The sequence below is a fragment of the Anomaloglossus baeobatrachus genome, chromosome 10 (assembly GCF_048569485.1).
Source record: "Anomaloglossus baeobatrachus isolate aAnoBae1 chromosome 10, aAnoBae1.hap1, whole genome shotgun sequence".
In the NCBI taxonomy this organism is placed as follows: domain Eukaryota; kingdom Metazoa; phylum Chordata; class Amphibia; order Anura; family Aromobatidae; genus Anomaloglossus; species Anomaloglossus baeobatrachus.
This window is the reverse complement of record NC_134362.1, coordinates 70,787,710-70,859,798: the sequence shown is the minus strand read 5'-3', so window position 1 is coordinate 70,859,798 and position 72,089 is coordinate 70,787,710.

Genomic DNA, 72,089 nt, shown 5'->3' with positions numbered 1-72,089 from the left:
TCTCGGATCCTGTGTACACACTCAGCATCATTTAGACATTGATGCAGCCACTGAGTTCTCCAAGGCAAAGACTGCAGTTGTTTTCCTGAGGTTACTATCCCAGCGGCTTTGCCATCGTTCTTGTAGCATCTCAGTAAGGGTCAAGCCACTGGATCCCCAACTAATCCTGAGAATGGGGCTCTAAATTGCCTTATAGGAGTGAATTGGTAGCCACCTGTGTGCACCAACGCACTATACATTGACTATGGGAGTGCAAGAGAAAATACTTGGCCATTGACCACAGTCTGAAAGGCAATAAAGAGGAGGCTCACGTGCAGACACTGGTCCATTCTGATGTTTCAGTATCCAGTCATAGAGATCGATGGTAGCCCTGGCAAGTTTTCATCTATCTTTCTGGAATGACCCTTTACTAGATTCTAGTTACCGTATAATGCTATTAGGGCACTTACTTGATTGGTAAAAAATAATTAAAATACTAGATTTACACCTCTAATTCTGTTTAGCTCTAAAATAAATGTGTAACCTGGGAACACTGCAGTAATCTCTCCAATGTGAGAAGTATTACATATGTGAACTAACCTTTATTTTCTAGTGAACAGACACAAGGAGGAGCTCAAATAACTTCATTAAAGGGGTTGTCCAGGACTTTAACACTGATGCCTTAACCTTAGACCGGGGCCACACGGGGACTAATGTGATCCTCGCATGACACTTGTCTCACGCTGGCAGTACAGCAGGAGCCGAGTGTCATGCGAGTGTCACTGCGACTGAGGTTCGATCATGCGATCGAACCTCAGCTGCGGGGGACAGGCCAGCACTGAGGAAGGGAGGGCCGGCGCTGAGGAGGGGCGGGCCGGCACTGAGGAGAGGAGGGAGGGATTTATCTCCCTCTCTCCTCCGTAGCTGGCTATTGCCATTCTCGCACTGCAGTCGCGGTACACCAGTGTACTGCTGATGGACTGCGATCTTTCTCTCGCCCCATAGACTTGAATGGGTGCGAGAGAAAGAGTCTCGCATTACAGTCGCAGCATGCTGCGATTGTTTTCTCGGTCCGATTGGGGCCGAGAAAATAATCGCTCATGGGTGCTGGGACATAGGTTAATATTGGTCCGAGTGGAATGCAATGTTTTACCACATTACACTCGGTCCGATTTTCATGCCTTGTGGCTTAGGCCTTTGGATAAGTCATTAAAGTCTGACTGGTGGGGTTGTGACACCCAGCACTCCCATCAATCAGCTGTTCCCAGTTTCGGTGGCAGCTAGAATTGTTCAGTTAGGCCATCAGTTAGTCTAAGTCAATCTAAAAGTCCAGGACAACTCCTTTAAAGATGATTTCTGCATTGCTTATCCATCATCTATTCACAGTAAGTGTCTGATCACTTTACCTCTCCACACGAGGTCCCACAACGATTCCAGCTCTGCTGCATCTGAAGTGACAGCATTCGGGCATAGAATATGACAGTCCGCTGTGAGCTTCAGGCAGAGAATGAGGTGAGGTGACACAATTCAATGAGGTCACCTGAGGTCAGCTTACCTGCAATCACAGATGGAGAACCATGGGAACCTCCAGCTGTGACCGTAAAAAACTTGAGTGACGTTGCCCCTCATCACTGTGGCTCATTCTCTGACTGAAGTTCACAGCGGGCAATCATATTCTATGCCTGACCACTGTCACTTCAGATGCAGTAGAGCCAGAATCGTTGTGGGACCTCGTGTAGATTACTTTGGACCAGGGGGTTTTATGGCTAATAAAGGGGTGAAAGAGGGTGGGTTTTTTTTGTATTTTATTTCAAGTAAAGGATTTTTTGAGGTTTGTGTTCATTTCGTTTCGCTTGCAGATTAGTGATGGGGAGGTCACATAGACGCCTTCCATTACTAATCTAGTACTTAGTTGCAGCTGTGAGCTGCTATTAACCCCTTATTACACGGATTGCCACCACACCAGGGCGGTCAGGATGAGCCACGTAAAGTTCCATGCTATTTTTAAGATGGGGGGCAATAAGCATGGGTCTCTCCCGCCTGAGAATATCAGCACCAAGCTGATACACAGCCAATATTAGCGCACGACTGAGGGCTTCAGCTTGTAGCTGTGGGCTTTATCTGTACTGGGTATTATAATATGGGGGGACCCTACCAATATATGTATTTATTTATTTTTACAGCAATAGAGATGCACACACAGCATCTATAATTGAAAACATTAATCTAGACCAAAAGACTGAAGGCATTCACCAAACTGCAATGTGAACAGGTGCATAACTGAACATGACACAAAATTAAAAAAGACAGTTTTAACTGTGAAATGCTAAAGCATGAAAACCATGAGTATATGAATATAGACATGCATTACTGCTAAGGAAAATCTAAGAAAAATTAGATATTTAGCATACAAAAATGGTCATTTTTATATCTGCCCAGTCGCCATGTCATGGCATATCTCGTAACTGGGTATCTATTCTATATTGAAGATTTTCTCTGGGTTTAAGAACCTCCTGTGTATGGGCAAGTTGGAACCTGCCATATAGTATAAAATCACCTGTGGCTAGTGGGGGAGGGATGCACGGTCAGAAGGTATGACTCCCATTAATCTAAACAAAAAGACTGACGGCACTCACCAAACTGCAATGTGAACAGGTGCATAACTGAACATGACAAAAATATTATAGAAAAAGTCAGCTTGCTCTCTGAGTAGCTTCCGCTCTTACGATGGGCAGTAAGGAGAGTGTCCGATGCATTTTAAGGTAACATGGCCCTGGAAGTAGTGTGAGAGCTGCGTGGCGACTAGTAAGTTTAAAGGGTCTGCTCTATTCCCCCTAACCCTTCTACCACTATTTTTAAGCTCCTGATTTGGGTCCCCATAGACTTATATGGGGAACAGCGTCTGGCCAGATTTACAGGATCAATTGTGGGCGGGAACCAAGTTTTTTCTTTTTTTACTCGGTTGGACCCACAGGTATCTGTGAGTCCGCCCATCACGAGTTATGAACTATTGCCCTGTTCAGGACACCCCCACTTACCAAACATACAGAAATCTATGTGCCATTAAATGCCAGCAACTTATGAACGATCTACATTCATATTTGGCTCTCATTTGCTCCCTTTCCTGTCCAGACTTAGCATATGCACTTTACAATAAGATATTGGATAATGCCTTGGATGAAGCAGCACCTGCTACACACAGAACGACCCGGCACAGACGATGCCAACCCTGACACATGGTGCATTTTTTCTCCAGTGGTGTTGTAGGTTTTCTGAATGTCAGTGGAGGATATCACTTTCAGCAGAAGACTTCATGACCAGCTGAGGGAGGATTCTCCGGTCGTGATGTCTGTGTAACCAAACCCCCTTATCCTCTAAGAATAAACACACGGACTGCATGCGACTTGGTTCAAATTGCCACAGCAGCCTTTTATTGCCTATTGTTTTACAGACTAGCACCTTAGGGACGCCGTCCAACGGGCGACCCAAAACAACCACATAACGGTAACAATAGACAATAACATTTACAATACCCCCCGGGGTAGGCCCAGTCCACTAACTACTACTCCCCCTGTCCCCGGCCGCAACACACCGACCCAGAGACGAGGTGCCAATCACCCACGGATTGACCCCCACACTTTGGCAGAACCCCGTGCCTGCCACATCCCGGAAACCGAGAGCCACCATACCAAGACAATGACTCCCGGTCCAGCCACCAATCACTTCCAAACCTCTGGACCAGACCTACCCCCACCGCTGCTGTGACAAAGGGTATCCCAACTACCCAAAAAACATCCCCCACATGACAACACAAAGGGAGGGTGGGCGGGGATCGTTCGGCGTCCGGAAACAGAAGAGGAGGTAACTCTTCCCTCTCCCAGACTAACCCTTTCCCTGCTCCTCCTCTTCCTCCCCGGCTAAGACCATCCCCCAATGCCATATCAGGCATACACACCACTGTCCCTATTAACCCCATCACTCCCTACCTCCCCCTTGGTCATGTCGCCCCTCCCCCCCAAGTGGGTCCGTGGCTTTCTTGACCAGCTGAGGGAGGATTCTCCGGTCGTGATGTCTGTGTAACCAAACCCCCTTATCCTCTAAGAATAAACACACGGACTGCATGCGACTTGGTTCAAATGGCCACAGCAGCCTTTTATTGCCTATTGTTTTACAGACTAGCACCTTAGGGACGCCGTCCAACGGGCGACCCAAAACAACCACATAACGGTAACAATAGACAATAACATTTACAATACCCCCCGGGGTAGGCCCAGTCCACTAACTACTACTCCCCCTGTCCCCGGCCGCAACACACCGACCCAGAGACGAGGTGCCAATCACCCACGGATTGACCCCCACACTTTGGCAGAACCCCGTGCCTGCCACATCCCGGAAACCGAGAGCCACCATACCAAGACAATGACTCCCGGTCCAGCCACCAATCACTTCCAAACCTCTGGACCAGACCTACCCCCACCGCCACAGGACAGACCACGTGACACCTTACGTGGCCTGGACCCGCCACACATCAAAAGCACGCTCCACACCATCCTGCAGACCCAACGCCCATAAATCCAGACCGACCTCGTTGAGGTGCACACCATCACCCCTCCGATATCGCCAATCTGCCGGCTCCAAATCCCTGTGCCGTACCACAATCCCACCATTCCTGGTCACAAACCTAGCCACTACCCTATTCACCTGGGCCCTGGCCTTATTAACCTTCTCCACCGACCGAGCCCCTCTCCATGCCAACCTGGTCACTATGTCAGACCATACGACCAGCAAACCAGGATACCGCTTCCACAACTGCAGTAAGTCAATCTTTATGTCTCGGATCAAATCCCGCGACGCCCTGGCACCAAGATCATTACCCCCCACATGTAATACCAGCACATTCGGGGGCCGCTCCACTTTACAATGGAAACGAAATTCCGGGACCACCCTGCCCCACTCCATGCCCCGAACTCCGATCCATCGAACAGTCGCCTGCGCACGATCCAAACCCAGCTGTCGACCATTCGGGCGGACCTCAGCCCGACGGGCACCCCAAAATACGAAGGAGTGCCCCAAGATCCAGATCAGGCACTTCCCTATAACAAATAAACAAAACGAAAATATCAAAACCAATAACAGCACAACCACCAACACATCTAGAAACACCCCTTTCCTCAAACCTACCGCACGTAACCAAAGTACCATGATGCTACAACAACTGCGGTCTCACATACCGCCGAAAACAAGAAGATTCCCATCTACCAATACGCTTTACCACCTCATCTCCAAGCCCCCAACGAGCTGCCTCCGTTGCTGCACCAATTCGGAATGAATGCGACCCGAATTCCTCCGGGCGCTCCCCCGCGTTACGTAGACTTAGCCGCAGCACCGCCACAAACTGAAACCTCGACAAAAACGACCCATTCAAATGCCGCAACAACGGGCCAGGTAAGCCTCCCCTCACGGCCATAAATCTCTCGACTAAACGCACAGGGCACAATTCCTCTCCTGGAACCGCATATAACACCACCAATCTACCACGGCCCAGCTGATCCATTTTTGACCGGCGAATCCGGCACTCCACCTGACTACTGCTCACTCGCACGTCCTCAAACATCAAACCACCACCCGTCACCCTGGACGGGCTTACCAGCTCGCCTATCCGGAACGCCCCATAAAAAGCGAGACCGAAAGCCGTTGTAAACAGAACCGTCTCGTACACAGACTCACAAATGCCGCTCAGGCCACCCACCATCCGTCTCAACAAACCGAACGATACAGGACGCCTCTTGTCCCTCTCCCGTACGCCGCGGCGAAAACCCCGCAAAGCCTGACGAACCCGAAAATCCTGTGAAACATCACGCTCCCCTCTCATTTTTAACCAAAATGCCACTGCCGACACCCGATGTGCCACAGCCGATGCCGATCGCCCGGCTGAAAAATGCGTACTCACCAATGACAACAAAGCCACCAAGTAATCCACGCTCTCCCCACCAAACATCAGACACAACAACTCCTCCCATTCAGCCCACACCTTAGCATACCGGCACCAAGTCACCTCGGTCACCGAGTTCCGAATCAAGTCTGAGATCACCGCCTCATCAGATGCCACAAATCCTCGGGACACTCCACTCCAACTTCGTCCGCCCACGGCAACAGCGCCCGAAACCTGCTGAACTGAAAACGAGACAAAGCATCAGCCACCTCGTTGTCAACACCCGGAACGTGCCTTGCCACTACCTGCACATTCAACTGCAGACATCTCAACACTAAATGCCGCAAATACACCACCACCGGCTCCGACTTAGCAGACAAGTTGTTAATCGCGTGCACCACCGCCTGGTTATCACAATGAAAACACACTTTCCTTCCGGCAAAGTGCGACCCCCATAGCTCCACTGCCACTACAATGGGGAATAGCTCTAACAGAGCCAAATTCCTAACCAAGCCGCTCTCCCGCCACGCCTGTGGCCACTGCCCGACACACCAATGACCTCTGAAGACAGCCCCAAACCCAGCCGACCCCGCCGCATCCGTAAACAGCTGCAACGCCCCGTTAGACGCCACCCTCTCCATCACCAGCGTCCGGCCGTTGAAATGCTGCAAAAATTGATCCCATACTTCCAAATCGTCCCTGATCGCCTTTGTGATCCGCACAAAATGCGCCGGCAACCTTACCCCGGCCGTCGCCGTCGCCAAACGCCTCGCAAACACTCTCCCCATTGGCACAATTCTGCAAGCAAAATTCAATTTTCCAAGCAAGGACTGCACCGCCTTAAGCCGCACCTTCTTCGCCGCTTTTACCCCCGTCACTGCGGTCCTCAAATCACGGACCTTCTCCGCCGGCAACCTGCATTCCATAGCAATGGTGTCAATTTCAATTCCCAGAAAACACATCACCGGCGCCGGGCCTTCCGTCTTATCCGGCGCCAAAGGAATCCCGAAGCTGGCCGCAACTTTTTGCAACGCAAACAGCAAACCCGCACAAACCATCGAACCCGCCGGCCCGACACACAGGAAATCGTCCAAGTAATGAATGATGGACGTAAGCCCGGACACGTCCCGAACCACCCACTCAACAAACGAACTAAATGCCTCAAAGTACGAACACGAAATGGAACAGCCCATTGGCAAACAACGATCAACATAATAACTGCCATCCCACCAGCAACCCAACAAATGCTGACTATCTGGATGAACCGGTAACAACCGAAACGCCGCTTCCACATCCGCCTTTGCCATCAATGCACCCCGCCCCGCCGCCCTAACCAGGTCCAACGCCTTATCGAACGACACATAATATACCGCCGACAACTCCGGTGCAATGCCATCATTCACCGATAACCCTTCCGGGTAAGACAAATGGTGAATCAGCCGAAATTTATTCCGCTCCTTCTTTGGTACTACCCCCAACGGTGAAACCACCAAATTCCCGCACGGCGGGGCGACATAAGGACCACCCATCCTGCCCAAAGCCACCTCCTTTTCCAGCTTCTCATCCACCACTTCCGGGTGATCCCGAGCGGAACGCAAATTACGATACGGCGGGCCCGACGCATTAACAACCGACGGAATATGAAAACCATCGGAAAAACCAGAACATAACAACGCCGCAGCCTCCTCGTCCGGATACCTATTTAAAAACAGAACCATCACTTCTACCTTCACCGGCGTCGTCCCTCTTACCAGCCCCATCACCAGCCTTTCCTTTCCCTTTTTTAAAACATTTGGACAAGCTATGTCCCCCCCCACATCCGGAGCATTCATGCTTAAAACGGCACGCCGCTCCAAACCTGCACTGCCCTTCATTGTACTGCCAACACAAACCTTTTTTGAAACTTGCCGGGGACCCGGCCCCCGAACCCCCGGCGCCCCCCCGAAAGGGCTGAGCCGGTGCCGACATCAGTCGCATCCATAAGGAAATATCCTTATGGTCCCAACGCATATCTGGCCGCAATGCCTTCCGCTGCCTAAATTGCTCGTCATAGCGCAGCCACGCCAGCCCGCCATAAACTCGATAAGCCTCCCCTATCGCATCCATGTAGCCGAACAAAGCCGAACAATGCTCCGGCTCCTTCTCCCCGACCACGCTCGCCAAAATCGCAAATGCCTGTAGCCAGTTGGCAAAAGTCCGAGGAATAAGCCTATAACGGCGCTTTTCCTCCTCGTCCTTCTCCTTTTTGGAGTCACTCGGCTTAACCCTATCCAAATTAAATTTCTCCAGGGGAAGCAGAGAAAATATCTCTACATATTCCCCTTTCCAAATTTTTTCCCGCACCTCCTTCTTTAAATGGGCCCCCAGCGGGCCTTCAAAACAAACATAAACTTCGCTTTTAGCCCTATCATCTATGCGCACCACCTCATCCTCCTTCTCCTTTTCCTTCTCCTTTTCCTTCTCCTTTCCCCCCCCGTCTCACTCCCCCCTTCACCCCCCCCTTTACTCGCACCCGCTCCGTCACCCCCCGTCACCGACGAGGCCCCTAAACCGGCTGCACCCACCCACGCCGACACCGGCGCCTGAGCCCCCTCCCCCACCGCTCCCGAAGCCGCCGCCAGCCCCTGCAACAGCCCCAACAATTGACTCCACCCAGCTAAACCAGCGGGCGCTGCCGTAGCCGCAGCCGCCCCCCCCCCGAAGCCCCCCGCCAGCGCAGCCCCTGCCGCCTCCGCGGCCGTCTCACCCGACCGCCGCTCGGCGTCCCCCGAGACCGCCGCCTCGCTGTCCTCCGTCTGTCGTCCATCCGACTCCTCCGAAACGAAAGCCTCTTCCCCCTCCTCGCCGCTGGCCTCATCTTCCATCCGACATCCGGGGGGCGCCGCCGCAGCACCCCCCCCACCACGGCCGCCAGACAGGGCCGCCGCGTGGGCAGAGTCATCCCCGCTCCATCTCTTGCCCCGGGGTGACAACCCAGGAGACCGTCCTGTCCCCCGCGCCGGCACCCCGGGCCTCGACCTCTTGCGCCCGCCCCCCTGCCGACTGCAAGGGGCCTCTGGGCGCGGACGAACAGACGCCCGGCCCCGGGTCTCAGCCGGCGTCGCCTCTGGCCCTCCTGGGCTATTGCAGGCCTCCATCCGCCGAGTCCTCCCGCTCCCACGGGAGACTGCCACATCCGGGGGCTGCACAGCGGTACTGAGTGACCCGGCGGTCGCCGCAGGGCTCCCGCCGTCACTCCTTCTCTCAGCCGCACCGGGGTCAGGCACCGTAGACCTCCCCCCGGCGCCGGACCTACCGCCACGTGCAGCCCCGCGGTCCCCCCGCCGACTGCAGGGGGATCTGTTGGCCTCTCTCCTGCGTCGAGCGCGCTCCCGGCCTGGAGCCGCTGCACTCACAGTAACTCCAGCCCGGAGGCCGGGACCGGAAGCAGGCCCCGTGCTGGCCACTCCCACCTCCCAACCGCCGCGGCTGGAACGAAGATTCCTCCCGCCAGCCTCTGCAGCAGCCAGACGCTGCTGCTGCGCTGCACTCTGCGGAGGGTCCCTGGAGGGGCTCTTACATCTCCTCCTCGCCCCCCCCGCGCCCGGGGAATACCTGCGGGGGGCCGCGACTGGCGCCCGCCGCTGCTGGGGGGACGAGGGGCAAGCGCCGACGGGTTAACCCCGGCAGCCCTGATGTGGGTCTGCACTGCCAGGGGCCCGTGCGCTGCGACCGCAGCCTGAATCATACGCTGGAGCTCCTGAAGATCTGCCATGGAGGTGCACGTCCAGATCGTTCGGCGTCCGGAAACAGAAGAGGAGGTAACTCTTCCCTCTCCCAGACTAACCCTTTCCCTGCTCCTCCTCTTCCTCCCCGGCTAAAACCATCCCCCATTGCCATATCAGGCATACACACCACTGTCCCTATTAACCCCATCACTCCCTACCTCCCCCTTGGTCATGTCGCCCCTCCCCCCCCAAGTGGGTCCGTGGCTTTCTTTCATCCTCTATAAGTTTGTGCCCAAAGCTTACGACTCTCTTCTGCATCTGGCCAAACAAGCCTACGTCACCACCCTTATCACATCACTAGCCAACAATTCAAGATGACTCTTTAAAACGTTCCACTCCATCCTGAGCCGGAGAGTACAGGTCACCATCACCAACCCCAGTGCTGAAGATCTAACCACTTACTTCCAAGGAAAGGTCAAGCTTACAGCCCAGACAATATCTTTCAGACAGCAGGGACAATTGAAGCGGTGACCTCTGGCACTGACTTCTGGGTCAGAGCTACATCTGTAGTGTGATCAGGTCAGCTGACCACACTGTTTACCTGGAAGTCAGGGCCATAGCACAGAGACGGCAGAGAATGCTGGGTATACATGCTCCAGTGGAGCTAAAGACACCAAAGAGGAACAGCATGGGGTGAGGAGACAGTATTTATGGCACAGTATGAGGGTGGGGATGGAGAAATATCTGTTTACACAGTATGGTGGGAGAGAGTAGGTTGGGAGAGAAATATCTGTTTACTCAGTGTGGTGGGAGAGGAAGGGAAGGGGGAAATATCTGTTTAAACAGTATGGTGGGAGAGAGGAGGGTGAGGGAGAAATATCTGTTTACACAGTATGGTGGGAGAGGAGGGGGAGTGGAAAATATCTGTTTACACAGTTTTGATGGGAGATATGAGGGGGAAAATATCTGTTTACACAGTATGGTGGGAGAGAGGAGAGAGAGGGGAAATGTCTGTTTACACAGTATGGTGGGAGAGAGGAGGGGGAAATATCTGTTTACACAGTATGGTGGGATAGAGGAGGGGTGTTACGTCACCACCGGACTCCGCTCCATCGACTTCTGCTCCGATCGCCAGGCGACGCCGTGTTCCTGCCGTGGATGGTGCTGGTGATGGGAGAGGACTCGATGCCGGTGGCACCGGTGGGTGCAGGCTCCGTTCATCCACTGGTCTGGGTTTCCTGGGGATCTGCAGTGCCACTGGCTGACTGTAGGTGGCGGGTGTCTCCCAGCTGAAGTACCATCATTCAGCTGCAGCCTATGGGAAGACACCACACCCTTTTTAATTCCCCTCCTGTCTGCTGTTTTTGTACCTCGCTGCCCGATCCGGTTTTAACCTCTGCTTGTTTCTGATTACGTCTTTGCCTGCTGATTCTGTCCCTGTTCTGCAATTCCTGGTTTGACCCTGCCTGACGACTACTCGCTCAGACTGCAGCCTTCCACAGGGAGTGATCTCCAGGGCTCTGTGTAATTCCAAATCCCTGTATAGCGGTTAAAGGATTTCAGGGTTCTGGGGGTCCTGCTTAGCGAGCGGCTTCCCTCTAGCCCGTCCATTACAGCCCGTCTTAGTCTGTGGATCTAGGCAGGCGTTACAAGGGGAAGAGGGATATATTTGTTTACACAGTGTGGTGAGAGAGAGGAGGGGGAGGAGGAAAATGTCTGTTTACACAATATGGTGGTAGAGAGGGGGGAGAGGGGGAAATATCTGTTTACACAGATTGGTGGGAGAGAGGAGGGGGAAATGTCTGTTTACACAGTATGGTGGGAGAGAGGAGGGGGAAATATCTGTTTACACAGTATGGTGGGAGACAGGAGGGGGAGAGAAATATCTGTTTACACAGTATGGTGGGATAGAGGAGGGGAAGAGGGATATATCTGTTTACACAGTGTGGTGGGAGAGAGAAGGGGAAGGAGGAAAATGTCTGTTTACACAGTATGGTGGGAGAGAGGGGGAGAGGGGGAAATATCTGTTTACACAGATTGGTGGGAGAGAGGAGGGGGAGGGGGAAATATCTGTTTACACAGTGTGGTGGGAGAGAGGAGGGGGAAATATCTGCTTACACAGTATGATGGGGGAGAGGATGAGGAGGGGTTAATATCTGTTTACACAGTATGGTGGGAGAGAGGATGGGAAGGGAGTAATATCTGCTTACACAGTATGGTGGGAGAGAGGATGGCGAGGTATCTATAGACACAGTATGAGGAGAGAGGGTGAGGGGTGATGTATATAAACATAGTATGGGAAGCGAGGGTAAGGGGTGAAATTTTCATCATTAGGCCTTGGCCCCACTATATGCTATATGCTAATGACCCTCAGTTCCCGCTCTGTTGCTAGTGTGAGCCGAGTGTCATGCAACTTGCGATCGGATCACAGTTTTGGAGGAGAGGGAGCACTTTCTCCCTCTTCTCCGCAGCCTGTCCTGGGTACACGCACTACACTCTGATGACATCCGAGTACAGTGTGATATTTCACATGCACACATAGACTTGTATGGATACTTGTGAGCTGACAACTGCTGCCAAAATCAGCATGAGGCTACTCTTTTCTCTTGCCGATATGGCATGAGAAATCAATCACAGATGGACACTGCCCCATAGTTTTACACTGGTGCGAGTGCAATCTGTTGTTTTATCGAATTGCACTCGTCCGTGCAAAACGCAAGTGGAACCGAGACCTTACTGTAGTTCCTGTATGGTCTGCAGTCTGATGATGACTGAAAACTCAACTATCTCCTTATCATTTTTAAAGGGAATCTGTCAGCAGGTTTTTGCTCCTCCATCTGAGAGCAGCATAATGTAGATACAGAGACCCTGATTCCAGCGATGTGTCACTTACTGAGCTGTTTGCTGTAATTTTTATAAAATCCATGTTTTCTTAGCATCAGATCTGGCAATTATACAGAGCGCACAAATATGCTAGACTACCTGCTGTACGACAAGTAGTCCTGAAATGATAATTTACTGCTAATTAAACAGTGATTGTATCAAAACTACACTAAGCAGCCCAGTAAGTGATATATTGCTGGAATCAGGATCTCTATCAATATGTTATGCTGCTGTGAAGATTAGGTGTTAAAAACCTAGTGACAAATTCCCTGTAAGGATGTATTTCTGGATGTATTTCTGTACTGCTGGTGGTGATTAATTTATTTACTGCTAGTGGTTCTGGTGATGACTTTCTGGTAGTTCTGGTGATGGATTTCTGTATTTCTGATGGTTGTGATGCTGTGTTTCTGAACTGATGGTGTTATATGGATGTATTCCTATACTGCTAGTGGTTCTGGTGATGAATTTCTTTATTGCTTCTGGTTCTGGTGATGAATTTCTGATGATGAATTTCTGTACTGTTGGTGGTTAAGATGCTGTGTTTCTGTACTGCTGGGGGTTCTAATTATGCATTTCTGTACCTCTGGTGGTTCTGGTGCTGGTATTAGTTCTGATTCTGTGCACAAGCAACAATTCATAAATTGTAAGATTACTTTAACAATGATGACCTATTTTTAGAATAGGTCATTAGTGTCTGATCTACCAGGGTCTGGGACCCACGCTGATCAGCTGGTCTTGGTGCAGGTGGCCGTAAATGCTTATTTCCGGATCTGCTCCGTCTTCTGATACTGTCTGCGGGTGGGTACTGCACATCCTCCTCATTTCATTTGAATTTGAGGCTGCTGCCACTATCAGAAGACTGAGCAGATCCGGAACTGAGCACTGCCGGCCACCTGCCACCGCCAGTAGCTAAAACAGGTGATTGGCGAGGGTGGCCGATGCTGGATTCTGGCTGATCAGACATTGGTGACCTATCCTGAAGATAGACCTTCAATGTTAAAGTACTGGACAACCTCTTTTATAAATTATTGTGCCATCTGACAAGTTAAGGGTTACTATGTTTTTATTTATGTTAGGTTGTCCAAGTTTGTGATAAGTCTGCAGTCACTCCATGAGTCACACTATGTGACTGCCGACTTCTGAATTCTCACAGTGCGCACACTGCATGCTGTCAGGATTCTCTGTGGCTGGCAGTGAGAGTGGGAGGTTACAAAACTGCAGGTATACCATTTACATACATGCGGTCACGTGCCGATTAGACATGCATGGCCTCGCTTACTGAAAATGAATTGACTGAGGCCAGACATGTCAAAACAGAATGTGGCCAGAAGTATACAGATCACATACTTATGCTCACATGACCATCCATTCTTGCCACTGGATCTGGAGAATCCTAAAAGTGTGCAGAACATACATTGTAAGAATTCAGAAGCCTGAAGTCACATAGAGTCACTGCAGAATTTCATCTGAAACCTGGACAAGCTCTTTAATTATAAAATTAATCATTGTAGTATCCTCAGTTCTAACAGCGTGTAATATACTCCCTGTCAGGATTCAGCTATGCTCACTGGTTCTAGCGGTCATCACATGGCCTTTCCACTCATAGGTGATTTTCATACAGTACTTGCATGTGACAATTACTGTAGCTTTTCTTACTATGATTCTCATTGAACATTGAGAGAATTATTAAGGGCATCTCATCATCACGTGACTGTAAGTGTGCAAATCACATATGAATGACTGGTCACATGACGACCACCCAAACTGCTTGGTAGGTGGTGGGGGGGGGGGGCACCAAACTGAATTCGTGCCCTGGGTGCTGTAAAGCCTAGATACACCTCCGGCATAACCTTGCAAATATTGTGACATATGAACATTTTCTGACAGATTTCTACAGTAAAAGCTTAGATGAATCAGGCCCTATGTTGTTATTAATTTTCTCATTCTAATATTGCTATAAGACATATAAAATAAAATGCTGTATATAATAAAAGATATATTTTATTACAAAAAAATACAAGATACTGTAACTCTCATTCAACAGTGGACTGGATACAGGCATGTACAATGCATGAATACAGTGCAGATTGGATTACTTTGCCTTTTTTTAGGATTTATGGAATTCAGTTCATAAAAAATACCACATAAAATGGTAAATCACACTAACAAACATGAGATGGGGCTTCTCCACAATTCCTGGACGTGATCTGATTTCCTGATCAGTTCAGTATGCATTTTAAACTATATTATTTTGTAGAAAAAGAACCTTCTCAGTCAGATCCTTCACCTTGACCAATTATTAGACCAGATCCTTCAATACCAGATCCTTCATCTTGTCCAATTATTGCGCCAGACCCTTCAATACCAGATCCTTCATCTTGACTGATTACTGTGCCAGATCCTTCAATACCAGATCCTTCATCTTGACCAATTACTGCGCCAGATCCTTCAATACCAGATCCTTCATCTTGACCGATTACTGCGCCAGATCCTTCAATACCAGATCCTTCATCTTGACCAATTACTGCGCCAGATCCTTCAACACCAGATCCTTCATCTTGTCCGATTATTGACCCAGAGCCTTCAATACCAGATCCTTCATCTTGACCGATTATTGTACCAGATCCTTCAATACCAGATCCTTCATCTTGACCAATTACTGCACCAGATCCTTCAACACCAGATCCTTCATCTTGTCCGATTATTGTGCCAGATCCTTCAATACCAGATCCTTCATCTTGTCCAATTATTGCGCCAGACCCTTCAATGCCAGATCCTTCATCTTGACCGATTACTGCGCCAGATCCTTCAACACCAGATCCTTCATCTTGTCTGATTATTGTGCCAGATCCTTCAATACCAGATCCTTCATCTTGACCGATTATTGCACCAGATCCTTCAATACCAGATCCTTCATCTTGACCGATTGTTGCCCCAGAACCTTCAATACCAGATCCTTCATCTTGACTGATTATTGCACCAGATCCTTCAACACCGGATCCTTCATCTTGAGCGATTATTGTACCAGATCCTTCAATACCAGATCCTTCATCTTGACTGATTATTGCACCAGATCCTTCAATACCAGATCCTTCATCTTGAGCAATAATTGCACCAGATCCTTCAATACCAGATCCTTCATCTTGAGCGATTGTGCCAAATTCCTGGCCAGATCCTAATCCAGATCCTTCAAAAACTAGAGAAAAAAAAAATAATAGTTAACAGACATCAAATTAATTAGTTAGAAAAGAAAAGAAGACAATAGTAAGAATAGTGTCTAAGAGCACCTCTGTGTGTTCAGGAATACAATGTACTGGGTCTTCTTCATTTGGGAAGCATAAGGTTTATAAAGTAGAACAATAGGGGAATTTTATAAAGATTATTTGACCACATAATGAATATAATGGTCTATGAAAATTTCACTAATGTAAGCAAATTTATCATATTGGTGAACTTGGCAACTTTGTATTCATGGAAGAAGCCAGTCATTCTGTTCCTTATGGCATGTCATGGATAGCATACATTCGCAGAAATATTTAAAGGGAATGGGTCAAGATTTTTTGTATTAATAATAATACATTATATAATAATTTTTAAAATTAAAAATAAGATTTACTGTTTTGTCACAAGATTTTTTTAATGCAGCCACTGGAGGCTGGCATTTTTATTTGCTTGTCTTTTAAGGCATATTCCCATCTGCAAAATCCAATCCCAATATGTAATAGGTATAATAATAATATTAGTAAATATCTCCAATTAGAAATGTAGTATAGTTTTTCTGATTCACTGTCACTTGCCTCATGTTAAAGGCTTTGCAGGACTTTAGGTATCCATGGTTATGACCACTACAAACTAATGAAGTCACGGTCTGTGAGTTAAGCGTGGTGGTAACCATGAATACCTAAGGCCCTGAAATGCTCTGAACATGAAGTAAGTGACATAGTAGATCAGTAGAACTATACTACATTTCTTCCGATTCACTGGAGGGTGCCAATATAATTATTATTACACCTACTACATATTAGGATAGGATCTTGTAGATGGGAATAACCCTTTAAGGCTATGTGTCCACGTTGCTTTTTACCTGCTTTTTTGCTGCTTTTTCAACTGCAGCGTTTAATGCCAAAATGGATGTGTTCTGCTTTTCAAGCAAAGTCTATGGGAATTTGGGTTTCTTGTGCCCACTATGCAGTTCAAACTGCAGCCTTTTCTGGCAGAAATTTGGGCAAAAACTCAGCTTTGCTGTTCAAAACGCAAATGGCAAAAACAATTGACATGTCAATTGTTTTTGCCATTTGGGTTTTGCACTGCAAAGCTGAGTTTTTGTCCAAAGTTCTGCAACGAAAAGGCTGCAGTTTGAACTGCATAGTGCGGACAAGAAACCCAAATTCCCATAGACTTTGCTTGAAAAGCAGAACACATCCATTTCGGCATTAAACGCTGCAGTTGAAAAAGCAGCAAAAAAGCAGGTAAAAAGCAACGTGGACACATAGCCTAAGTGTCTGCAGATACGGCAGCCCCAGTCTATAGAAGAGTGCGGTTGGTGTGCAACTCCTATACTCTGGCTGCCTAAGCTTTGATCTCTGCATGTCCACTGGATGTCCAGATCAAAGCTGTAGAAGAAGCAAGGCACCATCTTGTATCTCCGTGCTGTGCTCACACAGTGTTCATCGGTGAGCAGTGACCGGAGGTCCAAGTACCAGAGCAGTGGCGGTAAGAAAAGGTTGAGCTGCCTGATATTGTACGACTTCCACGCTACCGAGCTGTTCTCACCATTGGAAGATGTCACCTCTACAGTCAACATGGCTGCGGTGATAAACGTATTTCAGAACTGGTTAGCAGCTTGGCATTAGTTGTACAATCTAAGGCTTCCTGATCAGTGCTCACTGCTGCTGTCACTGCTAGTGTTCAGATCACAGCAATGTGTAATCATCCCACTGCTGTGCTCTGCTCAGTGCAAAGCCTCATTCACACACCCATGATTCAGGGACATCTGAATGAAGCTTTCCTGCTACTTCTGCAATGCTTACACCACTGCTGCTGCAGTTACTTCATCCAGCTATGAGTACATAAAAACCTGGATGAAATAACAGCCACAGTGAAGGAGCAAGGACCTGTGATTATTTCTGTGATCCTAATGCAGCAGCCACAATGACATGACCGCTCTACTCAGATCACAGTAATTGTCTGCTAAACTGTGTATCTAATTGTGTGCCATGTATCTAATTTTATCATGTGACAAAAGTACAGAATTGGAACTCAAATTTCTTTTATCGTCTTATAAAATCTATTTCCAATTCATTTTATCAACTTTAGCAGTCAAATGACGCGTTTTGGTCTGCATTCTCAAGCCTTTCTCAAATTGAGAAAGCAAGCTGACACGCGTCATTTGACTGCTAAAATTCAGAAAAGGAATTGGAAATAAATTTTATAAGAATATACAAGAAATTTGAGTGCCAATCCTGTACTTTTGTCGCTGTCTGGGGCCTCCACCCTTGGATTCAAAGTTTGAAGGAAGTGCCCGCCTGGATTCCTATTGTACATAATTTTATCATGTGTGATACCATCCACATAACTATTTATCTAATCCAATCATATGTGAAACTAACTTATGAACTGTGTAATTACCAAGATCTGAGTGATCTGGTCACAATGAAATGACTGCTCCGCTCACATCTCTAAAAAGCAGTGTACAGCATTTATTTTTTTTTGTGTGTTTCTTTTATATAAAAAAAAGTGTGCTGTGCAGCACCAACAAAAGCGGCACTGTCAGCCATCTTTGGTTACATTGCTCACATATTGGTGTCACATAGCATTCACCAACAAAATGGCTCCTTACTTTCATCCTAAACTTCATTATCTATTATAATGTTTCCTACATACAGAATGGGAGCAGTGATTTGTAGCACAAATGTCAGCAGCTGCTACCACTAGTTACTACTGGAAAATATCAAAACTTTTTAATCATTTTTCTTACTTTTTTACTATTAAAGGGGTTGTCTACTACTTTTACACTCCCAACTCACTCTTCTTGATTGCCCCTGTAAAAATAAGCCTATCCTCACCTCCGGATCGATGTCTCAAGCCACGTTCCCAGGGCCCACGTGACATTGTTATGACACGTGACATTGGCCCACATGACATTGTTATGATATTGGTGCCCAGCGACCAATCAGAGTTCGACATCTGTCTCCCTGCGTTCGGACATTTGAGCAGGATGTGAGCGCTGAGCTGACTTCCTGCTCAAATGTCCGAAGATGGGGAGAAGGATGCCAGCATGGATTCTTTGCAAGACCCACATGCCATAACAATGTCACGTGGGCCCTGTGAACGTGGCTTTAGACATCGCTGGAAATTTGGCTGCACCAGAGGTGAGTATAGGCTTATTTATTTTTATGGTGGCGAACAAGGGGAACAAAAAGGATTTGCTTCGGTAGTGGACAATCCCTTTAACAATGAATTACATATTTTAAAAATAAAATTAAACATTTATACTTTACATTTTTTTCAATTGTGGAATTTTATTTTTTTTAATGACACATTACCTTAAAGCGATGTTACTTTATTTAGGCAATTTTTACATTTGAACAATAAGGGAAACATTCTCTGATATTTTTCTTAGTAAGGAGGCAAATACTAAGTGTGCCGCATAATAGTTTGTGATCCTCCCAGGAACTTCCAAATTACACAACTGTTACGGTGTGTGCTCACGATCAACGTGTGCAGTGTTTTGGATGCAGAGTGTTTTCAGTGCGTCCAAAACGCTGTGTTACAGAACAAGCACAGAGGATGGGATTTCTAGAAACCCCGTTCCCACTATGCATGTACTACCCACAGCGCAAACTGTGTTTACTGTGTTCTGCGTTGTGGCTTTCTGAGCCTCAAGCATGTCAATTCTTTGCTATGGAGTTGCAAGCGTTGTCCGTAGGGAGAACACAAGCGAGAGACCGCAGCGGTCCGAATCCTGATCATGGACATGAGAAGCTGCGGTCTCCTTCATTCTCCTGCGGAGGAGACTCGCGGCCCCGCAGGTCAATCATCTTATTGCTACATCGTTGTAATAATTACCAGTGGTCTATAAGGGTAGATGCCCACAATCAAGACCCGCTGTGTCTTGGATGCAGCGGGTCTTGATCGTGGGCACCTACCCTAATAGACCACTGGTAATTATTACAACGATGTAGCAATAAGATTATTGGATAATAAATTGCAAACTATAACATATCTACAGTATGTGAAGAGGGGACAATCACAGACATTTTTCCTGTACAGCTAAAAAATATCTTACCTATTGATGTCCTTGAATGCTGCCACACATAAAGAATATTAAGGTTAAACTCCCACAATGAGTATTTGACGTGGTGTATTTTCACTGTGTGAAAAATGCAGTCTTAAGCTATGTGCACACGTTGCTTTTTTATGTGCAGATTTTCTGCACATAAAAAGCATGTTTTGACAGGAAAAAAAGCATAAAAATGTGCATTTTTTTATCGCGTTTGTGTTTTTTTCACACATTTTTCAATGCTTTATTTTAGTCATGACAATCACGGGGAATCAGGCGCTGTACTCCCGCCATCGCTGCTGGTGTTACAGCCGCAACCCAGCTCTCACTGCCCGGAGTGGTGCCCATGCCTCTACCAGTAGTAGCCACTACCCTGAATGCTGCGTTCAATGCAATGTAATTGTATAATTAATTGAAGACATTTATTTTGGATTTATATTCTTACAGGATTACAGCACTAGAACAGATACCGATATAAATATCACATATACTAAGAAGCTGAAAGACAAGAGATTAGATACAATAATGGAGCTGGACTTACCAGGAGCGGACAGTGTGCGCGTCACACAGCACAGGATGAGGAGGTAAGCCGCCTGCATTGTGCTCCTCATTTCTGTACCACTACAGGTGAGATGTGAGGAGCAGATGGAAGAGGCCTCATTATATAGGACGGGGACACTACATTGGGGGAGGGGCCAGTGATGGTGATAGCTCCGCCCTCCTGTACAAACACAATGTTATCACATTCCAATGCAAATAACACTGATGGTTACACAGTAACATCGGATCTGGTGTTTACACTTCATATTACACATCGTCATTGATTATTTTATTATGTAGTAATTTATATAATATTATTTATATAGTTGGTAACTTTTGTCGATTTCTTAAGTTTTCTTCTGAATATAGAGATATACAGTATAGTGCAGCACCAGCCCTGCTTTGTATAATACTATGACGTTACCAAATGTATTACACTAAAAAGCTTCAAGGCTCGTGCACAATTCAGCATTACTGCTCTCTATGGACTAATAGCGTCCATAGAAATGAATATCCAATACTGAATCTGAAGCCTCACTTTTATATTACCATACACCACAAAACAATAGTAGGAATTAGAGATGAGCGGAACCATGGAATTGCGGTTTGGCGGGTTCAGCCGAACTTTAGTACTTGGGTACGCTCAGCGCTCAGCCCAGTGAGAGTCTCTGAATGCCTCTGGCAACTGGGGGTAACAGCAGCGTGATCAGATGTAGCACACACCAAACAAAAAAAAAAACGGCTGCATGTGGGCAGAGACCTAAACTGCTTAATTAGTGACTTCCATTAGGATTCAGGTCAAGTCCGGGTCCCAAACCAAACTTTATCTAAAGTCCGGCTGAACCTGTCGAGCCGAACTTCCACGGGTCTGCTCCTATCTAGTAGGGATGAGCAAATCCGAACTGCAAAGTTTAGAGTTCACTCCGGACACCGGGTGTCCAGGGCTCAAGCTCGTACATGGACGTTAAAGAAAAGTATGTATCCAATTTTGGAGTTTGTGTGCTGTTCATATATTAATAAAGTTTGTTTAAGGGACACAGTGCAGCCAATCAGCAAGCTTTATTGCATGCGGAAGGTGCCTGTACTGTGAACAATAAATATAAAAAAATTTGTGGGGCTCCCTCCATTTTTGATAACCAGCACAGGTAAAACAGACAGCTGGGGGCTGGTACCACCGTTCAGGTCTCCATTGACTTATATGTAGTTTGGGGTCTGGTATAAAATTTGGGTCAAATCTGGGTCCTGGACCAAACCTTAGTTAAAAGGTCAGCCAAACCCGATGAACCCAAACATTCACGGGTCATGTCATTCCTGAACAAGAGCCCCAATAATTGCAATAGATTCTACAAATACTCCTGTTCTAGTAGATAGCAATATACAACTGCGTCAATAAAATAATGCCTTATTAAAAATATATTTTAAAAAAACGACAGTCAATGATTTCTAAAGGCCCCATCACACACAACGAGATTGCTAACAAGATAGTTGCTGAGTCACAGTTTCTGTGACGCAGCAACGATCTCTCCAGCGATCTCGTTATGTGTGACACCTACCAGTGATCAGGCCCCTGCTGTGAGATCGCTAGTCGTTGCCGAATGGTCCGGACCATTTTCTTCAAAGGCGATGTCCTGCTGCGTAGGACGTATCGCTGTGTTTGACGCCTACCAACGACCTCCTAACAAGGTCGTTATACATATATAACGATCCGCCGAGATCGTTATACAGGTCGCTCATCGTTACTGCGTCGTTGGTAAGGTCTGTCTGTGTGACATCTCACCAGCGACCTCCCAGCGACTTACCAGCGATCCTTATCAGGTCATATCGTTGTCGGGATCGCTGGTAAGTCGCTGTGTGTGACTGGGCCTTAAGAGAATTAAAAACCCTGGCAGCTCTGTGGAACCATATATCTACTTTCCATCAGCAGAAGTTTGAAATGTCGTTTTATTTTCTTACTATCTCAGAAGTCTTAAAAGTTGAGTAATAATTTTACATTTTTTTTCATCAAAATTTACAAAACTTATATTCTTAAGGACTTATTCACATTTGAAGTGACTTTGAGGGGCCTGTAGATTAGAAAACTCTCAAACGAGACCCCATTTTACCAACTCAACCTCTCAAAATATTCAAAATCACATTCTGGAAGTTTGTGAACCCCTCAGCTGTTTAATTTTAACTAATACAATATGGAATGAAAAAAAAATATGTATTTATTTTTCAAATAACGTTGCTTTAGCCTCAGTTTTTTCATTTTTTTTTTCAAAAAGAAAGGTGAGTGCAGCAACATATTAGTTACATATTTTTTTTTTTTACCAGACAGGCAATACCCCATATGTGCTTTGGCATTACTGAGCACAAAATGTCACATTTACATTGCCTCTTAGGTGTCAAAAAAAGCAAAACAAATAAAAAAAGAGGAATCCATTTTAGAATGAATTCATTTAGGCATTTGGTGACCAAACCTTGAGATGTGAAAATGAATTTTTTTTTAGAAATAAAATGCTGTTTTAGATTCAGATTTCTTTTTTTCCACAAGCGTCCAAAAATAATAAATTGCAATCTAATTTTGTAATATAGCAATGACCAATATGCAATTGGAATTGGTGCCATAAAGGCCTAACCCCACCACCATGTGAAACCATGACTTATTATCAAGGAGAAATCCCTTTAAGAAGTCCTAGACCAGTGTCTGTGCACACAACAAATAGACACTTGAGACCAGAAACATGTGTCTAAAAATTATATATTCATTCCTATATATATATATATATATATATATATATATATATATATATATATATATATATATTTTTTTTTTTTTTTTAAACAATAGAAGAAATGTTACTGTGTAAATTGCCGACTATCATATAAATCAATGGGAATTCGAGCAGACAACATTTTTATCTTATTTACCTCTAATCGAGATTAAATTATTTGCTTTTTTGTATTTAAAGATATTATCTCGCAGACTTTACGTTTTGGAAAAGCTAATGCCGTCACAAAGGTTTAAGATTGAAGGAGACACCAACTCCATGGTAAGAAAACATCGCGTCATTTGCATCTGGTCTGCAGCCGGGGGTGGAGGGGCCTTACTTTGATTTGTTACACGTTTGGTTTTACAATTGTTAAAAGACAACTAGAACCAAGATACAGAAGATTAAGAAATAAAACACCAAGGAGGCAATTTACTAAGATCAGAATTTTACATGCCAGTTTTAGCCCTATAAATTAACATCGCACTTATCAAAAATGGGGTTATATGACCTAAACATGATCCACTGAGCTCCAGAAAAACTATTCTGAATACATCAATAAAAGGAAGCACACAGACTAAAATTGTCATAAATACATATGAATTAAATGTCACTTTTTTACATTGAAAATGCAACACTAAAAAAGAAAAGTCGTAGAATTATGGAAATCACAGGAGGGATAGACCTGGTAATGAAATGCAAATGATGGAAAAATGGGAACAAATGGGGGTGATTTGAACTTTTAGGTTTTTTATTTTTTTTAATTTTTTTAAAACTTTATTTTTTACCTTTTTTAATTTTTCTTGTCTTCTAGGGGACTATAAGGATCAGCTGTCTGATCGCTGATTCATTGTTGTTGATCAAACCTATACAGCTCTGATCAGCAGAAATGCAGCATTTCTGTGTGAGCTGCTGCTCTGCTGGCTGTTAGATGAACTACGGTATGATAGCGACAGGAGTCATTACATGACCCGTCACTACCATGACAACCATTGGCTCCCTGTGAGTGTGTCACACGGCCTCTGATGGCGGCAGGGAAAGGCTATTTCCCCTCCGCAGCCAATGAAATCGTGCTGCTACATTTTGACAGCATGATTTAAGAGGTTAACGGGCGCACATGTCTGTTGTTCAAATCAGCAGACATGTGCAGGGATCCCCAACGGCTCACTGCAGCAGCCGGCGGTGATCACTCCTTCATGATTTAGGACGTACCGGTAGTCCCAGGTCGTGAAGGGGTTAGGAAGTAAGGAGGAAGCCGCCATTGTGCGCGGCGATACGTGTGGGGACCTTTCTTCTCCCTCCTTCTGTATGGCATTCCAGATTTTGTACTCATGATATTTTGCAGGCATTTATACCACTGGTTTGTTTATATAATTATATGGCTTAACTGGCATTTTTTCATACTTATTTGTGACAAGGTTATATATGGGTTATTATGAATTGTGTTATGCTATAGCCTGCACTAACTTGTGGTTACCACTTTGTTATTGTGTTCAGTTTGTATTTCGGAAGGCTGGAGTAGGGGTTATCACTTTATTATACGTAACCCTTGGTATTCTTATACACTGGTTGGAGTGTGTATTTTTAAATGTTTTTGTGTGTGTCTCTTTGCTTTTTTTGCATTTTTCCAATATAAGATTCATATCTTTTTTGATATTGTATTGGTAATCCCGGATTTTTGGCACACCACCTTTCTCTCAGTTTTATAGCGACATCTAGTGGTTACAATAATGCATTGCAACAAAGCACAGTACACAGTCACCTACTGTATATTGCATGAATAGAAAGGAATATAAATTATTCATTAATTTAAATGTCAGTAATGATCCTGTGTGTTAAAGGTGGACTGCAGAAATAACCATCAGACGTGTGATAAAAAGAAAATTTTGTAACATATCCTGTTCAGGAAGAAGTAATTGAAAATAATATAATTTATAATTAACTCCTTCATGACAGATTGATACTCTAGTAATTTGCAGAATATAATGTTTTGATATGACATTGACAATAACATTTTAATTTGTATGAAAAAGGAAGGGTGCTCCCCCAGATTATCCCACAGCTTCATATATTAAGCAGAGTTATAGCACGTCTATATGAAATGCACTGTAGAGAAATAAATGTTTCCTGTCCCTTTAAATTCAGTGTGTTCCATGACACTGGTCAGTAGCCAATAAGATTGCTGGATTTGAATAAGAAGCAAACTGTCACTCTTCCTCAGTCTGTTGCAGACAGTGACCAGTGGAGTTGTATATCGGTGAGTAGCCGCCATCACATCCCCTGATGACCTGACACTGATTTATCTCCTCTCCTCGATGCTTCTTTCCTGTTATCTGGAATCCACTGATGATTTTATCATTTCACCTAAACTCAAAATAGGCGAGAACACCGGACACAGCAGAGAATTCTGCCACAACAGCTGCTGTCACCGGCCACTAGGGGGCGCTATCAGTGTAATCTGTATTTACTGCTGCACTGGGCTCCCCCTAGTGGCTGCAGGAAAGCAGAAGTTTATCATTAGGTTACACAGGACACTGCTGCTAGTGTTACGAGGGGGACCCGGGGAAGCGTGCCAAGATGGGAAATGGACTGCTTCCGCCGGTCAAGGTCCACTGTGCGGTGTAAGGGACCGCCGCTATGGTGGGTGAAGAGTGAGCGGGTTGCTGCTAGCGATCGTCTGGAATGTCACAGACGATCTATGTACACCGATCTGACCTAACCCGTGAGGGTTGTATGGCACAGATCTCACGGCTCGGTGTACCTGTTGCACGGGGAAGCACAGAGGTGCCCACGCACGTGTGCCAGTGGAAGTCACGAGAATATGGCACGAGGGTAGCACAGAGGTGCCCATGCACGTGTGCTTTCAATAACCAGGTGAGTCCAATGGAGACTTGAGGAGCTCACCTGGGACAGGAACACGGCCTGTTGACGGGGGTACTGCCGGAGCAGCAAGGCAGGAACACGGCCTGCAAACGAGGTACTGCCGGAGCAGCAAGGGCCAAGCCCACAAGAGACAGTAATGCCTGAGCAGTGGCGTGGCAGCACGCTGCCAGACATCCAAACATAGAAGGACGGTCGCGCGCCGCCATGATGGCAGGGGGAACTTTTAAGGAGATGCAGCTCCACCCGAGGGCGGGCGCGAGGCGGAGATGACGGACTTGACCCAATCAGGGTCCACGACGTCCCAGCCTGGCCAGTCAGGATTCACCACGTCACCAGCCTTGTCATCAAGCCGTGTGACGTCAGTGAGCGAATCAGGACCCACCACGCATTGCACATGCTCACCCTCCTGCCTCTGGGAAATAGAGGCGGGATCCTCGGTCTCACAATGTGGAGAGATAACGGGAATCTCACTGCTTCCCTGAGCAGTAAACCTCTGCACATTGCGCAGCCTCGCAGACCTTCGGGGCCGCTGAGCAGGAGAGTCTGCGGCAGGCCAGGAATGGGAGACCGCTTCACTCCTTGTAACAGGAGAACCACTAGGTGTCACCCTTCTGCTGCCTCTCTGAGAAGGTATCTCCTGCACACTGCACAGTCTGGCAGACCTTCGGCGCTGCTGAACAGGAGTGCTCGTGGCAGGCAAGGAATGGGAGACTGCCTCAGTCCTTGCCTCAGGAGAGCCACGAGATGTAACATTACCCCCCCGTCTAGGCCCCCCCCCTGTCCGTGCTCGAAGGCCGCTATCAAACCCGGGGCGCGGATATGATCCTCCAACTCCCAGGATCTATGCTCCGGACCACGGCCGGGCCACTCCACGAGGTAGTACCTCTTGCCCTGTATGACTTTTGTCTCCACAAGTTTTGCCACCTCAGGGTCGTCGGACGGGGAGTCGGTTTGAGCCGGCAGGGACCCCGAGAATTTATTAAGTCGTACGGGTTTCAGGAGGGACACGTGAAAGGTGTTGGCTATAGCCCAGCGTGGAGGGAGCTGGAGTCGATATGCCACTGGGTTTACCTGCTGTAGTACTTTAAACGGACCCAGATACCTAGGGGCGAATTTGGCTGCCTGTACCCGTAGGTTAATATTCTTAGAGGACAGTCATACTAGGTCACCAGGGGCGAAGGATGGTGCAGGGCGGCGGCGAACATCAGCCGTTGTCACCATCCGGTCTTTAGCCCTCTTAAGAGCCTCTTGGGTGTCATCCCAGATCTCCCGGGCCTTGGTCGCCCAATCCTCCACTCTAGTATCGGGTGACGTAATGGGCATCGGAACCGGGATTCTGGGATGTTGTCCGTTATTGAGTAGGAACGGAGTCTGGCCAGAGGATTCATGGACCGAATTGTTAATGGCAAATTCGGCCCAAGGAAGGAGGTTAGCCCAGTTGTCGTGGTGCGCGGATATAAAATGGCGGAGGTAAGTTACCAAGGTCTGATTAGTCCTCTCCACTAGTCCAAACAAGAAGCCTCATGGTTATACCTTAAGGTCTCATATAGGTCACACTGAAAAGGGTATACATTGACCCTCCAGTGTGACCACGAGACAGCACACTCCAGGAGACATATAATAAACAAGAGCACGAGGAGTTATGGTGCAAAAATAGAAGATTTATTTTAATCTCAATAGATAACAGGAAAAGAGTAAAGGACATACTAAGCACAAGAATGGGGAATTAAATACCCAGGTCCCGTGGACCACTAATATCAGTATTAATAAATAAATGCATTAATACAGTGGGACTCAAATTCATAGTCAACCTAACGGGGTCACAGAGCATATTGTGAGCTAGGCAGGACACAAAGGGTATTCTATGTCTGTTATATACTTATATGAAAGGCTGTATATAGTATAATGTAGTATAGTGTAAAATACACAAGCCTATATCAAAAAAGAGTACAAGTTTAAATAGATTGCCTGTCTGCTCACAGCTGTGGTGCAGGGGAGCCAGATCAGAGAATTATCTCCATCCAGGTCCCATGGACCCCAGCCATGCTAAGATTTAAAAGTATAGGTAATTGCTAAAAAGAGCCCACATGAGGTAGCACGTATAATTCATTATAGGTAAGGCAGTGTATTTACAAACAATCCACTTATAAGGGAGCCCCTGAGACAAATAAGAGTCAACAAAGTATAATGTATATTAAAGAGTCTCAGCGGTAACCCATATATAGAGTGGGTCATGAGCAAAGATGGAGCGCTTACCAAATAAGTGAAGTGGTGCAGGGGGACCCAGCCAGAGGGGATCTCCGACGGCCGTTTCGCGGTATACCACCGCTTCTTCCGGGAGGAGTAAGTGCGGTGTGGATGAACCGCGCCACCCTTTTGAATGTTCGCCACCCGGTCACATGATCTAAATCACGTGACCGGATGTCAGGGAATCCAGGGACGCCCGCGCAGCCGCATAACGGAGCCCCGCGCTGCACACTGAGTGCGCAAGCGCGCGACGCGTCAGAGGGAGCGCAGCGTCACAATTCCCCAGCAACAGGAGGGACACATGGGGCGCAGATTGCCAGGACGAGCACACAGGCACCCGTGGAGCACATAAGTACCAGGTGCACATCGGGCACTACACTCCCTGCGCCCCTCCTGGTGGCAGACAATGGAGAGCATGTTAAGTATAGGGATTATATTGTAATGGACATACAGAGTCCATGATCAACCACCAAATGTGTGACACATCACCGAGCATGTCGCCAGGCTCAGAGGGGGGACGCGTCACCGCCGACGAGCATGGCAGCTGTTCAAGGTGGAAAGTAAAACATTTGGTGGTTTTTGGGCAGACTGTCCAAAAACTGCTCCCATTCACAAAAGGAGGGGGGGGATATGAGTACAGTGCTGGAAATATACAATTTGTATGCATGTCTAAAAGAGCTGAACTATCAGACAAGCCAAGGAAATAAATGGTATGATAGAAGAGGAAATGCAAAAATACTCGCATGTAATTACACATGTGTGGTATATAAACAAAACGCATGAATATATGTATTATGATATAAGTAACACTATAGATATACTTGTTTTCCTAGAATAAAGAAGGGGAGGAAAAGGAGAAGGGAAAAGAAAGGAGAGGGAAAAAGAGGAGAAGGGGGGAAAAGAGGAAAAGACAGGGGGAAAACATATCACACAAAAAAATTTATGAAAGTGATGACACATTCCTCTTCAATATGGATTCACAATCCCAATTAGACGGCTTGAATGATGTCAGCTCACACCGCAATAGGTCAAACATGATGGGGGGGGGGGATGATGACGAGCAAGAAGCCTAGTAACAAACAAAAAACAATGAATATATATACAACACAGAATTTAAAATTTAAAAACATATAAACAGGAGGATCATTAGTAGTTTATATTTTATCTCAGACCCGCATGTGGTAGATTCTCAATCTCTGACCTCTCACGCCTCAAAATCATAATATTTATATATGATTTAAATAATCCCTTACACCCACTGTGTAGGAATTGAAGGCATATATTATAATGATCTAATGGGGTAAGAAGGTCAGGGATAACAAAAGGAAGGAGGAGAGGAACGGAGAAGAAGGCCCAAATCCTCAAGAAAGCATGGAAATTACAAGAAAGGGGCAAAACTAATGGACTCATTTAGACCAGCGGGAGTAAGCGTACCAGGGGGAAAACATATCACACATAAAAAAATTTATGAAAGTGATGACACATTCCTCTTCAATATGGATTCACAATCCCAATTAGACGGCTTGAATGATGACAGCTCACACCGCAATAGGTCAAACATGATGGGGGGGGGGGATGATGACGAGCAAGAATGTATACCCTTTTCAGTGTGACCTATATGAGACCTTAAGGTATAACCATGAGTCTTCTTGTTTGGATATTGATTGTTTCTGTGTTTTTCACAGTTTGGCCGTGGTTCATCATGGACTTTAGGACACGTGACCAGACGAGGCTCCTAGAAACTTGATAAAGCATTTAAAGACGGGAATAATACTACCCCAGAGGGTGTGGATGATGGAGTTAAAGAGAGGATCTTTAAATATAAGGGCATCCTTAGGAAAAGGACCCGCATGTGGTGGAATAAATCCTTTTTAGAAAAATATCTGGAAAAGGACCTCATCCCTAGGGGCCTCAGAGTTCAGGTCTTCCCCTCCTATGGAGTGGAAGACAAAGAATTTAAAAATGATTGGGAGATGCTGTCTGGTACATGCTCTCGTGGCTTCATGAAACTTCTGATTAAATCTAATTCTCAATCCTTGAAGGATTTTGAACGCGAAATGGAAGAATTACAGGCCTCAATTTCTCGTGACCTGCCCCGTGAGTCCTTTGCTGCATTTGAGGATGAATTGAAGCAGTTGGTTGAGAAATGGGACAAGGAAGTCAAAGATTTGAAATTTAAGAAACTGCAGAGAAATTTGAATGATTTTAACAACAATAAGATGTATCGCTGGAGGGTGCCGGGCGGCAGATCCAGACCCCCTTTTAGGTCTGGCTCTGCATCCCGCTCCCGTTCAACCTCCCTGCAGTCAGCCATTTCTGACAATGAATCTGTTGGGGAGACCTCTAATGCCTCTGGTACCACTGAAACCTATGGTATCAATACGAGAGGCAGGAACCGACAAACTAATCTCCAGCCAAAAAATCCAACAAAGGGGAAACCCACTAAAAAGCCGAACGCCTTGGAGGTAATTAACCTCTCTAATCATATCCTAACACAACATCAACTTGAGGTACTCTCTAAGGGGTTGAGCTTTGTACCGACTAACTGCTTTAATCTCTTCACTGCAGTAAAGGACCTGCATCTCTTCGCAAGGAAGTTGATCCTTAAGAAGCTTCACCATCGAGGCCGTGGAGAGGATGAGCTAGACAGCACTCTGGAAAGAGAGGCACTTCAAGCACTTAACGATTTACTTGAGGAGCAAAATGCCCAAACCCAAGGTACGTTCCCTCCAGGTGTTTATCCTAAGTCATCAAGGTTTCCCCCCTTGTCCCTATGTGCGGCGGTGGATATTTTTACCAAGGTGGTGACCCAAGATTTCACTAAAATCACCACTCAGAGGCGTGGTGATAACTTGGGCCGCAACCACCGCCTTGCACTTAGACAACTACAATCTATGTCTGATGTGGTCATTAAACCTTCGGACAAGGGGGGTAACATTGTAATCTGGCCTTGTGACAAATATGAGAGGGAAGCTTACAGGCAGCTAAGGAACAGAGACACGTACCAGAAATTGGATTATAATCCTTTACCTCGTTTTTTGGCTGCACTGTCACTCATTTTACAGCAAGCATTAGATGATGGTATAATCACTAAGAAGGTGTATGATGGCCTTCTCACTGTGTCCCCCAAGATCCCGACTTTCTATCTTTTACCCAAGATCCACAAAGACCCCCTTGACCCACCGGGGCGTCCCATAGTGTCCGGCATTGAGGGATTGAGTGACCCAATTTGTAAATTTTTGGACTACTATTTGAAACCGTTGGTAGAAACTCTCCCTTCATATGTCCGGGACACTACGGACGTCCTGACTAGGGTCGATGGGATATTTGTGGATCCTGGAGTACTCTTGGTCACGACTGACGTCGAAGCACTATATACATGCATTTCACATGCTGACGGCCTCGCGGCGGTTCGCTTCTTCCTGGAGATGACCAATCTGGACCCGCACTTATCTGAACTAATCCTCGAGCTCCTCTGCTTTGTCCTAAAACACAATTTTTTTGTTTTCAAAGATTATTTCTATCTACAGACCCGAGGCACGGCCATGGGGGCGGCCTGCGCGCCTTCGTATGCCAACCTCTTCCTGGGGTTCTGGGAGAGGGGACTATTTGGCAGCGAGGGCGGGCAGGCGGCCGACCATGTGCTGTGCTGGATGAGGTATATTGATGACATTTTGTTTTTGTGGCAGGGCACAGCCGACGAGCTCGGGGATTTCATTAAGGACTTGAATCAAAATCCTTATAACATCAAACTCACTTACCAATTTGACCCCAATAAGATTGACTTCCTGGATATCAGTCTGGAATTGGACCATCGCCGGGTCATCCAGACTGACGTATTCAGGAAATCCACTTCCGTAAACTCGCTTTTACACGCATCTTCTGCGCATAACTATTCTACCATCAAAGCGGTCCCGATTGGTCAGTTCCTCAGGATGAGGCGGATCTGTTCGACAGAGGCCAGCTTTAGACGTCAAGCTGATGATCTCAAGGGGAGATTTCGTGACCGTGGATACAGTGGGAGGGCCATCAAGAATGGCTACACTCGTGCCATTCATAACACTAGGGGACAACTTTTATTACCATCAAAACCTAAGAGGACTGAGAATACCATTAGGTTTATTTCAACATACAATCAGCAGTGGGAGAATATGCGCCATATATTGACGAAGCATTGGTCCATTCTACAGGCGGAACCAGCCCTTAGAGATTGTCTCCCGGATGCCCCTTCCATGACTTCTAGGAGATCCAGGAACTTACGTGATCTTTTGGTGCGTAGCCACTATGTACCAGCCCCTTCAAACTTTTTTGGTGTGATCACACCTAGAAGGGGTTGTGTCTCATGCGGGCACTGTGTGGCATGTGTTAACATCGGCAGGGGGAATTCTTTTTCCTCTGCCGATGGCTCTCGCACTTTCCAAATTAAGGAATACATTTCATGTCATACCACCCATGTCATCTATTATGCCACATGTGCCTGTCCTTTGATATACATTGGCTTAACCTCACGTGAGCTCCGTATACGAACACGAGAACACGTGAGGGATATTTGTGGAGCCAAGACGGTAACTGACATCTCAACCTTAAAGACCCTACCCAGACATTTTAGGATTGCGCACCAATGTAATCCTAGATCATTGAAGGTCCTGGGGATAGATGTTGTGCATGGGGGCATCAGGGGGGGGGCAACCTTAAAAAACGTCTCGCACAGACTGAGACCCGCTGGATCTCTGTCCTTGGTACGCTTACTCCCGCTGGTCTAAATGAGTCCATTAGTTTTGCCCCTTTCTTGTAATTTCCATGCTTTCTTGAGGATTTGGGCCTTCTTCTCCGTTCCTCTCCTCCTTCCTTTTGTTATCCCTGACCTTCTTACCCCATTAGATCATTATAATATATGCCTTCAATTCCTACACAGTGGGTGTAAGGGATTATTTAAATCATATATAAATATTATGATTTTGAGGCGTGAGAGGTCAGAGATTGAGAATCTACCACATGCGGGTCTGAGATAAAATATAAACTACTAATGATCCTCCTGTTTATATGTTTTTAAATTTTAAATTCTGTGTTGTATATATATTCATTGTTTTTTGTTTGTTACTAGGCTTCTTGCTCGTCATCATCCCCCCCCCCCATCATGTTTGACCTATTGCGGTGTGAGCTGACATCATTCAAGCCGTCTAATTGGGATTGTGAATCCATATTGAAGAGGAATGTGTCATCACTTTCATAAATTTTTTTGTGTGATATGTTTTCCCCCTGTCTTTTCCTCTTTTCCCCCCTTCTCCTCTTTTTCCCTCTCCTTTCTTTTCCCTTCTCCTTTTCCTCCCCTTCTTTATTCTAGGAAAACAAGTATATCTATAGTGTTACTTATATCATAATACATATATTCATGCGTTTTGTTTATATACCACACATGTGTAATTACATGCGAGTATTTTTGCATTTCCTCTTCTATCATACCATTTATTTCCTTGGCTTGTCTGATAGTTCAGCTCTTTTAGACATGCATACAAATTGTATATTTCCAGCACTGTACTCATATCCCCCCCCCTCCTTTTGTGAATGGGAGCAGTTTTTGGACAGTCTGCCCAAAAACCACCAAATGTTTTACTTTCCACCTTGAACAGCTGCCATGCTCGTCGGCGGTGACGCGTCCCCCCTCTGAGCCTGGCGACATGCTCGGTGATGTGTCACACATTTGGTGGTTGATCATGGACTCTGTATGTCCATTACAATATAATCCCTATACTTAACATGCTCTCCATTGTCTGCCACCAGGAGGGGCGCAGGGAGTGTAGTGCCCGATGTGCACCTGGTACTTATGTGCTCCACGGGTGCCTGTGTGCTCGTCCTGGCAATCTGCGCCCCATGTGTCCCTCCTGTTGCTGGGGAATTGTGACGCTGCGCTCCCTCTGACGCGTCGCGCGCTTGCGCACTCAGTGTGCAGCGCGGGGCTCCGTTATGCGGCTGCGCGGGCGTCCCTGGATTCCCTGACATCCGGTCACGTGATTTAGATCATGTGACCGGGTGGCGAACATTCAAAAGGGTGGCGCGGTTCATCCACACCGCACTTACTCCTCCCGGAAGAAGCGGTGGTATACCGCGAAACGGCCGTCGGAGATCCCCTCTGGCTGGGTCCCCCTGCACCACTTCACTTATTTGGTAAGCGCTCCATCTTTGCTCATGACCCACTCTATATATGGGTTACCGCTGAGACTCTTTAATATACATTATACTTTGTTGACTCTTATTTGTCTCAGGGGCTCCCTTATAAGTGGATTGTTTGTAAATACACTGCCTTACCTATAATGAATTATACGTGCTACCTCATGTGGGCTCTTTTTAGCAATTACCTATACTTTTAAATCTTAGCATGGCTGGGGTCCATGGGACCTGGATGGAGATAATTCTCTGATCTGGCTCCCCTGCACCACAGCTGTGAGCAGACAGGCAATCTATTTAAACTTGTACTCTTTTTTGATATAGGCTTGTGTATTTTACACTATACTACATTATACTATATACAGCCTTTCATATAAGTATATAACAGACATAGAATACCCTTTGTGTCCTGCCTAGCTCACAATATGCTCTGTGACCCCGTTAGGTCGACTATGAATTTGAGTCCCACTGTATTAATGCATTTATTTATTAATACTGATATTAGTGGTCCACGGGACCTGGGTATTTAATTCCCCATTCTTGTGCTTAGTATGTCCTTTACTCTTTTCCTCTCCACTAGTCCATTGGTCTCGGGATGGTATGCGGAGGAGATGTTCAGCTCTATCTGCAGGAGCTTACAGAGCTCTCTCCAGAAGAGAGACGCGAACTGGGGACCCCGGTCACTCACCACCTTGTCAGGCATGCCATGCAACCTAAATACATGCCGAATGAACAAGGTGGCAAGAGCACGTGACGTCGGGAGTCGTGGGAGAGGCACCAAGTGGACCATTTTAGAGAAGTGGTCCGTGATGACCCATACGACCCTGTGCCCTGCTGACTTGGGCAGATCTCCCAGGAAGTCCATCCCCACCACTTCCCAGGGACGATCCGGCACTGGCAGTGGGTAAAGAAGACCTGCCGGTCTCTGCCGGGACGGCTTATTCCGAGCACACGACATACAGGCTCCCACATATTCCTGTATGTCCTGGGGTAGTCTCGGCCACCAATAATGCCTGGTCACCAGGTCTCTGGTCCTTTTGACCCCGAAGTGACCCCCGACCTTGGAGGCATGGGCCCACGATAGCACCTCGTTCCGTAGTTCAGGGGGAACGAGGGTTTTGCCAGGTGGCACCTGGTCCAAAGAAGTGGGAGTGACCATCCTCAAGCTGTCCGGGGGTAGTATAAGACGAGGCTCCTCCTCGTCCTCCTCCAACACAACCATACAACGTGACAAGGCATCGGCCCGTACGTTCTTCTCACCGGCCAGGTGGCGGATAATAAAGCGGAACCGGGAGAAGAATAAAGACCAACGGGCCTGCCTTGGGTTCAGGCGTTGTGCTGTCTGGAGGTATGTGAGGTTTTTGTGGTCAGAAAAAACCTCAAATGGATGCTTCGCACCCTCCAGGAGATGCCGCCATTCCTGGAATGCTAGTTTCATCGCCAGTAACTCCCTATCCCCTATGGAGTAGTTCCTCTCGGCCGGAGAAAAGGTCTTGGAGAAAAAGAAACACGGATGTTTCCTTCCTCGTTCGTTTTTCTGGTACAGGACTGCACCTGCACCGACCAAAGAGGCGTCTACCTCCAGTAGGAAGGGTTTGGAGATGTCTGGACGATGAAGGATGGGAGCTCTGGAGAAGTGAGTTTTGAGAGTGTGAAATGCCTCTACCGTTTCCCGTGTCCATGCTTTGGGATTAGCGCCCTTGCGGGTAAGGGCAATGATGGGTGCTGCCACCGTCGAGAAGTTGGGAATGAACTGGCGATAATAATTGATAAACCCCAAGAATCGCTGGATCGCCTTCAGCGAGCGGGGCTCAGGCCAGTTCATCACTGTCTCCAACTTCCCCGGATCCATTGCTAACCCCTGACTGGACACTATGTACCCCAGGAACGGCAAGGATTCCTGTTCAAAAACGCACTTTTCCAGCTTAGCATATAACGAATGGGTGCGGAGCCTCTTAAGTACTCGGATGACATCCCTCCGATGGGTGGTAAGATCGGGGGAGAAGATAAGAATGTCATCCAGGTATGCAACCACGGAAAGATACAAATCCCGAAAAATGTCATTCACAAAGTCTTGAAATACGGCGGGGGCATTGCAGAGTCCGAAGGGCATTACTAGATACTCGTAGTGACCGTCCCTGGTGTTAAAGGCGGTCTTCCACTCATCGCCCTTTCGGACTCGCACTAGATTATACGCCCCGCGTAGATCCAGCTTTGTGAAGACCTTTGCCCCGCGGAATCGATCAAATAGCTCAGTAATGAGGGGCAAAGGGTATTTGTTCTTGATTGTGATTGCATTTAATCCCCTGTAATCGATACAGGGGCGCAGATCCCCTTCCTTCTTCTGCACAAAAAAGAACCCTGCACCAGCCGGTGAAATAGACTTGCGAATGAACCCCTTCGCCAGGCTGTCCTGAATATATTTGGACATAGCCTCCGTCTCTGGAGCAGAGAGTGGATACACTCTGCCCCTAGGGGGCTCGGAGCCTGGCTTCAGGTCTATTCGGCAATCATATGGCCGGTGGGGAGGAAGAGTATCTGCGGCCCTTTTGGAAAAGACATCCCTGTAGGCCTCATAAGGTGTCGGTAAACCCGGCCCCTCAGTATTCCCTGAGGACCCAACCGACCTAATGGTAGCGGGTGGTTCAGTAGTCACGAGGTGCTCTCTACAGGATCCTGCCCAGGATGAGATCTCCCCTGTTGCCCAGTTGAGTATAGGAGTATGCTGTCTCAACCAGGGAAGGCCCAGTAGGATCTCATCCGTCCCCCCTGGAAGCACCAGGAAGGACACCTGCTCATGGTGTCCCGGTGGTACATCCATCCTGAGAGGGATGGTGATCTGGGTGATAGAATCGAGTAGTATGGACCCGTCGACTACCCGGACCCTGAGTGGCTTGGGCAACAGAACCAGGGGAACTGAGTATCGGGTTGCCAGGGAGGTCGAGATGAAATTGCCTTCAGCGCCTGAGTCCAAGCAAGCCAGGGCAGAGAAGAGAGTAGTGCCGAACTGCAACTGGGCGCTGATAGTCAACCTAGAGGGAGAAGTAGCGTCTAGAGTCCCCCCTCTGATAGAAACTAGACGCTGTCTTTTCCCGACGGTTTGGGACATAGGGTAGCTATGTGTCCCCTCTGCCCACAGGAAAAGCAGATGACACAAGACCGAGAACCTGGGGCAGAGGAGACCACCTTGGACACTTCCATTGACTCCACGGAGTCACCTACAGGACTGGCTGGGGGACCTGTCTGATGGAAGACGGGAGTCAGACGCTTTTTAGGCCGAGAAGACGTGGGTGCTGAAGAGACCTCGAGCCTTCGCTCCGCCTGGCGGATGTCTATGCGAGAGGCAACCTGAATCAAGGACTCTAAAGTGGCAGGCACCTCACGTGTGGCCAGTGCGTCTTTGACAAACCCTGCCAGGCCCTCCCAAAACACAGGGACAAGGACCTTATCCGGCCAGTCCAGCTCTGCAGCCAGTGTCCTAAAGTGTACAGCAAAGTCCCCGACTGAAGCAGACCCTTGCCGAAGTCGTAGGAGGCGCAGCGCGGAATCGTGGGTGACTTGAGGCCCGAGGAACACCATTCTCGTGGCCCCAAGATAAGCTGCTAAGTTATTCACCACACGATCTCCGCGCTCCCACAACGGCGTGGACCACTTCAGCGCTCTCCCTGTGAGCAGGGACTGGACGAAGGCTACCTTCGCCTTCTCGGTAGCGTAAAGAGTCGCGGACAGCTCTAAGTAGGTGGTAACCTGGTTTATAAAACCACGGCACTCAGAGCTGTTGCCGCTAAAGCGCTCTGGAAGCGCAAGGCGAGGAGACCTTCCGCCCAATAGCACAGCCTGGGTAGCCGCCTGGGTGGCGACTGTCGTCAGAGTAGTCTTATCGGAGGAAGACTGCTCCACTGCTGCCAATCGTGACTCCAACTGCTGCACATAACGCAGCAACTGCTGCTGCTCTTCAGCCATAGCCAGACCTTTGGCGCGACCGTAATGTTACGAGGGGGACCCGGGGAAGTGTGCCAAGATGGGAAATGGACTGCTTCCGCCGGTCAAGGTCCACTGTGCGGTGTAAGGGACCGCCGCTATGGTGGGTGAAGAGTGAGCGGGTTGCTGCTAGCGATCGTCTGGAATGTCACAGACGATCTATGTACACCGATCTGCCCTAACCCCTGAGGGTTGTATGGCACAGATCTCACGGCTCGGTGTACCTGTTGCACGGGGAAGCACAGAGGTGCCCACGCACGTGTGCCAGTGGAAGTCACGAGAATATGGCACGAGGGTAGCACAGAGGTGCCCACGCACGTGTGCTTTCAATAACCAGGTGAGTCCAATGGAGACTTGAGGAGCTCACCTGGGACAGGAACACGGCCTGTTGATGGGGGTACTGCTGGAGCAGCAAGGCAGGAACACGGCCTGCAAACGAGGTACTGCCGGAGCAGCAAGGGCCAAGCCCACAAGAGACAGTAATGCCTGAGCAGTGGCGTGGCAGCACGCTGCCAGACATCCAAACATAGAAGGACGGTCGCGCGCCGCCATGATGGCAGGGGGAGCTTTTAAGGAGGTGCAGCTCCACCCGAGGGCGGGCGCGAGGCGGAGATGACGGACTTGACCCAATCAGGGTCCACGACGTCCCAGCCTGGCCAGTCAGGATTCACCACGTCACCAGCCTTGTCATCAAGCCGTGTGACGTCAGTGAGCGAATCAGGACCCACCACGCATTGCACATGCTCACCCTCCTGCCTCTGGGAAATAGAGGTGGGATCCTCGGTCTCACAATGTGGAGAGATAACGGGAATCTCACTGCTTCCCTGAGCAGTAAACCTCTGCACATTGCGCAGCCTCGCAGACCTTCGGGGCCGCTGAGCAGGAGAGTCTGCGGCAGGCCAGGAATGGGAGACCGCTTCACTCCTTGTAACAGGAGAACCACTAGGTGTCACCCTTCTGCTGCCTCTCTGAGAAGGTATCTCCTGCACATTGCGCAGTCTGGCAGACCTTCGGCGCTGCTGAACAGGAGTGCTCGTGGCAGGCAAGGAATGGGAGATTGCCTCAGGAGAGCCACGAGATGTAACAGCTAGTATTATTTATTGGGGCATTATTTACCTCTAATGTCAGTGGGATTAGTGTCCTGATATTGGGGGTCTGGCTCTATGTGCTGGTAATGAAGTCACTTTCGCTGTCATTTTTGTGGAGTTACCTGTATTTATTTGCATGAAGAACACAGAAATCCATGTATGCATATATCTTTATATACAGGCCCCAGTACAATCCAATGTACAATGTTCTGCATGTGGTATTACCTATACTGGAGACTACAAACACCCAGTAAAGAATTGATTTGCTCATGTTGCCTCCATGTATGGGTGTAATGGGGTCCAATACCTGGGGGGACGCTCACTATGAATATGTGTGGGAAGCTGCGGTGTTTGTGTCTTTATCATATCTGTGATTAAAAGCTTTTTGGATTCACAAATTTTCCAATGGATTCTACACTACAAGACATTTATAGGATGGCAGCGAGCCGCCGCTCTCCGGAGGTGTGCAGCTTTATTATACACGGACCCTCGTCCTATTGTCCATCCCTGATGAGTGATGAGTGGACACTCACCAGATTCTGTTTTCTTTAGGACGTCTACCGCCACCAGGAATGCGTCTTCGGCCCTGGACTCTTCCCATGTGAGATTATTATTTTATATAATAAGAATTTCCAGTTAATCTGAGAATAAAGTGTCATTCCTATAATCCAGCATTTAATAATCCAGAACATGTAATTAGTCCAGCACAGAATTACAGCACATTGTCAGTTAGAAAATAGTTTTCCATAGTAATTTGTGTGATTTCTGTGCGCAGAATCATTCAGAATCCAGCAGGTCACGGTGATTTGGGTTAAAGGAATTTCCTGTAATTTTAAGGATCTCTGGACATTGTATGATCGATCCCATAAGGCTACTTTCACACATCCGGTTTGAGCACTGCGGCTCAATCCGGCTGTGAAAACTATGCAACGGATGCGGCGAAAACACCGCATCCTTTGCATACGTTTTTACATGCGGCCCGTCCGGTTTTTTCCGGTTGCGGCATGCTACTGAGCATGCGCAGTGGAAAAAACCGCATGCGGCGGCCGGATGCGTTTTTTTCCGCATCGCGCCGCATCCGGCCTCCATAGGCATGCATTGAAAAATGCGCCGCAGCGGCGCGATGCGGTGTTTTTTGCCGGAGCAAAAAACGTTGCAGGGAACGTTCGATCCGGCCGCGGCATCGGCTAAATCTGCCGCATGCGGCAAAAACCGGACCGGACGCAAGCCCCTGCGGCACAATACGGCACTAATGTAAGTCTATGCAAAAAAAACTGCAACCGGCATTACAAAAGCCGGTTGCGGTTTTTCTGCAGAACGCCGTATTGTGCCGCAGAGCAAAAATCCGGATGTGTGAAAGTACCCTTATCTGCTTGTGTTTTCTCTCCAGCTTCTCCCAGCACAAAGGAGGACGCAGAAAACCAACTTCTCATCTACTGCACCAGATTCCTCCCATCACCGATCTTCAAGATGGAGGTGACTGATCACACTGCATATTATGTCCTCATCTTCTGTCCATAGATGTAAAGGAACATCTCAATAGATAATTAACTGGCTCTTCTATTCTTAGTGCCTGATGCCAATCAACCGCGAAGCCCAAGAAAAATATCTGCAGTTTCCTTTATATGAAAAAAGACCTGAGACGCCATCAGTGACGCCAGAGCAGCGGAGTGAAGTAGTGATAACGGAACCAAGGAAGTATCGGAAGGTGAAAGACCTAGAAGATTTGAAAAAAGACACTAAGAAGAAAGAAAAGAAAGATTCAGGAGCTATACAAGGAATGGTGCAATTATGACAACAAGTTCAGAACCAGCCTGCACAAAGACGAGTGCAGAACCAGCCGGCAAAGAGACAAGTGCAGAACCAGCTGGCAAAGAGACAACGAGTTCAGAACCAGCTGGCAAAGAGACAACGAGTTCAGAACCAGCCGGCAAAGAGACGAGTTCAGAACCAGCCAACAAAGAGACAACGAGTTCAGAAAGCCATGGAACCCATAGGGTGTAGGGGCGACATGACAGCCCGGAGGGTAGGGAGTTGATGGGGTTAAACAGTGTTGGTTCGTTTAGCAATGAGGAAAAGAAGGTGATTGGTTAGGGGGTGGAGTGTGGTGGAAGGAAAGGAGGGAGCTTTATAGTGTATATAATAGGAGGTGGGAGTCAATTATCTCCTCTTGCATTTCCTGGATGACAGCTTGGACGGGCTGGGGAACCTCCATCATGACATCCAGCCTGATGGATCCGAACATCGCAGATCTGCAGCTTGGACGGGCTGGGGAACCTCCATCATGATGTCCTGAGGAATCCTGGGATCTGGTCAGCATGGCGGTGAGGGCGCCCAGGCAGTGCAGTCCCACACCCAGGCTGCCTGGGTGTCTCCTCGGCACCTTCCCCTCCCCCCACCCTCTTTGCTGCAGTGCTGGCAGTTTCAGGACTCGCCGGGGTCTTTTGGGGAAGGTGGGGGTGAGGAGGACAACGTGAGAGCCCCCACTCCCGTGGGGACCCTCCGCAGCTGGGCGGGCGGCGGTAGCTTGCTGCGCCCGCTCTGGCTGTCGGGAGGAATCTCCTGCAGGGCCGCGACGGCCGAAAAGGGGGCGTGTCCAGCCCGGGGGCCTACTTCCGGTGTGAGGCCTCAGCCTGGATTTTTGAGCGATGCGGCCGCTCCCGGCCGGGAGCGCGCCCAGCGGCGGTGGATGGACAACACCCCCCCCTCCCTCCGCGGGGGGGCCGGAGGACGGCTGCCTGCAGGGTCACCTCACCTGTGTGGCTGGATTATCGAGACCGGAGGACTGGGTGCAGCAGGCGGCGGCGAGGAGGAGACAGGAGGCGCCTGCATGGTCACCTCACCTGTGTGGCTGGATCATCTGGACCAGAGGACTGGGCGCAGCAGGTGGCGACGAGGAGGAGACAGGAGGCCTGCTGTCTATCCTGGAGCAGGCATTGGGACAAGCGTGCAGCTCTAATCAGTAGCGGCTTCCCCCAGGAGGGGAGCGCCCAGCATTGTGGAGGTAACAATCGGCCCAAACAGGGCATGTGGATACGGTGCTCCTGGCGTCGGGGTGAACCCGGCGGGCATTAGGTGCCTGCAGCTTGAGGGACTGTCCCGGGATCAGCGACAGACGACTGGCAAAAAGGACGGTGACGGCTGATCTGAGGGCGTCCTCTGGAGGCAGCCTGGCGCGGTAATCAATTTAAGTTTCAGCCTTTTTGTAGTGGTGGGGTGACAGTCGCTGTAGTGTAGTAGTGTCTGGAGATGTGGGTAGCAGCTGGGGGGGTTTGGAGCATGTGGTTAGTTCATAGGTCGGTTGGTGCCGTGGTCCCCGGGGGGTGTGGGTTCATGTTCTGGAGGCCAGGGGCAGAGTTACGGATGGGGTGGTCTCATGGCAGCGAGGCCGTGAGGGTGCAGGTGGCGTCAGGTCCGGTGGTTACAGTTGCAGGTTGGGGATGGCGAGGTTCGGCGTTTACCGCAGTTTAGGTCTTGTGAGACTTGGTTAAGGGGGCTGATGATTGCGGCACATGTGAGCGGGTGAGACGGCGCAGTTATTGAAGGTTTGATGGGGTGTTTCATTATTAATCTTCTGATGCATGGTGGTTCTTATTGGATGAATTATGGTGGGTAAGGTAAAGGGGCGAGGGGTCCCGCGGTACGGTGTGTGCGAGGAGTTTTCAGGGGGTTTTTGTGAGTGATGTGTAGGTGCGGGGCCCCGGTATGGCGCGAGGGTTGCTGTGGATAAGTGAATAAAGGAGAGCGGAAATGTAGGAGAAGGTGAAGTGTTGGTTGCTGTAATGGGTTTATAGGTTTGCAACCGCATCAATGGTAACATGGGGTTAATTTGTGGCTAGTCAGCATGTTATCCCATTGTGGAGGTTGGTGCTGGGAGGAATGTTGAGTCCAGCGTGACTGAATTGGTGTTAATGTAGGTGCTGGGCAGCTTTGGGCTGCTGTGGGTGAACTCGGTTAATCAGCAATGGTGGGCTGCGGACGGAATAATGGAGTTCTTCGGTCATCTGTGATTACGGGTGGGGACTATGCGAGTTTTGGTTTGGACTAGAGGATTGGGTACTTGTGGTGCATAGAGTGTAAGTCGGATAGCTTGGGGCCATCTGGTATTATTGGGTGTTTTGCATGGGTGGACTCCTGGCATCTGTGGGCTGGTGGAGTCTATTTTATATTCATATACAATTTAAAAAAAAAAAGGAATTATTGGCCCGGTGGTAGGTATGGGCATCTGGGTAAGGATTTGCTTAGGGAGTCGTGGTGCTCTGGTCTCACGGCACGAAGTTATTTGGTTTGAAGGTGCAGTTGTGCGTTACGGGAAAATAGTGGTACGCCCCTCGGTGGTCGGCTTTGAGCGGATACTATGGTGTGGCCAAGGTTTTAATTTATCTTGTGGTGTAATATGAGAGCTCAAAGGGGGTTGCGTGTCACAAGGTTTTTCCTTGAGATCGAAAGGCCCGGACATGGTGTTTGGTAAAGTTGTGTCTCCTGATGCCCATAGTTGCATATGGAGTCAATCGGGCCAGTGGTGTGGCTGCAATTTTCCGGTGGGCATTGTAGTACAGGGAGCTTGTCGTGGTCCGGTTTGCGGAGGCAAGCGGACTATGCATTATGGTTGGAGGTGTTGTTGGGGACCTTGGGATCGAAGGTAATGCTTCAATATCTTCGCCTCAGTAAGGGGTACAGGGCGATGATTGCGGTTGTTTTGTTTTTTGAGGCCGTATTAATTTTGGGGTAGAGCATAGTTCCGTTAGGCCGTGTGGGCCTCGTTGAAATTAAGTGGGCCTGATTTCGGATGAAGAAGGTCCATTAGTGTGGTAGTTGAGTATGTGGGAAGATTTTGGGATTTTCTGGGGAAGACAGCTCGAGCCTCTGTTGTTGTCAGAGGGTGTGATGGCGGAATAAATTGGTCAGGGGAGACCGGTAGTGATATTTGGCTCTGGGAAAGCTGCAAGGTCAGCTGTAGGGGAAATTTCAAGGCTATGGATTGCAGTCGTTTTACAGCGGGGTTTCACTTTAGCGGTTTCCTGGGAGAACTAGGTTTGGGGTGCGAAGTGACCCAGTAGCATAAGCAGTGTGAGTGTCATCCTGTTGTTGTATCTCAACCCCAGTGGTGGTTGAATTCAGCTGGAGACAGGAGGAGGAGCAGGGTGACTGTACAGTGGTTCTTTGGTCGGTACTGGGAGGACGATGGTACAGTCGGTACTGCATTTAATTGGTTATAATAAGGCCAGCACGGCATGGTGTGGATTCCGGTATAGTTTGGGAGCTTGTGGCATGGTGGGCCTGAGTGGCCGTCAGAGGGACCCGGTGGCTCCTGCCACTAAGGATCAGGGGAGTGCGGTGCAGTAAGGTGGACTGGGTACGCTGGCTGGTGCATATATTGGATGCTCAGAGTTTAAGTGATGGATGGAAAGGTTTTAATGGTTGGTTTGGCTTGCAAGTTGGGGGAGCAAGCGTTGGGTGTGTGGGGGTCCAGGCCACGCAAGGTGTCACGTGGCCTGTTCTGTGGCGGGGGTAGGTCTGGTCCAGAGGCGGTTTAACGGATAATGTTGTTTGATTGGAGAGTCACTTGTAGGATATAGTGGCTCCGGTTACAAGGATCTTGCAGGCATGGGTCCTGCAAGGTGGGGGGCATTGATCCGTAGGTGATTCATACCTCATCTCCGGCCCGGTGTGTGTTGCGGCCAGGGATCATGTTTTGGTGGTGGAAGGTGGTTTCTGGACCGGGCCTACCCAGGGTTACGTATTGTATTACGTACTGTATTATTATTATTATGGTATTACCTATTGTTAAATGTTGGGGACGCCCGTTGGACGGCGCCCCCTTGTGTTAGTGTGTAAACAATAGGCAATAAAGGGCTGCTGTGGCCATATTTTACCAAGTCGCAAGCAGTGTCCGTGTATTATTGATACCGGGTAAGGGTAATTTGGGAATAATATAGGAATCAACAACCGGAAAATCCCTCCTGGAAATGTCAAGAACCAGCCGGCAAAGAGACGAGTGCAGAACCAGCCAGCAAAGAGGCAACGAGTTCAGAACCAGCCAGCAAAGAGACAACGAGTTCAGAACCAGCCGGCAAAGAGACAACGAGTTCAGAACCAGCCAGCAAAGAGACGAGTTCAGGACCAGCTGACAAACAGACAACCAGTTCAGAATCAGCCGGCACAGAGACAACGAGTGCAGAACCAGCCAGCATGGAGACAGGCAATCCGCCAGTAGTCCATGTTCAAATACAGTCATGGCCAAAAGTTTTGAGAATGCTACAAATATTAATTTTTACAAAGTCTACTGCTTAAGTTTTTCTAATGGCAATTTGCATATACTCCAGAATGTCATAAAGAGTGATCAGCTTAACAGCAATTACTTGCAAAGTCAATATTGGCTAAGAAAATGAACTTTAACCCCCAAAGCACATTTCAACATCATTGCATTCCTGTCTTAAAAGGAGCAGCTAACATTGTTTTAGTGATTGTTCCATTAACACAGGTGCGGGTGTTGATGAGGACAGGGCTGGCGATCAGTCATGATTAAGTAAGAATGACACCACTGGACACTTTAAAAGGAGGCTGGTGCTTGGTATCATTGTTTCTCTTCAGTTAACCATGGTTATCTCTAAAGAAACACATGCAACCATCATTGCTCTGCACAAAATTGGCCTAACAGGGAAGAGTATCGCAGCTACAAAGATTGCACCTCAGTCAACAATCTATCGCATCATCAAGAACTTCAAGGAGAGAGCTTCCATTGTTGCCAAAAAGGCTCCAGGGCGCCCAAGAAGGACCAGCAAACGCCAGGACTGCATCTTAAAACCGTTTCAGCTGCGGGATCGGACTACCAGCAGTGCCGAGCTAGCTCAGCAATGGCAGCAGGCTGGTGTGAGTGCTTCTGCACGCACTGTGAGGCGGAGACTGCTTGAGCAAGGCCTGGTTTCAAGGAGGGCAGCAAAGAAGCCACTTCTCTCCAGAAAAAACATCAGGGACCGACTGATATTCTGCAAAAGGTACAGGGAGTGGACTGCTGAGGACTGGGGTAAAGTCATTTTCTCAGATGAATCCCCTTTTTGATTGTTTGGAACATCTGGAAAACAGCTTATTAGGAGAAGAAGAGGTGAGCGCTACCACCAGTCTTGTCTCATGCCAACTGTTAAGCATCCTGAAACGATTCATGTGTGGGATTGCTTCTCAGCCAAGGGAATTGGCTCACTCACAGTCTTGCCTAAAAACACAGCCATGAATAAAGAATGGTACCAGAATGTCCTCCAAGAGCAACTTCTCCCAACTGTCCAAGAGCAGTTTGGCGCCCAACAATGCCTTTTCCAGCATGATGGAGCACCTTGCCATAAAGCAAAGGTGATCACTAAATGGCTCAAAACATAGAGATTTTGGGTCCATGGCCTGGAAACTCCCCAGATCTTAATCCCATTGAGAACTTGTGGACAATCATCAAGAGACGGGTGGAGAAACAAAAACCAACAAATTCTGGCAAAATGCAAGCATTGCTTATGCAAGAATGGACAGCTATCAGTCAGGATTTGATCCAGAAGTTGATTGAGAGCATGCCAGGGAGAATTGCAGAGGTCCTGAAGAAGAAAGGTCAACACTGCAAATATTGACTTGCTGCATTAACTCATTCTAACTGTCAATATAACCTTTTGGTACTCATAATATGATTGCAATTATATTTCTGTATGTGATGCAAACACAATTAAAAACCAGAGGGCAACAGATCATGTGAAAATATAATTTTGGTGTCATTCTCAAAACTTTTGGCTATGACTGTACATCAGCTCCAACCTCAGAGGAAAAAGGAACATCATGTGGACCATCCTCGTGAAACCAATGAGACGCTGATGGATTGTGTGGCCCCAACATACAAGCTGTAGGAACATCAACAGCATAAATTCTAGTAATCATAATAATAAGAATAAACATAAAATAATAAATATTAGGTTTAAAAAAAGAAGCTTAGAAATAGTAAAACATTTTAATGACATAATACCAAAAGTAGTAATATACTATATAATAATATGAACAGTAACTCTTACATTAATTGTATAATAATGGTAAATAGAGACATAAAAATAATATCAGCAGATTTGATCTAAAGTCCTCGGACTGATAGCCTTTTCTCGGGATGAAGAAGGAATTTGTTCCCCTGTAACAACAATTGGCAACAAATGGTAGTAAATGTATAAATTCATTTCTACATTAAGTGATAACTTTGAAAATTCGTCAAGCAATTACATATATAATATATATTAGAGTAGATGTTATGGCCGATATTTACCCATAATAGAGGTGGACCGTTCAGACAGCTCCCCGACACGTGTTTTGCTACTCGCTTCCTCTGGGGGCGTGGTTAAGGACACCCCTATCCGTGCTTTAAATACAGCGCCATATCCCGTTACATGACAATTTCAATCAATCCTGTGTCTCCCTATGCGTCTGCTATCATAGATTAAATTGTGTCCTCCCATCAGCATGTAATTGGATGGGAGACACACGTTTTGTACTAGAATTCATGCATGCGCAGTAATCTGCCAGATCTAACGCCTCCACCAACCATGTCAACCAGGACATGCACAGATGGCGGCCGAAGTCACATATCTCAGTGGGAGCCCATATATATTTTTTTTAATTATTTATTTAAATAACTAAAAACAAAAAGGGCTTCCCTGTATTTTGATTGCTTGACATCACAGTGCTGTAAAAATAAATCTTTAAAAAAAATTACGTAGCGCTCCGCGGTATTTTTGATTCTCAGCGCAGATAAAGCAGACAGCTACGGGCTGCCACCCCCATCTGCCTGGCGTTACCTTGGCTGGCAATCAAAATACAGAGAAGCCCATTAATTATTTTTATTTAAAAAAAAAGTTAAAAAAAAAATGACGTTGGGTCCACTCCTTTTTGATAGCCAGGTAGGGTGAAGCAGAAGGCTGTAGCCTGAAAACCACAGCTGGCAGCTTTACCGTGGTTGGGGATCCAATGTGGAGGTCACTCCAGGCTCTTTTTTTATAATTATTTTATAAATATTAATAATTACAAAAAAAAGTAGTGTCCCCCCCAAATTGGATCACCAGCCAAGGTAAAGCGGACAGCTGTGGTCTGGTATTCTCAGGATGGGAAGGTCCATAGTTATTGGCCCTTCACAGCCTAAAAATAGCAGGCCGCAGGCACCCCAGAAGTGGCGCATCCACTATATGCGCCAATCCTGGCGCTTCACCCCGGCTTATCCTGTGCCCTGGTGCTGTTGCAAACGGGGTAATAAATGGGGTTGATACTAGCTGTAAAGTCACCTGACATCAAGCCCAGCAGTTTGTGATGTCATGGCGTCTATCAGATACCCAACATCGCAAACTGTCAGTACTAACAAAAAAATAGACAAAAAAAAATTTATTTGAAAAAACACTCCCCAAAACATTCCCTCTTTCACCAATTTATTGTAAGGAAAAGAAATAAGGGGGTCCCACGATGACTCTGGACCGTCTAGAATATGGGCTCCCAGGGTTTACATGCTGTGATGTCAGTAACGGCGCTGGATGTGCGTCACTAACGACGTGACCCCGGCGATATATCGTTACCGATGTCGCAATGTGTAAAGCCCGTCTTAGTCTAGTGATGAGCCACCACCCTGGTGTTCGGGTTCGGTTCGTCGAACTGTGGGATATGTTCATCGAACGTTCGTCGAACACTTTCACACACCATCGAACACCATTGAAAACAATGGCAGTCAAACACAAACACATACAAACAGATAGAAAACACATAGAAAACACCTTCTAACGTGTACAAAAGGTGACAAACTACTCAGAAGACACAACAAACACATGGCAAAGGGACAAGTACATATACTCATGCGAAAAGAAAAGAACTGGACAAGTAAAAGGAGGATGAGACACAGATATAGGCATGTCATGCCCTTCTAAAATCATGTAAAACACAGCAAGGGGACTCCAACAAGAGTCTCCATTTTTTCCAAAAATTAAGCATCAATTGGCATCAATTATCCCACAGTTACAAAGTTAAAATGGTTATTTTCATGAAGCACATTCAAAAATCCACAAGTCTTAAAGCGGGCTTTACACGCTACGATATCGTTAATGATTTATCGTCGGGGTCATGTTGTTTGTAGGAGGGAAGGGGGAAAGCTCATGCATAGTGGACGCACAACCAGTTATAATAGTAACAATGACTAAGGTCCGTATAATTCACATAAATACAATTTTTATTAGGTTCAAAAAGGCACACACACACAAGTGTGCATTAAAAACAATTAAAATGTGCAAAGATAGCACAGATGCAAACACATTCCCCCTGTGTACAGATGGAAAATGTATTACCACACATGAAATACAAGGTAATAGACACAATTTCCAAAAATAGTGGTTATCTGTGCCTCCAAGGTAAAATTGTATTTATGTGAATTATACGGACCTTAGTCATTGTTACTATTATAACTGGTTGCGTGTCCACTATGCATGAGCTTTCCCCCTTCCCTCCTACTCATGTTGTTTCATGCAGGATGCAGCATCATTATTTCATTCATTCATAACATCTGAGCTGTGCATCCGGTGTTTTGTGGTCACGTTGTTTGTGACGCACATCCGGCGTCATTAACGATGCCGTAGCGTGTAACAGTTATGTGTGACCTAAAACGATCGCTAAAGCGGCAAAAATCGTTTGCCGTGGAGAGGTCGTCCTAAAACAAAAAAATCGTTCTCTTCTAATTAGCGATGTTCCTTGTTCCTGCGGCAGCACACATCGCTGTGTGTGACACCGCAGGAGCGAGGAACATCTCCTTACCTGCCTCTACTGGCTATGCGGAAGGAAGGAGGTGGGCGGGATGTTACGTCCCGCTCATCTCCGCCCCTCCGCTTCTATTGGATGGCTGCGGTGTGACGTCGCTCTGATGCCGCACGACCCGCCCCCTTAGAAAGGAGGCGGATCGCCAGCCATAGCAACGTCGCAGGACAGGTAAGTCCGTGTGATGGGGATAAGCGACGCACAACCGACGGGGGCGGGTACAATCGCTTGTGATCTCGCTATCATCGCTAGCGAGATTGCAGAGTGTAAAGCCCGCTTTAGTCTCCCCAGGATGACACAGGGGTTGAAAAGTCCTTGCGGATCCATGACCTGTTCATCTTGGTGAACGTAATTCTGTACACATTGTCACTGGACAGACGCGTGCGCTTATCTGTCAGCACACACCCAGCAGCACTGAACACACGTTCCGACAGAACACTGGCTGCGGGACACGACAAGATTTCCAAGGCGTAAGTGGCGAGCTCAGGCCGTTTGTCCATATTGGAAGCCCAAAATGAGCAAGGCTCCAGTTGCACACAGTCATGGCATTGATGTTCACTTGGAGATACTCCTGTATCATCCTCTCCAGGCGTTGAGTATATGTCAGACTTCTTGTGTCTTCTGGACTTGCAAAGGATGGTCTAAAAAAATCATGAAACGATTCCATAAAATTGCTGTTACCACCAGATACGGTGTTACTGGTACGGTTTGAGTGATGACTCGAAAGCCCCATGGTTGGCAAGTTAGAACTAGAGTTGAGCGCGGTTCGCGGTTCGAGGTTCTCCAGTTCGCGGCTCGAGTGATTTTGGGGGCTGTTCTAGATCGAACTAGAACTCGAGCTTTTTGCTAAAGCTCGATAGTTCTAGATACGTTCGAGAACGGTTCTAGCAGCAAAAAGACAAGCTAATTACTAGCTGGCTTTCCACTGTAATAGTGTAAGTCACTCTGTGACTCACACTATTATGAAATTTCAGCGTATAGTGTGCGGGAACAGCGCATTCAGATCACTGCTGTATGGATAATGGCGATCGCCATTTTTTTTTTTTTCCTTGTCTTCCTTCCCTAAGCACGCGTGTGTAGTGGGGCGGGCCAGCATGTCAGCCAATCCCAGACACACACACAGCTAAGTGGACTTTTAGCCAGAGAAGCAACGGCATGTGTGATAGGATGTCCATGTCACATGTCCCTGCATTATGAAAACGGACATTTTCCTCCAGCACGCCATTATCTGCCTTCTGCGTCCTTGGTGTCAGTCACCTATCTCCGATACTGCTGTGTACGCTCTATACACAGCGCTGTACAGAATAGGGATAGAAGTTTCTATCAGTCCTTTTAAGGGCTAATACCGGCAGAGTCAGAGCCATAGGTGACAGGTCCGTGAAAACAGAGTTTAACAGCTACACAAGATGACAGCGTCTGTGTAGCTAAGGTCAGGGATTTCCTCGCTGCATTTCCCCATTAGGAGGGATAGAAAGGCAGGCTTCCTTTCCTCTACCCAGAGACCCACAACCCTGCCACTGTACCCTCCTGCCCTTTGCACACTCAAACTCATTGTTACTAAGCCATTATACTAGCAAACACTGAGTGAACTTAGTGGCATCCTAAAAGTGGCTGTTGGACTTCTGTATTGTCCCACTAGTGCAAAGATATTTGCAGCACGTCTGCCTGCATTGCACACTCAAACTCATTGTTACTAAGCCATTATACTAGCAAACACTGAGTGAACTTAGTGGCATCCTAAACGTGGCTGTTGGACTTCTGTATTGTCCCACTAGTGCAAAGATATTTGCAGCACGTCTGCCTGCATTGCACACTCAAACTCATTGTTACTAAGCCATTATACTAGCAAACACTGAGTGAATTTAGTGGCATCCTAAAAGTGGCTGTTAGACTTCCATTAGTGTCCCACTGGTGCAAATCTATGTGCATCACCTCTGCATTGCACACTCAAACTCATTGTTACTAAGCCATTATACTAGCAAACACTGAGTAAACTTAGTGGCATCCTAAAAGTGGCTGTTGGACTTCCATTAGTGTCTCACTGGTGCAAATCTATGTGCAATCACCTCTGCATTGCACACTCAAACTCATTGTTAGTAAGCCATTATACTAGCAAACTATCCTGCCAGTTTAAGGGCCGTAGTTGCATTGTCAGGGATAGTTATTGTTGTTTATTCTGCTGTCAATAAAGATAGACCACCGCTGCAATCTACACCACCTCTCAATTTTTACTACCACATTTTAAGTGCACAATCTTGTCGCAATCAAAATGAGTGGAAAAATGACAGATGCTGGTGGAAAGGGGAAGAGGTGTATTGGAAAAGGAAAAAAAGGGTTTGTCCGTGGGGAAGGTGGCAAAGCTCCATTAACATCTGCTGAAGATAGACCATCTTCCAGCAAAAGTAAGATGTCTACTACTTACCGTGGACAATCCGATGTGCTCCCTTTTTTACGGACACGAACAACTGGAACAAAGGTAGATGATGGCCAAAAAAGGAAAATGCTTGAATGGATCTCAAGTGGTCCAACAAGTGCCCTCTCCGCCACCTCAACTACCGCATCCAAAAAACACCAGTCCTCTGAGTTGCCATCCCAATCAAACTTGCTTTCTCCCAGCTCTGAAGTCTCCATCCGCCCTGCACAGTATGGTGGAACTGAGATGGCTGAGTCTGCAGAGCTGTTCAGTCACACTATAGCCTGGGAATCAGAGGTCTGCTCCCAAGCTACAATGAGTACAGACCAGGAAATGGTCTGCAGTGATGCCCAGAACCTTTGTGACTCTGATTCAGGCCGTGAGGACCAAGTTTCTGAGCATAATGTTGACCCTTTTTCACAAACTGTAACACCTGTTGTTATAGACAATGAGGAACAACATACTGATGACGATGAGACGCAGATACCAGATTGGGATGACAACTTAAATATTCGGTCAGGGCAAGAAGAGGCTCGGTCTGAGGGTGAGGGGAGTGCAAACACAACAATTGATGAGGAAGTTCTAGATCCCACCTACTCTCAACCCACAGTCAGGCACTCGAGGAGGTCAACAGAGGCGGTGGAGGAGGATGCAACCGACGACGAAGTTACCTTGCGCCTTCCTGGACAGAGTCGGAGCACTGGTAGCACGTCTACAACTGCATCCTCAGCCACCACTCTGCCTCTGAGCACTAGTCGGGGGGGCTCAGCAGGTCGCATGCCCTCTAAGCCTTGCCTAGCCTGGTCCTTTTTTGACATAGCAAAAGATCGCCCAAATTATGTGATCTGTAAAATTTGTCGTGATTCTGATGGTAGAGAGCAAAACCTCAGCAGTTTGACAACTTCTTCCATGAATCGTCACATGAATAAATATCATATGTCCCAGTAGGAAGCTCACCGTGCTGCAATGCGGCCTAGCGGAGCGAACCATCCACCGCCTGCCCCTTCCAGTGCATCCGCGCGCTCTTCATCTTCTAGGACTGTGGGGACAGCTGTCACACCTGGTTTTCCACGCACAACTTCCACCACTGTAACCGCAACAGGCAGTTTGCTTGGTAGGTCGTCAGTTGGCTTGGAAGGGGAAACAAGTGCGTGTGTACAGCTCTCTCAGACATCGATAGCACCAACGTTGGATGAAGGCAACATCATGTCTCCGCCTACACTTTCCTCACAAACCTGCATTTTTCCAGGGACACCCTACTCAACACCGTCTACACACAGCAGCCAGATCTCTGTCCCTCAGATGTGGACAAATAAAAGGCCATTTCCTGCGAACCATGACAAAGCTAAGAGGTTGACTTTATCCCTCTGTAAGCTCTTGGCTACCGAAATGCTGCCTTTCCGCCTGTTGGACACACAGGATTTTAGAGACCTTATGTCTGTCGCTGTGCCCCAGTACCAGATGCCCAGTTGCCACTACTTCTCTAAGAAAGGTGTGCCCGCGCTACACCAGCATGTCGCACACAACATCACCGCTTCCTTGAGAAACTCTGTGTGTCAACGGGTGCATTTCACCACCGATACTTGGACCAGTAAGCATAGACAGGGACGTTACATGTCGCTGACTGGGCACTGGGTAACTATGGTGATAGATGGTGAAGGGTCTGCTGCACAAGTCTTGCCGTCCCCACGACTTGTGTGTCAATCCTCTGTCTGTCCAAGTTCCGCCACTGCTTCTGCCTCCTCCACCTCATCTAGGTCCTCCACCTCCGCCCCAAGCCTGCCTCGTCAGGCCACTAGCGTTCTCACTGCGCAGAAGGAATCACGCACCCCTCATTACTATGCTGGCAGCAGAGCGCAACGGCATCAGGCGGTCTTTAGCTTGACATGTCTTGGGAATAGGAGTCACACAGCTGAGGAGTTGTGGTCAGCTCTGCGGTCCGAGTTTAATAAATGGTTGTCTCCACTCAACCTGCACCCTGGTAAGGTCGTGTGCGACAATGCTGCAAACCTGGGTGCGGCCCTTCGCCTGAGTAAGGTGACACACGTGCCTTGTATGGCTCACGTGTTGAACCTTGTTGTCCAGCAATTTTTAACACACTATCCCGGCCTAGATGGCCTTCTGACCAGGGCACGAAAACTGTCTGCTCACTTCCGCCATTCAACCGCCGCAGCTGAGCGACTTGCATCGCTCCAGAAGTCTTTCGGCCTGCCGGTTCATCGCCTATAATGCGATGTGGCGACACGCTGGAATTCGACTCTCCACATGTTACAGCGACTGTGGCAGCACCGCTGAGCCCTGGTGCAATACGTCATGACGTATATCCTGGCTCAACGAGATGCAGAGGTGGGGAAGATCACCCTGATGGAGTGGTCTCAGATCAAGGACCTATGCACCCTTCTGCACAGTTTCGACATGGCGACGAATATGTTTAGCGCTGACAATGCCATTATCAGCATGACAATTCCAGTCATTTACATGCTGGAGCACACGCTAAACACTATTCGGAGTCAGGGGGTGGGACAACAGGAAGGGGAGGAACTACAGGAGGATTCATATGCGCAAGACACAACAACATCACCAAGGTCCAGACGTTCATCATCACCAACGCGGCAGGCATGGGACCATGGGGGACAGGGATCAACAAGGGCGCATGGTAGCAGGCGAAATGTTGAGGAAGGTGCAGGAGAACATTAAGAAATGGAGGACGAACTGTCCATGGACATGGAAGACTCAGCGGATGAGGGAGACCTTGGTCAAATTTCAGTGGAAAGAGGTTGGGGGGAGATGTCAGAGGAAGAAAGAACGGTTAGCACCTCTATGCCACAAACACAGCGTGGACTTGGTCCGCATGGCTGCGCAAGACACATGAGCACGTTCTTGCTGCACTACCTCCAACATGACCCTCGTATTGTCAAAATTAGAAGTGATGATGACTACTGGCTTGCCACACTATTAGATCCCCGGTACAAGTCCAAATTTTGTGACATAATTCCAGCCATAGAAAGGGACGCACGTATGCAGGAGTATCAGCAGAAGCTGTTACTCGATCTTAGCTCGGCTTTTCCACCAAACAACCATGCAGGTGCAGGGAGTGAATCTCCCAGTTGTAACTTGACAAACATGGGACGGTCTCGTCATCTCCAACAATCTACCCGTACCAGTAGCACCGTATCTGGTGCTGGTAACATCAATTTTATTGAATCTTTTCATAATTTTTAAAGACCGTCCTTTGCAAGGCCACCAGAGACAACAAGTCTGACACATAGTCAACGGCTGGAGAGGATGATACAGGAGTATCTCCAAATGAACATCGATGCCATGACTTTGCAAATGGAGCCTTGCTCATTTTGGGCTTCAAATCTTGAAAAATGGCCAGAGCTCTCCACTTACGCCTTGGAGATTTTGTCGTGTCCAGCTGCCAACGTTGTCTCTGAACGTGTCTTCAGTGCTGCTGGGTGTGTGCTGACAGATAAGCGCACGCGTCTGTCCAGTGACAATGTGGACAGACTAACATTCATCAAAATGAACAAGTCATGGATCCACAAGGAATTTACTACCCCTGTGTCATCCTGGGGAGAGTAAATGCTAGTGGATTTGGAATGTGCTTAATGCAAATAAAAACATCCTGTTTGCAACTAGGGCACAAGTGCTGCCACTGAAGGGGTTAGTGTCTGTGTGGCCCAATTTTTGGAAAAAAGGGAGACTCCACTTGGAGTAACCCTTGCTTACATTGTTTTTAAAAATGATCCAAGATGAACAGAGCTGGGATCAGGAAAGACTTTGCTACCTACCCCGGTGTCATCCTGGGGACGGTTAAGTATGGCGTATTTTTGAATGTGCTTGATGCAAATCTAGCTGTGAAGTGTACAACTGGGGCACAAGTGCTGCCACTGAAGTGGTGGGTGTGTGTGTGGCCCAATTTTTGGAAAAAAGGGAGACTCCGCTTGGAGTAACCCTTGCTTACATTGTTTTTAAAAAGGAGCCAAGATGAACAGAGCTGGGATCAGGAAAGACTTTGCTACCTACCCCGGTGTCATCCTGGGGACGGTTAAGTATGGCGTATTTTTGAATGTGCTTGATGCAAATCTAGCTGTGAAGTGTACAACTAGGGCACAAATGCTGCCACTGAATGGGTGGGTGTGTGTGGTGCCCAATTTTTGGAAAAAAAGGGAGACTCCGCTTGGAGTAACCCTTGCTTACATTGTTTTTAAAAATGATCCAAGATGAACAGAGCTGGGATCAGGAAAGACTTTGCTACCTACCCCGGTGTCATCCTGGGGACGGTTAAGTATGGCGTATTTTTGAATGTGCTTGATGCAAATCTAGCTGTGAAGTGTACAACTAGGGCACAAGTGCTGCCACTGAATGGGTGGGTGTGTGTGGGGCACAATTTTTGGAAAAAAAGGGAGACTCCGCTTGGAGTAACCCTTGCTGGCTGTGTTTTTTAAAAGGAGCCAAGATGAACAAGTCATGGTTTAGCAAAGAATTTGCTACCTACCCCGGTGTCATCCTGGGGACGGTTAAGTATGGCGTATTTTTGAATGTGCTTGATGCAAATCTAGCTGTGAAGTGTACAACTGGGGCACAAGTGCTGCCACTGAAGTGGTGGGTGTGTGTGTGGCCCAATTTTTGGAAAAAAGGGAGACTCCGCTTGGAGTAACCCTTGCTTACATTGTTTTTAAAAAGGAGCCAAGATGAACAGAGCTGGGATCAGGAAAGACTTTGCTACCTACCCCGGTGTCATCCTGGGGACGGTTAAGGATGGCGTATTTTTGAATGTGCTTGATGCAAATCTAGCTGTGAAGTGTACAACTAGGTCACAAGTGCTGCCACTGAATGGGTGGGTGTGTGTGGGGCCCAATTTTTGGAAAAAAAGGGAGACTCCGCTTGAAGTAACCCTTGCTTACATTGTTTTTAAAAATGATCCAAGATGAACAGAGCTGGGATCAGGAAAGACTTTGCTACCTACCCCAGAGTCATCCTGGGGATGGTTAAGTATGGCGTATTTTTGAATGTGCTTGATGCAAATCTAGCTGTGAAGTGTACAACTAGGGCACAAGTGCTGCCACTGAATGGGTGGGTGTGTGTGGGGCCCAATTTTTTTAAAAAAAGGGAGACTCCGCTTGGAGTAACCCTTGCTTACATTGTTTTTAAAAATGATCCAAGATGAACAGAGCTTGGATCAGGAAAGACTTTGCTACCTACCCCGGTGTCATCCTGGGGACGGTTAAGTATGGCGTATTTTTGAATGTGCTTGATGCAAATCTAACTGTGAAGTGTACAACTAGGGCACAACTGCTGCCACTGAATGGGTGGGTGTGTGTGGGGCCCAATTTTTGGAAAAAAGGGAGACTCCGCTTGGAGTCACCTTGCGGTGTTTTACATGATTTTAGAAGGGCGTGCCATGCCTATATCTGTGTCTCCTCCTCTTTTTCCTTGTCCAGCTCTTTTGTTTTCACATGAGTATATGTCCTTGTCACTTTCCCATGTGTTTGTGTTGTGTTGTGAGTTGTTTGTCACCTTTTGGACACCTTTGAGGGTGTTTTCTAGGTGTTTTTATGTGTTTGTGATTGCCTGCCATTGTTTCCTATGCAGTTCGAGTTCGGTTCGACGAACGTTCGACGAACCGAACTCGAACGAGACCTCTGTTCGGCAAACCGAACTCGAGCCGAACCGGGACCGGTTCGCTCATCTCTAGTTAGAACTGTGAGATTAACTCTGTGCACCACTGGTGTTTAGTGGAAAAGCCGATCGAAAAATTGTGTAACAGCTTCTGCAGATACTCTTGCATACGTGCGTCCCTTTCTATAGCAGAAATTATTTTGCCAAATTTTGTCTTGTATCGGGAATCTAAGGCAGGCTTTCCACGTTGCGACATCGCTAGCAATTGCTAGCAATGTCCAGCTCGATAGCACCCGCCCCTGTCGCACATGCAATATGTGGTGACTGCTGCCGTAGCGAACATTATCGCTATGGCAGCCTTCACACGCACATACCTGCTCGGCGACGTTCCTGTGACTGCCGAACTATCGCTCCTTCAAGGGAGAGGTGCGCTTGGCGTCACATTATGAAAATGAACGACGCTACACAGATCACCGATTTTTCGACGCTTTTGCGATCGTTTAGCGTCGCACCTAGGATTTACACGTTGCGATGTCGCTACCGGAGCCGGATGTGCGTCACTAACGACGTGACCCCCACGATATTTCGGAAGCGATGTCGCAACGTGTAAAGCCTCCCTAAAAGTGTGGCAACCCAGTAGTCAGCATTACTTCGAATTCTGGCAATCCGAGGGTCATGTTGTAGGCAATGCAGCAAGAAGGTGCTCATGTGTCTTGCGCATCCAGGAGGACCAAGTCCCTGTTGTGTTGGTGGCGGCGAGGTGAGAATCATACTTCCTTCCTCTACCCTCTCCCCCCAACCTCGCACAACAGAAATGTGATCAAGGTCTCCCTCATCTGCTGAGTCTTCCATGCCCATCACCAGTTCGTCCTCCATTTCTTCCTGGGCTCCTGCACCTTACTCAACAGTTTGGCTGCTACCATGTGCCCTTGTTAATCCCTCTCCCCCACCGTCCCATGCCTGCCGCCTTAGTGGAGCTGACCGTCTGGACCTTGAAGATCTTGTTATCCCTTCCGCATATGACTCCTCCTGTACTTCCTCCCCTTCCTCTTGTCCCACCACCTGACTCCGAATACTGTTTAGAGTGTGCTCCAGCATGTAGATAACCGGAATAGTCATGCTGATAATGGCATCGTCAGCGCTAAACATCTTCATCGCCATGTCAAAACTGTGCAAAAGGGTGCATAGGTCCTTGATCTGAGACCACTCTAGCAGCGTGATCTGCCCCACCTCTGGATCTTGTTGGCCCAGCCTATACATCATAACGTATTGCACCAGGTCTTGGTGGTGCTGCCACAGTCGCTGCAACATGTGCAGAGTCGAATTCCAGCGTGTCGGCACATTGCATTTCAGCCGGTGAACCGGCAAGCCCAAAGACTTCTGGAGCGATGCAAGTCGTTGAGCTGTGGAGTGTGAACGCCGGAAGTGAGCACATAGTGACCGTGCCCTCTGCAGAAGCCCATGTAGGCTGGGATAGTAAGTTAAAAATTGCTGGACAACCAGGTTCAACACGTGACCCATACAAGGCCCGTGTGTCACATTGCCCCGGCAAAGGGCCGCACCCAGGTTTGCAGCATTGTCGCAAACGGCCTTCCCTAGCTGCAGGTTGAGTGGAGACAACCATTGATGCAACTCGGTCTTCAGAGCTGACCACAACTCCTAAGCTGTGTGGCTCACATTTCCCAGCCATTTAAAAGTAAAGACCACCTGATGCCGTTGAGCTCTGCTGCCAGCATAGTAAGGAGGTGTGCGGGATTCCTTGTGCGCAGTTACAATGCGGGTGGCCTTACCAAAAAAGCTTTTGGCGGAGGTGGAGGACCGAGACGAGGTTGAGGAGGCAGAAGCAGTGGAGGAACTTCTACATATAGAGGATTGACGCACAACTCGTGGGGACGGCAAGACTTGTACAGCTGACCCTTCTCCATCTCTCACCATAGTTACCCAGTGCCCAGTCAGCGACATGTAACACCCCTGTCCATGCTTACTAGTCCAAGTATCTGTGATGAAATGCACCCTGTCACACACAGAGTTTCTCAAGGAAGCGGTGATGTTGTGTGCTACATGCTGGTGTAGCGCAGGCACACCTTTCTTGGAGAAGTAGTGTCGACTGGGCATCTGGTATTGGGGTACTGCGACGGACATAAGGTCTTGAAAATCCTCTGTGTCCACCAGGCGGAAAGGCAGGATTTCTGTAGACAACAGCTTGCAGATGCTGAAATTGAACCTCTTAGCTTTGTCACGGCTAGGAGTCAATGGTCTTTTACTTGTCCACATCTGAGGGACCAAGGGCTGGCTGCTGTGCTGAGACGGCGTTGAGTAGCGTGTCCATGGCAAACTGCTGGTCTGTGAGGAAGGTGCAGGCCGAGATATAATGTTGCCTTCATCCAAAGGTGGTGCTCTTGATGTCTGAAAGAGCTCAACACCAGCAGCTGTTTCCACTTCCAAAACAATGGACGACCTGCCAATCACACTGCCTGTTGCGGGTAAAGAGGTGGAATGTCTGCGTCCAAAAGCATGTGTGACTGTTGTCCCCACAGTCACAGAGGATGAAGAGTATGCGAATGCACTTGATGGGGCAGACGGTGATTGACCCGCCCCGCTAGGCCGCATTGTAGCACCGTGAGCTTCCCACTGCGACTTATGCTTCATATCCATGTGACAGCTCATGGACGAAGTACTCAAACTAGTGAGTTTTTGGCCTCTACTTAGAGATTGGCGACAAATCTTACAGATTACATGAGTTGGGTGATCCTTTGTGATGTCAAAAAAGGCCCAGGCTAGGCAAGGCTTAGAGCCCATGCGACCTGCAGAGCCACCACGACTTCTGCTCAGAGGCAGAGTTGTTGCTGAGGATGCAGATGTTGACGTGCTTCCAGTACTCCGTCTCTGTCCAGGAAGGCGCAACCTAACCTCGTCATCAGTAGCATCCTCATCCACCTCCTCTGCTGACCTCATTGACTGGCTAACTGTGGGTTGACAGTTAGTGGGATCTCCAACCTCATCATCACCCTGTGTGTTCTCACTCCCCTCGTCCTCAGAGATAATCTCTTCCTGCCCTGACCGAATAGTAAAGTTGTCGTTCCAATCAGATATCTGAGTCTCATCATCATCAGCATGTTCCTCATTGTCTCCACCAAGAGGAGTTACAGTTTCGGAATGAGGGTCTACATTATGCTCAGAACCTTCTTCATCTGGGCCTAAATCCGACTCACAAAGCTTCTGGGCATCAGTGCAGATCATTTCCTTGTCTGGACTCACTGCAGCTTTGGAGCAGACCTCTGATTTCCAGGCTATAGTGTGACTGAACAGCTCTGCAGACTCAACCATCTCTGTTACCCCATACTCAGCAGGGCGGGTGGAGACTTGAGAGCTGATAGGAAACAAGTGCGATTGGGATGACACCTCAGAGGAATGGAGTATTTGTGATGTTGAAGATGAGGTGGAGCAGAGGCCACTTGATGGAGCACTTCAGATCCATTCAAGCACTTGCTCTTTTTGTGCCTCATCTTCATTTGGTAGTGATGGTCATGTCCGTAAGAAAGGGATCATATCATATTGTCCATGGAAAGAAGTAGAGATTTTACTTTGGCTGGAAGATGGTCTTTCTTCAGCAGATGTTACTGTTGCTTTACCACCTAACCACCATCAACCTTTTTTTCCCTTTCCAAAACGCCTGTTCCCCTTTCCACCAGCATCTGGCCTTTTGCCACTCCTTTTGTATGTGAAAAAATTGGCAACTCTGCAGTTGTTATTAATTAGTTCAATTATTCCAATTTTTTGAGATTTTTTATTTTGTATAAATCAAAACTACATACCACCAACGTGCAGATATACCCATAAGTACTAGACCAACGGTCGCATATATAAAAATACACAGACAATATGTACAATAAACATATACAGTTGTCAAAAAAGTGAAGGTTCACAGAAAATGGGGATGGAGTCAGAGCCCAACTTATCCTTGGGACCACACAGACTGGTTCAGGCAGCGCCACATAGTATGGAAGAAAGGAAGATTTCAATCCTTATAAGTCCAAGGAGGTATATGGGGGAACTCTCCAGCAATTTCCTTTGCATTAATAAAGGCGAGCCTTCAATTTCATAGATTGGATAATCTCCACCTCAAACAGGTTATCTCCACCTCAACGCGTTTCCCCATACAACACAAACGTATGGTTCATCAGGAGGCTACAAGATAAACACACTAAATCAGCAACCAAGACTTAAGGTCCAGTCACACTAAGCAACTTACCAGCGATCCCAACAACGATAGGGATCGCTGGTAAGTTGCTAGGAGGTTGCTGGTGAGATGTCACACTGCAACGCTCCAGCGATCCCACCAGCAACCTGACCTGGCAGGGATCGCTGGAGCGTGGCTACACAAGTTGCTGGTGAGCTCACCAGCAACCAGTGACAAGCCCCCAGCGCTGCGTGGATGCTGCTGCGCTTGGTAACTAAGGTAAATATCGGGTAACCAACCCGATATTTACCTTGGTTACCACCGCACGGAGCTACACGTGCAGAGAACAGGGAGCAGCGCACACTGAGCGCTGGCTCCCTGCTCTCGTAGTTACAGCACACATCAGGTTAATTACACGATGTGTGCAGCAGCTACATGTGCAAAGAGCAGGGAGCAGCGCACAATGCTTAGCGCTGGCTCCTTGCTCTCCTAGTTACAGCACACATCGGGTTAATTAACCCGATGTGTCCTGCAGCTACATGTGCACACAGCAGGAGCCGGCAGCACAGGCAGTGAGAGGGCGGAGGCTGGTATCAAAGGTAAATATCGGGTAACCAAGGACAGGGCTTCTTGGTTACCCGATGTTTACATTGGTTACCAGCCTCCACAGAAGCCGGCTCCTGCTGCCTGCACATTTAGTTGTTGCTGTCTCGCTGTCACACACAGCGATCTGTGCTTCACAGCGGGACAGCAACAACTAAAAAATGGCCCAGGACATTCAGCAACAACCAACGACCTCACAGCAGGGGCCAGGTTGTTGCTGGATGTCACACACAGCAACATCGCTAGCAACGTCACAAAAGTTGTTCGTTAGCAGCGATGTTGCTAGCGATGTTGCTTAGTGTGACGGGGCCTTTACAATAAGACAGACAATTTGAAACATAAAGCACCACATGTGGTATGGAGCGCTTGATAAACTATAATAAAGTACTTGCCCAACGAGATATAGTTGTCAGATATGCAGGTTCATGGCGCCATCAGCAGGGATCCATAGTAGACAGACAATGCTGAAGATATAATACCATAGTCCAGGGCGAGGCGTCATGAAGCTGCATATCAGGATGGATTTAAATAGCCAGGAGCAGCTGGGTGTAATCAATCAATTATGCAAAATAAACCACTCAACAGGTGCAGATTGCCTAATGTAGTGCGGGCGTAGTGAATAGACAAAGTCTGATACAGGGCCGTCCCACATCGCCATTAGCATGATAGGGATGCATGTCCCAAGTTTCCTAGGCAAACGCAAACCCATACGGAGGCCCAGCGGCGCCATAGCAGGCCGGTCAGTGCGCACGCCCGGGATCTCCCGGGCAACGCACATAAACATCCGGCAGCCATGGCAGCACGAACATATCGCGTACGCCCAGGGGGAGGCCCAGCGGCGCCACACGTAACCGGCTAGTGCGCATGCCCGGGATCTCCCTGGCAACGCGCATAAACACCTACTGGCCGTGTGACGCCACAACGCCTCCCAGCGCGCATGCACAGACAAATGTCCGGCAGAGCGTATAAACAGAGGGACCTGACGGCGCCTAGATACATAGACGCACAGGTCCGGGACCCCCAGGCAACGCGCATATAGATCTTGGTGATACGATAGCACCACCCCAACACTAATACCACATGCGTGGGACCCCTCATGTCAGAGCACCATCATTAGATGAAGATAAAAATACCCTTCTAGACAAATTCTTGCCATTAGTCATTGCAAAAATAGAAGATATGAATTAATCCTGTCAGCCAATCACTGTAATAATACTAAAATCAGACCCTTTAATATATTTATTTCTAGTAGTGGCAATTATTAACCACACATAGTACACCATGTTTACAGACAGGTGCAGTGACAGTTGGAGTCCCCGCTTACAACACTTGGCACAGATATTGAATAAATAGAATTCATAACACATCAGTGTAAATAATTAACTTTAACTATCACCCATTTCTAATAGGGGAACAAACCCACCCCCGGCTAAGTCCATAAAATTATATATATATATCCAGACATATCCTACCCCCACACACATCACCCTAAGGGAGAGGAGGGGGGGGGGCACGTCCGGATTTTTACATCTCAGAGCAAACAATGTACATATATAATAACCATCAATATGGTTTTTTCTCAATACTGAGAAAATCTTCCAAAGTAGGGCATAAGGACTATCAAACAATTTAGGATTCCACAGACACTAAGTAGGAAGGAAACAAGAAAAGGAAAGTTGTTCATTAAGCCCTCTCGGAGCCAATGAACCCATTTTGAAAATCCATGCTGATTCTCTTTGCAGTACAACCCTATCAAAATCACCCCCCCTAGGGCTAGGTCTAACCACTTCCAACACCGAGAACCGAACATGAGTAACATCACCACCATGAACCATATTCATATGGCGAGAAATTGGCGTATCTCGTCCATTCCGGATATCCGAGAGATGTTCGCCAACCCGCCTCCGGAGTTCCCTTAGAGTCTTCCCGACATAATCCAAAGGACATGTACAGGTAGCCCTATAGACAACACCGGAGGTTTTACAGTTACTAAAGTCACGCAGGAAGAAAATTCTTCCTGTAGCCGCACTGCTCACTCTTTTACATTGTTCCATGGACCCACAGTACTTACAAGTGCCACAGTGGAACATTCCACATAGACGTCTATCCAACCAGGTTCCAGGGGACCTAGGTCTTTGGTACATGCTATGCACCAATCTATCACCTAAAGTACGACCCCGTCTATAGGTAATACTTGGAAATTTAGCAATATATTTAGCCAAATCGGGGTCAGCCCTCAGGATATTCCAGTGCTTTTTTATCACCGAGAATACCCTTTCGGACTGTACATCAAAAGTCCCAATGACTCGTGTAATATTAGAATCGTCGCTACGGATCCTGGGGATCATAAGATTATGTCTATTAGTGTCCCTGGCATGGGCATAAGATTGCTGTAGAATCCCTCTGGGATACCCCCGATCCAAAAAGCGACCAAAAAGATCTGAGGCTTGGGCCTTAAAATCACTCTCCCTAGAGCAATTTCTGCGGATCCGCAGAAATTGCCCCTTTGGGATACCCTTCCTAAGTGGGAGAGGATGGTGGCTATCCCACTTAAGAAGGGAATTGGTCGCTGTTGGTTTACGATGAGTAAGGGTATGAATTTTACCCCCTTCATCTTTACATATTACCAAATCCAAAAAGGTAATGGAATTTCGATCACATGTATGAGTAAACCTCAACCCAAGAGAATTCCTGTTGAGGCCTTCAACAAACTGTTCAAACTCAAAAATAGACCCTGTCCGGACTGCTGCACAGCTCCAGGGACTGCAGTCGGAGCCAGGAGCCGCCGTCGCCGCCGTTGTTTCCCCGGGGAGGCCGCCACACGTCCGCCCGGCCGCTCTCCCACACCAGGCACAGCAGCCAGTCCTGCAGGGAGCGCGGGAAGAGCAGGCCGCACAGCTGCGGGGAGTCCCGGCCCGGCCAGCTCTGCTCCAGCTGCGCCCCGGGGAGCGGAGTGTCCGCCGCCAGCCGCGGGAAGGACAGCAGCCGCCTCTGCCGCAGCAGCCAGATGAAGAGGTGCCTCCGGTCCGGGCTGCAGAGCAAGCGGCAGTCCCCGGGCCAGGCGCGGAGGGCCTCCCGCAGCAGCTGCTGCCGCCCGTAGTCTCTGTAGTCCGCCGCCAGCAGCGGAGCCCCGCGCTGCTCCATGCCGGTCACCGCCCGCTGTCCCGCATGGCTGCTCCCTCAGCGCACTCTTCTCCTCATCACGAGACCGACCCCCTCCTGACTTCCGGATCACCTGTCAACTGTCAACTCTGCAGTTGTTGGCAAAAAAAATTAGGATGGAAATCGAGCAGAGCTGGGAGGTCAAACAGTGGTACTAGGCCCAAAGTATTGCCTGGGGTAGCTGCAGTAAAAAATTGTCTACTGGATAGACAGGCGATGTAGCTTACTTTACAGCGGGACTACAACACTGACTACTGTGACGCCCTGGCAAAACCAGATAGTCACACACATAGGCCCCCGCATAACACCTTCCCTCACAAGGTTACACACAGCTGACCTGAAACCCTAGTCACCTTCCCCAGGGAAAGACAGGCACAACAGTGGGCGGGACCAGGCGGATGGAGAACGCCAACCTAGGGGTCTGGAGAGCCCAGGGTGGGAAAAGCAGTCAGAACAACCTGCAGCTCAAGTGGAGTCCAGACCAGTGTCAAGGTCTGAGACTCAAGTTGACAGGCATCGGGGTTGGAGCCCTGGTGCATTGGCTAGGTGGCAGATGGTGGTCCTAGTCTAGCAGGAAACTGGAAGACGACAGCTGGAGATCCGAGGTGGACCGGGGCAGGGTTGGAGCCCGCCGTACCGACACCGGAGAACCGACCCGGAAACCATGCACAGAGGGGGTACTTGGACCCTGAAGCCAGGACCAGAACCAACGGCCTAGCTAATTAACCAATTGAGGGCAGGATTATAGGTCCTGTCCCGACCTAAGTCCTGAAAAGAGACAAAAACCCACAGAGAGGGATAGGGCATCCACCAGGGCCTGGTAGATCCCACGGGTCAGCGTCAGCGGGCACGGCTCCCAACAATAGTACCGGGAGCGGACTCCCGCGTTCCACACTGGGAAGTCCACCACATCACAACACAGTGCAGAGGAAAGGACGTAGACCACCAGCCCGGGTGGGGGATCAGAGTACACCAGGCCACGGCGGCCGGCCACCAGCACCTTGGTTAATCACTGGACTTGTCTGATTTCCTTCACCGTGAGTAAACTGAGTTTCCCTGGTCTGACCAGGCGTGCCAACCCCTGCCATCACCGTCCCCTGCACCAAGTCACCGGGTCCCGGGGAAAACATCTCTACCCACGGAGGGGTTAACAACCACCTGCCATCCCATCACCCTGGGTGTCCCACAGCCGCAGCGGTGGTGCCATACTTCACCACACACCGTGGGTGGTGTCACAGATTGACTACGGCAAGCCCCGTACAAATACGTCACCCTTTCATTCGGAGTGTCCGCGTGACTCCCGGGTCCGGAGAATCCCTCGAGCCACACTGCAGGTTCAGATCCGAGCAGCCCGGCTGCTACTGACGTGGGGCGGCACACCTCGAAAACTTGGTGTCACGAACCGGATTCTTACTCATCCACTAACCTGGTGGAAGTGCGCCTTGTTCTGAACTATCAGCGTTTCGCTGCTGCAAAAATTCTGAAAAGCCGCTATTTTGCCGTCATTTTTAGGCGCGAAAAAGGACAACCCAGCGTCTTCTTCCCCGAAAAAGGGCGCGAAGTTGGCCCTGCCCCCTGGGAACACAGCCGGAAGGAAGACCCTGAGGCCAAAAACGAAACTAAGAAGTGGAGCTAAGAGAGTGATCGCAAAAGACCAAGGGGGAGAAGCGGGAAGATGTCTGCGCCCAATGTTGATGGCGGGGCCGCGCCTGCTGCTGGAGCGGCGGCGCCTGCTGCTGGAGCGGCGGCGCCCGCGAACGTGGCAGATGACGGAGGCGTGGCGGCTCCCACTCCGGTCGCAGAGGCGGTGGCAGCTGCGGCCATGGCGATCACCCAAGTAATGCCGATTACCTTACCCTATGTGCCCGGCGCTGCCTGGTTACCTCAGTTTGATGGAAAGCCCGATGCCCTGCAGATCTTCAAGAATAAAATATGTATCATCCTTGATACAGTATGTACGCCATGACCGGCAAGCAGCATGCATCGGTGGTGCTTGGGCAGTTGACCGGCGACGCTGAGCAAGAGGTAGAGACTTGGGCCGATGCCGACTGGGCCTCAGTAACCGCCATTTTTGACAAACTACAGGTCGCTTTCGAAACCCGCACAGAAGCGGAATTGCGGATGCATTTTTATAACTGTCGACAGCGTCCTCAAGACAGCATTTGGGACTACGCCTTGAGGCTGCAGACTGCCCTACGTACCTTGAAACAGATGGACTCTATCCATGAGATTGAGAGCAAAAAAATGCTGGTGGAGCAGTTCCTGCAGGGGCTGGGGTCCACTGAAGATCGTAAGCAGCTTTGGCTGTGCGCCCTAGAACATTCAGACTTGAACTTTGCAGTCCTAAAGGACCGGGCCATTAAAGTCCTCCAAACATTTGAAGCTGGTGCCTCCGACCTGCCATCTTGGCCGGCTGACACCGCTCATTTCTCGGTAGCGGCCCCGTTGTTAGCCCTGCCGGCACCCGCAGCAACGCCCGGGACTCCTGAGGACTTTTCATCGCAAGTCCAGCGTTTGAGTGATGACATCGCAAGGATCCTCACCGCCTTACAGCTTCCACGGAAGGCCCAGCCAGCAGAGAAGATCCAGCTCGCTGACAGCCCGGAGGACGTCCCCTGAATGCAAAGAAGAAGAAATAACAACAGCCGGTATGGACAGCCCGTCTGCTACAAGTGCAACAAGACTGGTCACTATTTCCGCCGGTGTCCTTTAAACGAGCAACCCCTAAGGCCAAGGGACAATCCTCAGGAATAGATCCTCAAGGCCCAGCTGATTGGCGTGATCAATACATTGGAGGTCGCCCCATCATTTCTCTTGCTGTGGACGGTATCCCGACATTCGCCCTCCTGGACACTGGCTCGCAAGTAACGACTATACCTTATGTACTGTACAAACGTTATTGGTCTGATAGTGAACTCACCCCACCTGATGCCAGTCTGACCATCATTGCAGCTAATGGACTCCCTATGACCCAAGTAGGGTTTAAGGAGGTAACTTTAAAGGTGGGGCGAGTTGAGCTGAAGCATCAAGGACTCATTGTAGTACAGAATGACCCTAGTGACCGTAACCCAAAAATGGTCCTAAGGACAAATGTGATTGAGAACTGCATGGGTGAAGTACTGCATTTATTACAACAACTGTCTGCCACGGCAGGAGCAGGCCGGCAGAGGGCCCTGCAACGTGAAATCCGGGCTCTCCTGCAGCGGCAGTAGGTGAACATGTCAGGTGGAGAGGTTGGTGGTGTATGGGTGATGGATGTGGCGCCTCCAGTGGTGCCTCCGCGGAGTGAAATGATGATTTGGTACAGGGCAGCAGTAGGTCCCCGAGGACAGGATTACCCGGCAGTGGTAGAGCCTCTGCCTTTCTAAACACTGGCCCACAGTAATGGCAGCTAGAGGGGTGATTGATGTCAGAAAAGGGAGAGTGCCTGTGAGAGTGATGAATTGCGGAAAGGAAGAGGTTAGGCTACCTCGTTACGCCACCATCGCTAAACTATTCACAGTAGATACTGATGCCATCCAAGCCACAGCCTCCACCATCACTGCATCACAGTCAGACAGTGACAGTTCACCAAGGCAGTTAGAAGAGTGTTGTCAAGAGTTGCACGTAGGCACCGACTCCACACCGGCACACCACAAGGGAGGGGTGTACAGGGTAGTGTGAGAGTATGAGCAGGTATTCAGCAAAGACCTGCTAGATTTTGGGAGGATCAAGGGAGTCCAACATCACATCCCCATCGGTACACATCCACCCATCAAGGAGAGGTACAGGCCGATTTCACCTGCACATTACCAGTGCACCAAAGACATGTTGAGGAGCATGAAGGAGGCAGGAGTCATCCGTGATAGTTGCAGTCACTGGGCAGCTCCGTTGGTTCTGGTAAAGAAGAAGGACGGCACAATGAGGATGTTCGTGGACTACTGGAAAATTAATCAAATAACCCACAAGGATGCGTATCCTCTTCCCCGTATTGAGGAATCGTTGGCTGCGTTGAGAACAGCAAATAATTTTTCTACTCTTGACCTTACTAGTGGCTACTGGCAGGTGTCCGTCGTAGAAGAAGACTGGGAGAAAACTGCATTCGCTACCCCGATGGGTCTCTGCAAGTTCAACAGCATGCCTTTTGGGCTGTGTAATGCGCCAGGAACCTTCCAGAGGCTGATAGAGTGCTGTTTGGGACATCGAAATTTCGAAACGGTCCTGTTATATTTGGGTTACGTCATTGTCTACTCCCAGACGTACGAGATACATCTGGAACATCTTGATGAAGTGTTTGAAGCCCTCTCCAAATACTGGATGAAACTGAAGCCCTCCAAGTGCCATCTGCTGAAGCCCAAAGTGCAGTACCTCGGGCATGTGGTGAGTGCCGAAGGTATGGCCCCGGACCCAGAGAAAATTACAGCCATCTAGAGCTGGCCAAAGCCTACTACAACTAAAGAAGTAAGACAGTTCCTGGGCCTAGTGGGTTACTACTGTCGCTTCATTAAAGGCTACACCAAGATGGCAGCCCCCATGCAGGACCTACTGGTGGGGCAAACTAAGAATGGCAAGGCTCCTGGCCCCCCGTTCACCTGGAGTGAAGAGCATGAAGAGTCCTTTCAGCAGCTGAAGTCGGCTTTGACTGGAGAAGAGATCCTAGCCTACCCCGTCTATGGCCTCCCGTTTGTTCTCTACACGGACGCCAGCAATGTGGGCTTGGGTGCTGTCCTGTCCCAGATGCAAGATGGAAGGGAGAAAGTGATTGCTTATGCAAGCAGGAAGCTCCGGACGATGGAAAGAAATCCTGAGAACAACAGCTCTTTCAAGTTGGAATTCCTAGCACTCGTCTGGGCAATAACCGAGAGGTTCAAGCATTACCTGGCTTCCGTGAAATTTACTGCCTAAACGGATAATAACCCTCTGACACACCTGGATACGGCGAAGCTTGGGGCCCTAGAACAACGCTGGGTGGCATGGCTGGCGAACCATGACTTCAATATCAAGTACAGGGCCGGCCGCAAGAATACCAATGCAGATGCGTAGTCTCGGATGCCGCACCTACCTGATGGAGGGTTGGATAAGGATGAGTTGGAAGAAATCAAACTGCCTGCGTTTCATCAACCCGAGGGAGAAAAGGACACAAAACCATACAGTAATCAGCAGCAAGCAACCTTCGATCCGTTACCCCACCACAGTTGGCAGGAGGCCCTGCGGTCCGGCTAGTCAAGACGCTAATCTCCCAAACAAGTTCCAGGTTAGAGCCCACTGCCTTCGCAGAGGCGCAGTGGCTGTGGAAGGAAAGAGGCCGCTTATACTTGCAGCAGGGCAAGCTGTGCAGAGGGCTAATCAACCTAAAGACACACGAGAAAGTCTGCCAGATTGTGGTGCCACAAGCATATGTACCCGTGGTCTTGAAGGCTTATCACGATGGAGCTGGACACTTTGGCTGGAAGAAGCCAGGGAACAGGTCGCTTGGGTGGCGGGGGCAAGCAGAAGGTGGCTCAGTCTGTTAAGTTCTGCAACGTTTAAGATCTGTGCCTCCCGTAAGGGAAGAAATAGTATAAATGATAGTATACTTGTTACCCCTGTTTTTATCTTTCAGTTCCAGTTAAATTAAATGTTGGTGGTCGGACAGCCCGCGGACGGTCTGTATTGTGAGGAAAGAGTTAACCTTTTTCACTGGTTAGAAAAATAATAGAAATTCATTCTCCTTTGCAAGTTCAAGACCAGACTTATTTACGTAACAAACTCTGAGACCAAACTCAAGGACACAGAATGTTTTGACTTAGAAACAACTGAAAAACATCTTATTATGAGAAGAAATGTTATAGACTGTTATGGGAATCAAAGTCATTATGTTAATTTCTTTTGCTGGGAACATATAATGCAC